Below are 72,089 nucleotides of genomic sequence, written 5' to 3'. Positions count from 1 at the left end.
ATTCCTAACTCCAAAGCCTGCATTCTTTCCACCGCTCAGAGGAGAGCCACCTGGTACCAAGGGATGTACGTTGAAATGAGAGGAGGAGAACCTGGAGACTAAACTTGACCGCTTCCTCTTTGTTTTTTAGATGATGCTAATAGATGCACCAAACTAAAGCAGCAGAACTTTCATCTTTCTTTCCACATAGCCAACCACCCATCCGTCTCTGGATCAATTCTGCCTTCTTGCTTGAATATCATTTATCTTCGCCATCTTCTCTGGAGTAATTATTATGATTTGTCTTCTCAAAAAAAGCTATTAATGCCAGACTATCGCAAAAAAAATAATTAAGTAGAAACATTTCAAAGCAATGTCACAACTGATTATAGTTCTAATTGTGCTTGTTCCCAAGTTAAGTACGACACTGCATATTACTGGGTAGAAACCAACCATAAATTATTGTATTTATGGCATGCATTGCAGCACAGAATCGCATGCCAAATGCTTACGACAGACATAAAAGAATTATTCAGAAATACTTCTCTCTTTGGTGCCAAATTTAGTGATAATTTATAGCTGTCTGAATTTCCACACCTGCTGCAAATTCCTTCAAGTCCTCAAGTTTTACTGATTCCCCAGTGGTGGAATTTGACCAGCCTTTTTTTTTTTTAACCTGTGGGGAAATTGTGACTCCTTTGCTGTATCCTTCAGTACAAGAATCTAGAAGTCTAGAAATTCAGCCCTTGGCATGACTTGACTATGGCTGGACCAAAACACATCCTGTTATGTGTTTGGTCCTTGACTATGGCTGGACCAAACCACATTCTGGCAGGCAGCTGAGGTATCTGGTATGAAGGCCAGGTTCCTCCATCTATTATGATAAAGGGCAGTTTAAAGAAAAAACACTGATGTGCAAAGAGAAATTGGAGATCTCATCTGCAGCTGGGTTGATGTATAACCAACATTCTTATAGCGATAGATTCAGTTAAAAAATTAATAAAGCCATTCGTCCATGAACTCAGTTATTTGGATCTTTGTTTTCTTATCTGTGGCCGTGCAGTGCAGTACTGGCCGGAATGCCAGGCAAGGTGCCCCATCCTGCCACTCCAGGAGATGGGATGATGATCCAAGATGGAACAGTCAAGGTGTCCTTGGAATTTGCATCCTGATTTGGGTAACACAAAGACAGAGGATGATTAAGATTAATGCATCCAAGTCATGGTGACATGAATCAAAAGTTTCTTAACCTCTGCTATGCCAAGGCTTAGAGCTACCAACACGTCCATAGCCCTTACAATTTGTCAGATACTATTTGATATGCCGTACGTACGCTAACTCATTTAATCCTTATCTCATGTATTTCTTTTTGAGGTCTGCCTTCAATTTTTGAACTAACCCTTCTCCTCCCAGTAATGCCCACATAAACTTTTTTTTTCCTTACATTTGTCAGAGTGGGTCTTTGTTGTTAGCACCTAAAGATTCCTGCTTCAAAGCAAAATAAACAAACTGGCAAATTAAATAATAGAAAGTGATTAACAACTGTTAGTGTGCCTTTCGTTATTCCTACCATTTAAACAACCATGAAACATAGACATAAAAAATAGAAAGAAAATGAGATGCAAAAATAGGAGAATCGTAGATTTGTAGAGCTGGCCAAGGATTCAAAGCCCGCCTAAGCACACTCCACATTTTATATCAGGGTCGGGGCCAGGTAGTGGAATTGAGCTCACCATGGTCACTACACTGTTCCAGTGGGTGCAGTGGATCCGTATGGGGAGTGGAGTGTAGATAAGAATTAGTTATAGTTGGTGTTCCATCAACTGGGTTAAGCTTGAGCTAGTTTGATTAATTCTGCTCAAATGGGCTTGGGGGATGGAACTTAGCTTAATGTAATAAATTAATGAAATGAAATTTTTGTTTGAAGATGCACATTACACTGGAAAGAGGATTGAACTAGGCCTGGATCCTGATTCTGACTCTGGGACTAATTTATGAGTTGATTTTAGGTAACTCACTTCATCCTACACTTCAGTCCCTTCATCTTCTGCAAAATGAAAGTATTTGGTATGATCATCTCTGAGGTCTCAACTTCTAATGTCTAATATTAAGATTTTATGATAGTTATTTCAAGAAGTAGCAGGTACATTAAAGAAGTAGGAACAAAGAAGTAGGATCCATTTACTATGGATCTGGCAAATTATGTAGCATCTTGAATTTTACAAATCCCTCCTACATAAACCTCACTATCAGATCCATATTACCCTTGTGGGTTTTATCCTTGCCCTTTTAAAGAGATATGGAGTGAGTTTAATAAGAGCCCACGATGTGCTAAGAGCTATGTGCTATCCAATCAACACAGGCCTATTAGGCTCCCATCTTAGCTCGGTCAGTTAACAGCTTTGCTATTACTTGCCCTTTGGGGGTTGCAATAAATGGGGTGATCACACACACATCGAAGATTTGTTGAGAGGATACAAAAGATGCACGAGTTCATCTAGCACAGAATCTGTCTCATTTATTCACTCTGTCAATAAATGTGTATTATCTTTATCCTTAAACAAGGTGATTGCTGTCTATGAAATCATAGACCTTCATAAGTTTTCAGGGTTTGTATATTTTCTTTTAAATATACAGCATCTAAGAAAAAAAAAAGGAGGTCTGGGGAAGAAGAGTGTGGAAGGGCATATAGGAGTGGGCACAGAGCTTGTGGACCTTTATCTTTCACACTGATGCCCACAGGGAGCATATGCCACAGAAGAGGCACCAAAACACCTAGTGGGTAGGAGAAGTTGGCCACCTTTGCCCTTAGCAACACCGGTCCTTATGTAGGGGGGCCATAAAAGAGTAGCCATGGTGTCAGGAATGAACACTACGCATGGACCCATCAGCATGGGTGTCCCCTTGCTATGGCTTATCTACCTACAGTTACTGCTAAATTATTGATTTGTCAGAATGAGAGACCAATGCTGATCCCAAGATATGGTAAAATCACTACAAAAGATCAATAAGCCACTTGGTAGCAAGCTGATTATATATGTCTTATAGACCATTGTGAAGAGTTTTACTTTTATATTGAGCAAGATAGAAAGCTTTGGAGGTTTTGAGCAGAGAAGTGTAATAATCTAACATAGGTTTTACAAGGTTTGTTAAAGATAGATGATAAGGAATACGTTTGAATAAAGGAAAACAGTGGAAAGGTTATTGAAACAATTTTGGTAGCCTTTTGGACTAGGATTTTTGTAGTGGAACTAATGAGAAAGGCTCATATTCTGGATATATTTTTAAGGTAAAGAGTATGTGTTGACGGGTTAGGGATGCAGTCTGAGAGTAAGAGAGAAATTCAGAGTGAATTTTTTAATTTGATACCATAGAAGAATGGAACTTCCATCATCTCAGATAGGAATCTAAAGGAGAGTCAGCTTTGGGGGGATAAATATAGGAGTTCAGTTTTGGGTGTATTAAGTATGTGATGCCTGCTAGACAGTCTTGGAGATGGTGACGGTCAGTTGGATATACAGTCTGGAGTTCAGGTCAAGGTCTAAGCTGAGGGTATAATCTTGGAGAACAACAGCACAGAGAAGGTATTCAAAACAATGATGTTGGGTCATGTCATTGGGAGTGATAATATAATTTTTGAAATACCAAGGGACAAGACCAAACACTGAGACTTGTCATACTCTAACATTTTGTTTATGAAATAAGAAGAAACTAAGGAAAGATAGAAAGAGTGAGGTAGAAGGTAAGTCATGTGAGTTTGGTGTTGGGGAAGCTAGATAAAGTGTTTTAAAGAGGAAAAGCCAACTCTATCAGATATTGCTGACAGGTCAAGTAACATGAGGACTGAACCTTTAACCACTGGGTTTAACAAAGGGACAATTTTGGGGGAAATATAGACAAGAGGTTGGTAGAGAGAAGGCAAAAAGCCTGATCAGAGTGGGTTTAAGAAAGAGTAAGGGGAGATGGAGTCTTCATATAAAGAGAAGCAATGATGGGGGTTTAGTTGAAGGTTGCTATGGAGTGAGGAGTTTTTACTTTAGGACAGGCGAGGATAAAACATGCTTTTTGGTGATAGAAATGATTAGAAATGGAAAAGATGGTGATGAGAGATAGAAGATAATTGCTTGAGCAAAGCCCTTGAGTATGGGAGATAACGAGAAACATTTTTGTTTCCTTTTTAAAATGTATAAAATTAGAGAACAGTCTCTTATAGCATAATTCATTTTCCAACGTTGGCCACGACATATCTCCCATCCTGCAAGATTTTCTGCAATGTTATCTTGCAACACCCCATCCTGAGATGAAGCCCATCATGGTGGGTTCTGAGTCTGCTTTGACCAACAAAATGCAGCAAAAGTTACACAGTGCAAGTTGCAGGCATAGCCCCTAATTGGACTGGCAGTGCCGATGTCCTGCCTCTTGGGACAGTTGTTCTTGGGAAGTTCCAGCTCAGATCTCAGACTCCATCATTTGAGAAGCTCAAGCATCATGTCTACGCAACCTTTCAACAGCACCAGCTTAGCTGCCATCCAACAGCCAGGACCAACGGCCAGCGTGTAAGTGAGTCATGCCACAGGTCAGCGCCCTGAGCCCTCAGAAGACTCAGCTGCTCTCTGAGTGGAATGGCAGGAAAGGTCCCAAGTGAACAAAATTCACCAGAGCCCAGACAGCTCACAGAGTCCTGAGAAAGACAAATGTCAATTATGATTGTAAGCCACGAACTTTGGGTGTGTTTTGCTATACATCAATCGATGACCACAACAGAAATTGGCACCAGAAGTGAAGACGGCTGCTGTTACAACAGAAATAAGAAACAGGTGGCACTGGATCTGGGGCTGTGCTGAAGAGCCTTAAAGAGACGGGTTTTGGAAGGACAGTGAACAAATCATTATAGGAGGCTGGAGAAACACAATACAGCTGTCCTGTCCTTAGGTATCCATGGGGGATTGGTCCCAGGACTGGCCCAGGATCCCCAAATCCACAGATGTTCAAGTCCCATATTCAGCCCTCAGTGTCCGTGGTCTGCATCCACGGATTCAACTGGGGGAGGATCAATTAGTTCTGTATCTACTGAAAAGAAATCCACATATACGTGACCTGTGCAATCTAAATCCATATTGTTCAAGGGTCAACCGTATATGTTAATGGAAAGTTGACAAAAATCTGTCTCTAACAGTAACAGGAAAAATGCAATGTACAAATAGTAATCTGATGTGTTTGGCTAAAGAGATTACTGTGCAGAATGCTGGAAGTACCAAATTCTTTCTTTTAGCCACATATGATAATGTGCAAATAGAGATGTGCCCAAAACATAACTGTTCAGTTTTCCAAAACAATAAGAAGAAATAGAAAGAACCCAGTATATTCTGGGTTCAAAAATAAAATTGTTTCTCCTAATCAACCTTTCCAGGGAGCAAAATGCTGAAAAAAAAAGAAAGAAAAGAAAAAATAGTCATTGCGGTAGAGATCATCTCAGTGTATGGTTGTATAAACCTTTGTTAAGATTTCAGAAAAAATTATGGAAACTTTTAATAGTGTCCCTGAACTATACAAAAATGGCTTCTTACAAAGTTAATGGGATTTTTCTATAGTATCCTGATTCTGATTTCAAGCCAAGGGGAGAATTATCTCAAAAAGTGCTCTTTGTGTGACTCTTTTCTAATAGACTAACTCTCAGTAAAATGCATTACAGACACATAAGGTGCATACGATATTGATTTAGTTAGTTATTGTTGTTGTTATTATTATTATTGTTTTATCAGAAATCCTGTCTGCTTGGACAAAAATGGACAAAAATAGTGCAAAATAGACAGGATCCTCTCAAAAATGGACTGCAGGCATCTTCTGGGCAAGGAGAAGGCTGAGGAAACTGTAAACACAGGCCGCTTCTTGTGGGAAATGGATGGATGACTCAGACAGAGACCAAGAGCCACGGAGAACAGAAATCCCAGGCATCAGGGCTGGTCTCAAATCAAAACACTGGCAACAAGAGCCCAGTTGAATTTCAGAATCACTGTAGACTAGTAATTACTTGTGCCCCCTGATTTTCGTCCTTTTAACAGGTATGTCTATTGAAGTAATTTTCCCGCCTAATGTATGTTTGACGTGTGTGGAGTAGATGATTTGTATCTTTAGCTCATTGTTAAAGATATAAATCTTTAACTCCGATGGAGATAAATCGTACTCAAGATGCTGATTCAAAGAATCGCTCCTCAGAAAACCTCCACATCTGGACCTGATTTAGTTGGTGAGACCCTGGCTTTGAGCAGATGCTGTAACGGAGTGAGTGGAGCTCCTGGATTCCTTGCGGGAGTGGTAAGCGCCAGGGCATGTGGGAGATATGTGCATTGCTGTGGAAGATTGTATTGTCTAAATATGGCCCCAATGATGTCCCCCATCCCACTGACTCTTCTGCGGTATGGTCGTGCCAGTCGCCTGTCAAGAGGTGAAGCTTACCTCTCCACTCTATTGAATCTGGCACTCTGACTGGCTCTATGACTCCTTTGGCTGATAGAATTATGTGGAAATATCAATACTTTGCCCATGTTAGTCATTGCCTTTATTTGGCCCAGGAGCTTCTGCTTTCTTTCTCATGGAATGCTCCGTCTTGGGACGTGGTCTCTCCAAACCCAGACATCACGGACTTGGAGAGATCCTATGGGTTTGGAGAAGCCCAAGCCATGTCGAGAGGTCATGCACAGACACTGTTTAATGGCTCCGAGTTCTGCAATAACCAACATCAATTGCTCATGATGTGAATGACACATCTTGGACATCAGCCTAGTTTAAGGCTGCAGGAGACTCATTCCACTGCTACTGTCTTGCTGCAACCACATGCCAGAATCTTAGTGATTCTGAGTCTGGTCACCAGCTGAGCCCAGTCAACTCAGGAAATTATGAGAAAAAAAAAATAAGAACTTGTTGTTTAAGCCAGTCAGTTTTGGGGCAGTTTGTCACACAGCAATAGTTAGCTGAGAAGTTTCCCTCATTCAATCACAGTGATGGCTAAAGAACTAACAGTGCAAAACGCCTAGCATAATATTTGACACAAGGAGGCAATCAATAAATACTCTTTCTTTCCTTTCCAGTTGAGATAAAGTTGAAATAAAACTGAGTATGATATTGGAAGTACCTGAAATTATTCACATCTCTCTCTTAGTATCTAGCTGCTGCTTGTGGCCAAGTGAAAATTCCCCCATCCTAGAGATAAAACCAGAAATTAGAATGTAGTTCCCCAACTTTCCTTCAACATGTAATGCCCCATGATTCTGTGATTTAGTTGTGGGATCACCCTCACTTGTGATAGGTTCCTTAATAAGGTTTTCAGAGGGCATGTTCTTAGAGCAACTTTCAGGACACATGGCAAATGTCATAGTCAAGGGCAAAAGAAACACTGAAACAAAAAGAAATGTAATTTATAACACAAAGGCAACTTTCAGTCCTGTGATATATTGAAATAAATTTTGAAGTTTTTGAGTTTTCATTTTCTTGTTCTAAGTAGCGTGTATGTATAGAACATAAAGGTCTACTGAACCCTGTGTGACAATTCAACACGAATTTCAAATGTGACAGGTTGTCTCCACATGGAGAGTCCCACATGCCCATCAATGGAGAAGCAACACATCTTCAAGACCACAACACTCAATACACAATCAGTTTACCATCCATAAAATTATCAGAGTAGTAAAATTCAATTTCTAAAAAGCAAGAGTCGAAAGAACAGGATTCCTTCAATTTGTAGTTCTTTCTTGGTCAAGCTCAGAAAATAATAACACTCACTGTACATCTACACTCTAAAGCTTAAGCTTATTTGCATCAGGCTCTATGTATAAGGGACTCCTCAATACTCCCCCAAGCAAACTCCGTGCCCCCGACTTTCCCTGCAATATTGTCTGAAGTTACTACATTACAGAAACCTCCCAGTGAAAAGACAGAAGCTTCCCCCTTACAGTGAACGACCCCATTTGCAGATTGCACGTGCAGGTGGGAGTGTTTGGATGCTGTCTAGCAAATGGCGCCACAAGGGGGCAACAGAGGGCCGTGTTCCTGAACCAAGGCAGCCTATCAGGGTCAGTCTGAGTCCCCATCCTCACCTGTCGCCCTCTGGGCTTCCGACTGGAGAAATTACTAGTCTGATCCAGTCCAGAAAGCCTGGAGTTCCTTGTTTCTGTTTCCAGTTAGTCCATTTTCTAAGGGGTTTATCGACTTTTACTTGTGCATTCGTACTTTCGTTCACTCCATCATTCATCAGACACTTGCTCTCTCTTTTCTGGGCACCGTTCTGAGCACTGAGTGTACAAAACACATTTGACTGTTTCATCAAGTCCTTTCCCTCCTGTGAGTCCTGCCAGCTTAGTGGAGGCATAGTGACTCAGTGGAATTGGCACATGCAGAGGACCCAAATCACCTGGGTCCAGCCCTGTCTGAATGCACCATTTACTCGGCTGCAAATCCCCCTGGATTCTCAAAGTTCCTGGACACACCTGTCCCTCACTCCTCCCCGCCATCACCCTGCATTTCCTCCACTCAGAGGCAGTAACGATGGCCGCTATCAAGTTTCTGAAATCTTCATGAAGTGAGGGTGTTGAGTGTTTACCTCACTCTTTCACTAAGCATAAGAGCTCAATCCATGCTTTTAATCAGCAAGCATTTATTCCGTACCTTTTGTGTGCCTGATACAGGCCCTGGTGATGCAGGTCTTTGTTGCCATGACCCCACAGTTCAAATTCCTCCCTCCAAGTTCGGGCTCCAGAGAGCACCTCACAATTAACTTCCTTCCTCCAGACAGTCACTCAGGGAACTCGCGAGAGTGGTCTGAGGAAGCAGATAGGAAAATGGGCTTTTGGAACTGGTCACCCTCTGTGGCTGGCAATGCACATCCTGTCACTGGGGAGTAAGGAAGCCCCAGGGAGTTGGTGCACTTGTTACAGCTTCCACCTGTGCTGACCTGGGTGGGGAAGTCGTGCAGCAGATGTGATATCTCCGGCTTTGGAGAGATTGATGAGATGTGATGATTACAGGATTATAGAATTGAACAATTAAATGTGTGTGGTTCAAGGCAAAGGACAATCCAGGGCTGAGGATGATTAGTCACTGATTGAAAGCCAACTTTGAAAGTCAGAAAAATATACAGATTCTCTCACCTACTCCAAGCCAGAGGGCAGAAAAGTAAGGAGTCCAGGGCTTAAATTGTAAGGATGTCTGTCTTCCAAAGGCAGTTGAATTATCAATTTCAGCAAGCCGGCTAGGTCAAAGCCAGAGCCCCAAATGAGAATGAGAAGGACGCTGAGACTCGGAGTTAGGACGTTTGGGTCAACACACTAAAAATATTCGGATCCTTAGATTTCTGTGAACTCTCTTGTCCTGTAGACACAGCGCTCCTCTCTGTTAAAAAGCTAGTTCTTCCTTTTTGAGGGGAAGCAAAAGCTCTGACTTAAAGACAGCACGTGCCTCTCAGGACATAGCTCCAACTCCCTCCTGGAGTCCAGACCAGAGCAAGAGTTGAGTTGCAACACAACCCACCCAGGAAAGGGCTGCACCCAGGAGTAGGTGAAAGGGACTTAGCCCCAGAGGAGCTGCAAAACAGAACCAGCACATCCTGGTGGGACCTGGGAGAGGACATATGGGGCTGGACCCTGGGTGTTGAGGGCCGGTGGCTGTGGGCTCTGGCTGCTACCCGCTCTCAGCTGAAACTTCCCTGGGCACTGCCTCCTTTAGGTCAAGCCTTTTTTAGAGAGCTTGCACCCAGTGACCCATCACTCAGCAGAATAAATCCCAGTCCCCTTTTCTCAACTTGGGACAACTTTGAAGATTGATCCCATCTCCCGAGCTCCCCATGGGGATCTGCTGAGGTCTTTCTGTGACTGAATCTCAGTTCAACCTTTCCTTTCACCCAACCTTGCTTCCTTGAGTTCTCAACAGGTGTTGATCCTGAGATCACTTCCCAGGTTTCCTCCTGCACAGTAATCTCCACTGCAGAGAATCTGATCTAGATGTGTGGTTAAGCATATAGACTCTAGACCAGGCTGCCTGGGTCCAAGTTCAGCTCTACCTCTGATTAGCTGCATGACCTCGGGCAAGTTGTTTAACCTCTGATGCCTCCTTTTTCTCATCTGCTACATGGAGATGATAACACCTATTGTGTTAAGTTATGTGCAAATTAAATGAGATGTAAGTTAAGAAGTTAGAACACTGTCTACTACAGAGTAAAGCACTATGAAACTGTCCATTATCAAGGTGGTGGAGGTTATGTCTGTAGAGCATTTTGTTAAGAATGGAGCTAATGCGGTCAGGCTGGGTTTGACTACAGGTTTTGCTATGTATGAACTTTGTGATCTTGACCTTATCTGTCCTTACTTTGTCTTAATTGCCTCCACTGCACAATGAGGTAATAATAGTGCTCACAGAAGAGAGATGTTATGGTGACAATTCATTGAGTAGCTTTTACAGAGAAAAAAATCACTTAGCTCATTGCCTAATCCATACTAAATCCTCCATGAGTACTGATCATGATTAGACAACTAACAAAAACTAACACACATGGAGCAGTTACTATATGTCATGCAGTATGTATCTCATTGAATTCCATAACAACATTATTTGACAAATAATTTGCCCCAGACTTTTTAAGTTGCATAGATGAGATTAAAACCCAGACAGTGTCAAACCAGTCACATTATTGGTGCTATAATATCCCACTTGTAGGAATTCTTCTTTGATAGATGCCTTCTCCCCCCATCCACTCCCCCAGCACAAACTGGAGTAAGTTTTTTCCATCTTCCTGGTGCTTCCATGACCCCCTGTACTTCTCAAATCGCTAGCCTTCTCACTCTTAATTTTCACTGGGTTTTTAACCCAGTTACATTTCTGAGGGCAGGGGCTCTGTCTTCTTTACTGTTGGACCCCCAGTTCTAGGTCCAGCCCCTGACACAGAGTAAACATTCTACAGAATTTGTCAACTTATGATGAATTCAGTGAAATTACATTTTATCATTCAAATGTAAACTTAATTCACGTTCTGTGTGCCCTTCGGGGTTCTCTTTCGAGTGCCCTGTTGGGCTGTCTTCCTTGTTGGAACGTCACTCATGGCAGCGCCTCCCCATTAGTAGTTAAGATTCCTAACACAGACATTAAGAGGCTGGAATCACTGTGCAGCCCCTCCCTCAACTGACATCTATCTCAGAAGCGTGTCCTTTGAACTCAGGAGACAGACTTTCTCCAGTGCACCTTCCAGAAGGGTTTCCATAGCAACCACTGCCTCTTCAAAGGTGCCAGAGTGTCTGCCTCCTACATCTGACTTCCTCCCTCCCTGTGTGCCGTTCGGGTGACACCAGGCCGTTGGAATGAGCCTCAGGTCACCTTACCAAATGTTTCACAGCTGTCAGGAGCAGGTGTACCTATTAAATAAATTACTCAAGCTACAGAGAGGCTGGTGCATAGTCTTCCCGCAACTCCAGAGACAAGGCTGTTTTCATCAGCTCTGCTGTCCATCAGGAATCCCTGATCTTAATCAAAGGGCTCATTGTCTTGGGACGTTGTACACTGCTTCATAAACATGAGCCAGTGGAGTGAATATATAGGCTGCTTAGCTCCATACATTCTACACTCGAGTCAACGGTGTACATTTAATGCAAAGTACGGCAACAGGAGATACAACATCACTTTCCCGTGTTCAAAAGATTGCAGTTATAAGGTAAAGGTTCCTCTCATAACCTGTAGGAACTGGAGGGGTGATCTATTTATACCTATTTTTAATGTATTTGTCCTTCTATCCTGAAATTATACATCTAGGAACACAATATTCCCCACACTATTTATAATGTCAAACGCAGAAGACGCCCAAACCTAGTGGCCAAACTATATAACAGTGTATTACTGCTTATGCATCTATGCATTTCATGGGCTGTTCATCTGGAGTTGGTTGGTCTCACTCATGTGTCCGTAATTTGTGTGAGTTACATATGCACCTTTGCTAATCCTGGCTGGACAGTATCATATATTTGGACGTGGGCTGTAAACCGGGCTAGGAGGGCCTCAGCCAACCTCCTGCCCTTCCACACCCCTCCGGCAGCCATTGTTCCCAGGGCAGTGGCCAGGGTCCAAAACTGAGAAAGCAGGTGTGTGCAAACACTTTCTTAATCTTCTGCTCCTTACTATTATGCTTCAAGTCACATGGACAGTTTCAGAGTCACGTGAGGGGCAGTACCCAAGGGCACGAGTACAAAGAGGTAAGAGAGTTTAGGGCTATTAATGTAAAAATTCTACCACTGACGTAATTGCACCATAGCCAGAGAACTTTGTTTGATACCCCTTAGCGGAAATTTGTTTAATCTTGCTTTATGGTCCAGAATGTAGTGAGATTTTGTTTTGTTTTATTTTGTTTAATTCCATGCATACTTGAGAATAATTTGTAATAAATGTTTGGGACAGGGTTCTATGTGTCTGTTAAATTAACTTCTTTAGTGTATGACTCAAATCTTATACATCTTCATTAACTTTTTGTTTACTTGATATAGTAAATATTGAGAGATATATGTTTAACTTTCCCACTGTGATGGGGATTTCTTAATCTCAATTTTTATTCTATGTAGTATATATATATTTTTTGATAAGATAATTTTAATGTATTTTTCATCTTTATTGAGATATAATTGACATAAATGTTGCAAGATATTTAAAGTTTATATCATGGTGATTTGATATTCATAAACATTGTGAAAGGATCCCCCCCCATCTAGTTAATTAATACATCCATCTATGTTTTGAGGCTACTTCATCAGGAGCTTACTGGCTGGAATTGTATCTAACCACCCAAATTCATAAAAAAAAAATTTTTTTTGTTTTAAAGTCTGCTTCGTATGACATTTAAAACCTAAGCCAGGGGCTTCCCTGGTGGCGCAGTGGTTGAGAATCTGCCTGCCAATGCAGGGGACACGGGTTCGAGCCCTGGTCTGGGAAGATCCCACATGCCGCGGAGCAACTGGGCCCGTGAGCCACAACTACTGAGCCTGCGCGTCTGGAGCCTGTGCTCCGCAACAAGAGAGGCCACGATGGTGAGAGGCCCGCGCACCGCGATGAAGAATGGCCCCCACTTGCCGCAACTAGAGAAAGCCCTCACACAGAAACGAAGACCCAACACAGCCATAAAAATAAATAAATAAATAAATAAAAATTTAAAAAAATAAAATAAAATAAAATAAAAACGAAGCCAGCCTTATTTTGGTTATTATTTGTGTGGTATATCTTTTTTCATATTTTTACATTCACTGTTTCTGGGTTGTATCCCTTGCAAACAAAACACAACTATGGTTACTCAAATATTGAAATATTTGAAATAAAAAGTTTGGTTTATTTGCGTTATTTAGAGTATTTGGACTTATTTTTTGAGTTTTCAACCTATTTGTAGTTTTCCTACTGTTTTGTTAAGCTTATCTGGTCCCTTGCTTTTACTAGCCTTCTTTTGAAACAAATAATTTTGGTTTGTTCTCTCATTTTATTTATTTATTTTATTTTGTTCTATTTTATTTCGTTTTTAAGTTAAACACTTCATTTATGTTCTTTCAAATGCTGCCATTGGATTTTTACACTGTGTAGTCTTGCCCTTCTAAACAAGAGGAGATTTTATAACTCTCATCATGATTTACACTTGAGACTTGTTCAAAATGTAATTATGACCTATTTTATAAACCACAAATTCAGCAATTATAATAATATTATTGTCATTCAGACAATGTCTATTATATTTACTGATATTTGCAAACTTTTTGTTATTATTTATCCCTCTTGCTTCTTAGATTTTCCTTCTGTCATTTTTATTTTTCCAAAATAAATGTTTCTCGCTTTTTTTTTTTTTTTTTTTTTGCTATTGAGAAGTTACCATTAGTCTAATTATCATTCTTTAATAAATGATCTGTCTTTTCTCTCTGGCTACTTGTAAGGTTGGCAGTTTGTTTATCGTGTTCTTCTATTTATGACAATGTGTCCAAGATTGGATTTCTTTTTATTTATCCTGCTTGGCATGCCTTGTGTTTCTTGTATTTGAGGATTCATGTTTCTCAACAGGTCTAAAAAATTATTAGCAACTAAAACTTTACATTTGCCATCTTTTCTGTGTTCTCTCTTTTCTGCTTCTATGTTGCTGGTCAGATATAACCTTATAAGAGATACTCGTATTCTCTCCTCAGTGTCTTTTAATGCTTTTTTACAGTTTCCATCTGCTCATATCATTATTAAACCTTCCAGAGAATTTCTTCAGGTCCTTGTTCTGTACACTGATGCTGGCTTCTGCTGTGTAATCTGCTCCTTCTCCTCCCTCTGCTTGGGATGCTGCACTGGCTCACCCAGCCTACCTTCTAGTCACCTTCTGGCTGGAAATCATACAGTAGCAAAAGGCTTTATTTTAAATATTTAATTGAAAGTAGAGTCCTACATGGTTTTGCATGATATTTGAAAAGAGGAAGTGAAGTGGGGCCCTGATTGTTGCTGCTGGCTCAGCAGGATGGGGAAACATGAGGATAACTTGTGATGTTCTGTTGTCCTTTCTCCAGCTTCCTGGGTGCTGATAAACAATGGGACTAGTGGTGACAATGGTGACGATAGTGGAAGTTGCCTCTTGGTCATCTTTGTATAGGGGTTTGCTTACCTGTCCTTTGGCTTCCTAAAGATGGGCAGCACCTGTGGGGGTGGCAGTGGAGGTGATGCTTTGCTCCTAGTATGCTTCTAATGGCAGTATTGGTGGATCAGTTCTGGGTGATTTTGGAGAGTCACTTTAGGAAACAGATTATTTGGGAAGAAACTGATTCCCTCAATTAAATCTTTTCTGCACACACCTAGAATGCTTTGGTTTCTCTTTCATGTACGTAACACTGACTGTGTTTTCAACATGAATAATTCTATTCCTATTTCCAAAAGTTTTACTTGTTTATTTAATTCTTTTAAAATAAACCTTCCTGGTTGTTTTGGATATTTTATTAGTTTTCTAGGGCTACTGTAACAAAGTACCACAAACTGAGTGGCTTAAATGTTAGAAACTTACTCTTTCGCAGTCCTGAAGATTGGGAATCCAAGATCAAGGTGTTGGCAGATTATTCCCTCCAGAGGCTGTGAGGGAGCATTTGTTCCAATCCTCTTTTCCCAGCTTCTAGTGCTTTGTGGGCAATCTTTTGTGTTTTTGGCTTGGAGAAACACCACCCTGATCTCTGTCTTCACGTTCACCTGGCATTCTCCCTGTGTGTGTATCTGTCTCCAAATTTTCTGCTTTTTAATAAGGACACTAGTCACATTGGATTAGGGACCCACACCATTCCAGTATAACCTCATCTTAACTAATTGCATCTGCAAAAACCCTATTTCCAAAAAGGGTCAAGTTCCGAGGTACTGTGGGTTATATAGAACTTCAACATATGAATTTGGGGGGTGGCACAATTCAACTCATAACAGTAACTTGTTTCTGGATATATATTTTTTAATATCATCTTTTATTTCTTTGAACTTCTGATAACAATTATTTTATATTCTGTATCTGTCATTTCCAATATCTGAAATCATTGCTAGGGGAGGGGAAGTCTTAAAATTGTTTTTATTTTGTGATACTTTCTTGCATATTTGGTGATTTTGTTTCTAAAATCATGCTTTGTTAAACATAATATATGGATATCCTGTGTTGGGGATAATTTCCTCCAGAGAGGATTTGTGTTTGCTTTTGCCAGGAACTACTTCCTGAGAACTTCTTAGCACCTCGTTCATCTCAGTGGTCCCTGTGTGCCGTCATGTTTGGAGTCAACTCTCCTCTCTCGTTGCAGGCTCCAGACAGAACTCCTCTCAAGTTCCTTTTGGTTCCAGATTCCCAGAAAGCTAGTTTTCCCCAAGTGATATTGGGTTAGAATATTTGATGAATTACTGTACGCTTTCTCCCCTGGCTGTTTCCCCTTTTTTTTTCAAAGATGCAAAAATGACTCTTAATATAGTATTTTCTTTTCTTTCCTTCCCATTATCCATGTTTGCTTTTGAATGTTCCACATCCTTGTTTTGGAAGTCAAATTAAGGGTAAGGCAGCACTAATAACTTATTTTGAGGGAATGGAGCTTCAGATGGGCTGTCTCCTTTTTTCTTTTTTTTCAGGAAACCACTCACACCTACAGTCCTCACTCTTCTAATATGGAAGATTTGAGTTGTGCTCCCAGAGTCCGCCTAAACTCAGCTGAGCGCAACACCCTTCAGTAATGTGCTTTCATGTTTACTTACTCATTACTTGATTTAGCAAATACTGGCTGGATCACATGTAAACCCAAATCCTCTTTCAAAGTGAAGCAAATTATATTTATATAGAAATCATTCTTGACTTTTATAGTTTATAATCTGACATTTATATTTCATGATACATGATGCTTCATATCTAATTTTCTTTCCTTTTTATTTCATCGAGCTGGAGAGGGTGTGGCTAGGAGCATGATTATCTGATGCTTATAATATGCTTATGAAAAGGTTGATAGCTGTTGAAATCACCCCACAGAGAAGTTTATGTTGTAAGGGGAGGTGTACCAGGGAAAGAGAAATGAAGAAAACAATAGAAACCAGAGGGTCATGAGAAAACATTTGCAGATGTTTATGTGAATAGAATTCTGAATATAAGTAGAAAATTTACCTATTTCAAAAAATGTATTTGGATGAATTTTGGGAAACAAGCATGTATAAATAAAAACTATACACATCTTGTTACTTAAATTACTAGATGCAGACTATCTTCTACAATACCAGCGTGTGTAGAGCTAATGGATATAGTATATAATATTTACATCACCTTAGAAATTCAACATTCCCAGGTAAAAATTGATGATTTGATACCGATTCCTAATATAATTATATAAATTAAGTAATAGATGCCCATAGCGTCAAGGCCATGGTCATTGGTTTTGAAGAGTCAGGAGTCCTATATTGTGGTTAGCTGGGTTAAAGACGGCATCAAAGTGTCACATTCTCATAGGTGGCTTCAATTAAAATAGAAATTCTTATTAATGTAATAATGTATCTCATTTGTTACAAATCCTAATTTCAACTCAGATGGTATATATGATTTAGAGAAAGAGTAAACAATATAAATACCTAGACTCTTCTCTCACTAAAAATTCTAATTCTAATCAAACTCCAGTTTTCTACAAATTAATTCTACCCATCAAACCATATCAAACAGGGGCTTGAGAAATTAAAGCTCCTTTACTAGACTGCTTATTATGTGTTATGAAAAGTCTCTATCTAGAAAACAAAGCTATGTGTCCCAGGATCATCTGTAGAGCAGGTAATTTCTTCTCCTTGCAGTAAACTTGTTTCTACTCATGGAAATACAGTAGAATGATTAGCAAATTGGTTTCTGAGATCTTGGGTACAAAAACACCTCTGTTTTATTTTATGACCTTCCAAGCCTCTTCCCTAAATCTAGGTATCTCCACTAACTTTCCATTTCTGTTAGCCCATTATATTTATTCTATTTATATAATTTTTGTTTGTTAGAACAAAGTACAGCTGGTTTGAGGGAAAATTTTTGAGAAAGTAGCTTGCCTATAAATTCATTTGCTTCACAATAATTAATTTGAACAAACTCCAAAAATATGCTTTAATAATTTCTCAGATCCCAATTAGGGCAAAATAAATGGCTTCCATTTAAGGCAGAACCAATCTGATTAGGTTTCTTGTTTGGTGTGCTACAAGCACGCAAAATATCCACCCTGAGGGCACCAAGCGAAATCCAAATCTTCAGATTTATTTAACCACAAATGCATATTTATAAATCGCAACTGACTTTTCTAATTAATGTTGCATCATGCTAATGATTTTTCTTCTTAACAACTGATTATATCAGGAAGGATCCCAGCCAGATCTAGAGCCATTTGCAGTTACTGTTAGTTTGGAGAGAAATGAAAGGAAACAATAAAGAAAACAACTTTCAGGGATGTAGCTCCTGAAAATTAATTATTGATTTCACCAAATGTCTAGTGAAGCAATGCAATCAGTAGCATCAGTTAGTAAGACCCACTCTATTACCCATTTTACAGCTAGGTTTACTTGCAAATGAAATGTTTTCTGCTGAAGAAAATGATTATTGCAAAGTCTGTGTCAAGGCTAGATGTCAAAGTGTATAAAATGGCTCCCAGTTTTGAAAAAGAAAAGTTATGAGGACAGATCATCAGGAAATATAAGGTGTCATGGACAGGACAGTGGACTAAGAAGGAGGAGACCTGGATCTTAGTGTACTTTTGCTTCTTAATAAGAGTAATTTTGAGTTGGCAAACTGGAGGTATTGATATAAGTCCAAGAAAAAGAAAATGAGATGGGTCTGGCATGAGAGAATAGAATACATCAGATGGAAGAAGTGATGTTTAGCCTTAGCAAAGCTAGAACAGAGTAAAGAGAGTTGAGTCAAAATACACCAGGAACTAACACAACATTGTAAACCAACTATATTTCATTTAAAAAAAAGAAAAGAAAAAATAATGGTATTAGACTGGTCTTGCTGGAAATAAGGGAGTAGAGATGTTAATGGAGGGGGTCAAGGCAATTCAGAGTGTCCTATCAGAACCTACTAGAACCTACTAGGAGGTAAATAAGTGGTACCCAAAGTGCTTCTGACTGAAAATCTTCACATATCCACAGCTAAGACAACACAAGCGTCCAGAGCTTACAGAGAGGAAGTCAAGTTCTTGGACCACGATTCCTCCCAGTTGATATAGGACGTTCTATCAATAACACTTCCGTTGTTTCATTGTTCTACAAAAAAGATATGGGATAGATCTCCAAATAGAAACACAGCTTGGCTGGTCAGTGAAAATTAAAGATATTAGGCTCAAGTTATGTTTTCAAAAGCTCCTCTATCCAAATGCTAGCACCTGGGAAGAGGCTTGGAAACCAGAAAGTTTTGGACTGTTTCTCCAGAGGGTGTTGCTGAGCAGAATGCGACTGAGGACTTAGGTTAAGTCAGGCTGGAAAATGGATAGAAGTGGGATATATTCCCCAAGCTGTCTGTTTATCTAGAGTCAGTCTGATCAAGAAGGCTCTAAATTGAGGCTAAAGGGGAAGTGGGGAATAGGACAAAAGACCAACAAACATTAAGCTGGATTTGGTGAGTGTATATGTTCATATTTCTTGGGTGATGCTCTAGTAACCTACTTCAGTTTGTTTAAGAAATAAAAGGCATTGATTCCAAGCCCAAGGGGCTGGCTCACAGGACCCAAGGGCAGGAATTTAACTGAGTCCTGGACATGAACTGAGATAAAGTCTCCCCTGGAGTCTTTTCTCTCGGATGAACAGATCCTCTGCCATTGTTTCCCAGTCAGCCTGGCAGGAAGTCATTCATCAACTGCTGATATCCAATCAACAGAGCAGCTGGACTGGCTGAAGTCTTTCAGTCCTGATTTCTGATTGGTTGGATGAGGACCCCATTCCTGGGTCACCAGGTGTGGGGAGTGGAAAGGAGGCAGGGCCACAGTGAGATTTTTCCACTGCTTCCATTCACTGTAACTGTGTAGACGGGGGACTGAAGGAGAGAGAGCATCTATGGAGGAGGTCATGGTGTGGGTATTCTCTCCACAGTCAATAGCACTGGAAGAGGTGCTTAGTAACCAGAAAATTAGGTAGCAAGACACAGGGCGTAACTGACAGTATTGGAAGAAAAAACAATTGGATACACACACTCGAGCCCTGTCGGCAAGAGTGAAGAGTGGGCTCTGAGCAGCTAGAGCCCCCCAGAATTTAACAAATTTCCAGCTGGGACATTTGGATGAAGATTTGTGGAATGAACACATGAGTTATTGGAAAGTGGAGATAACTTAAAACTGCTTTTAAAAGGAAAATCTTTTCAAAAGAAGGGTAACTAATTTCTGGAGGAGTGTTTCGGTAGGGCTTAAAATGGAGGGGCCATTGGTAAACACTCTTTACCTTGACTTGACATGAAGCAGGCCAAGTGCTCTGCTTAAGTAGCTGAGATGGCTAAAAATTGAATTAGCACCCAACCCCACTGCAGATGAATAAGCTGGATCTTTAGCTGTCAGATTATCAGACCCATCCTGTAACATGTTTCATTTCCTTCTCCGAGATGTGTCCTCACCATTAAATTCCTTCTTTAGTTAAATGTATTTTCCCTGCATGCAATTCCGCTTGGTCAGATCAATGCATTTCACATCACATCAATCATTTGCAATTACCATCTGGTGATTCCTAAAATTGCTGTGGGTAAATTTGCTTGCCTATTTATTTATTCAAGCTGCTTCATGTGACTTTACCTTCGTCAGTATCCATAGATACTGCATCCTTAGAAGGACTATAAATTATTAGGGACCATTCTGATTGCAAAACGTACTACTTGATATCCAGGGGGAAGGACCAGGGGCGAGGAGACACAGATAAGGTAACTAACGTGAAATTTCTCGAGATCTCATTCTTTCCACTCACAGCTATTTCTTGATTCATGGTTGAGTGGCACTTCTCTCTTGCAAGTTGTTTCAAATTCTAGTTTAAATTTTTAAGCATTTAATAAATGTCCCTTTCGAGCATCTAGTAGATATGGACCACCAACTATTATCATGGGAAATTCACCTTGGGGGTCTGGGAAGGATTGTAAATATTACTATTTTCCCTTGGTAGATGAGGAAGTGGAGACTCGGGGAGGTTAAGTAGCCTATTAAAGATTATCAAGCTAATATAAGGCAATGCTCTTATCCTAAATTATCCAAAATAATCCTACTTAATTCTATCTATATGTTCTGGACTAGTGCTTTAACTGTGTATGCACCTTCCACCAGGTGATACCCAGAACCAGTCTTATCCTAGAACCTTCTCTTTGTGGAATTGTTCCTTCACCTTCTTGCTCTGACTAAACCTGGCTGTCTCTGAGTTGAATTCTCTGTCACAGCATCTCAAGTAGACGCTGTTTCCTTCTTTTATACTCCATGTACATCCAGGCTGAAAGGGAGAATCTGCCCTCCTTCCTCTCCATGGATGTTTTTAATGGCTTTCTCCCTCCCTAGAAGAAAACAATACAATCAATCAAAGAAACAAGCGAAAAAAATAAAAGACTCCTTAGAACAAATAATATTGATGCCCATCTCACGAATTAAGTTATTACATTGGTGGATGTGAGTTAAGTGCTTACCAGGGTTTACCACAGTATTAGCTGTTATTAGTATTAGAATAGTTATTATCAACTATATATCTTAAAAGTAATGCAGCCTATAAATCTGGTCATACCACAAAAACCCACAATCCTTTTTGGAAAAGAAACAAAACAATTGCTTAAATGTGTATCATACATTTGGAATAATTCTTATTCAGGGAAGCTGGTTTTATATTCATGACAAGCATTTTCAGTTTTAATATGTTTGCTTACATGAAATGCAGATTGTAATTTAATGGCAGACTGTTTAATTATGGCTTCATTTGTATAAATTGTAATGTTGCTGCTGCATAAAGGAAATAAAAATCTCTTTAATTTCCTTCTCAATATTTAATTTAAATCAATGATAAACAGCGGCCGTCTCTTTGAAACAATGCTAATTAATATTCAGAAGACTAAATTTGTTTTTGGATGTATGGTATGTGTGGTATGTTGGTTTCATAATTGAACTGGAAATAAGTTTGATAGAGTTAAATAACCTCAAAAAAGGGAAAAATACCGTACAATTCAGCTCACTGCATTTCTGCCGATAGGAAGATGTACAATATGGGCTTTATATTGCCAAATTGTTCATATAATTGTTATCCAATATGTAACTCAGGGTTTTGCTTTAAAAATATTTTATTCATATACTACATAGTTATTCAAATTGTTGAAGCATCCATTTTTTCCTTCAAGCTGATCTGGCCCATTTTTACATCTTATTAAATAATTAATAAGGTGAAGAGGAAAGTGAGAACAGTAATTTTGCTAAGACTCTGTAGGTCAGACAACATACCTTGTACTAGGGATATAAATGAATAATACAAGATGGCAGCCCTCAGGGGATTTATAATTTGATGTAAAGGTCCAGAAAAATGGACAGTTCTAATACATACAAAATGGTAAGTGCCTTTGTAGAGAATAATGCAATATTTGTGGTAGGAGGAGAAACACAGGGCGCAATTAACTTTACCAAAATTAGCATGACTGGTGCCATCAGCACCATGACCTTCATTACTAATAATTACTGAGTACTGAGTCTCCTCTATACATCAGACAATGTTCTAGGTGATTTATATTAGCACATTTAATCCTCATGATACACCTGCATGAAAACTAAGGCCCAGAGATATTCAATAATTTATTCAAAAAGACAGAGGTAGTAAACAGCAGATACCGGAATTAAACCTAGGTAGTCCGGCCTCAAAGTGCATACGGTTAACTCTTCCATGATAGGATAAACTTCACAAAATATGTTCATGGGAATGTTCACAGAGCCAGGAGAGGTTAGGCCAGTGGGGTTAGAAAGGGAATAGCTTATAGAAAGCTATCACTGAGGTTCATGCTGCTCAAGGCAGCTGGACAGGCTAACACATAAACCAAAGGTAGTAATTACCAGCGTAGCTGAGAAATTGTCAGCACTGTGACCAGAGCTGAAATAAGGAGAGTCCACAAGAAAGCCGTAAGATTTGAACTCACCCCAAATCACCAAGGCATTGGAAGAATCTGCCCATTTTGAGAGTAACCCTCACTGCTAGGTCAAGAATAGAGGAACGAGGGGCTTCCCTGGTGGCGCAGCGGTTGAGAATCTGCCTGCCAATGCAGGGGACATGGGTTCGAGTCCTGGCCTGGGAAGATCCCACATGCCGCGGAGCAACTGGGCCCGTGAGCCACAACTACTGAGCCTGCGCGTCTGGAGCCTGTGCTCTGCAACAAGAGAGGCCGCGATAGTGAGAGGCCCGCGCACCGCGATGAAGAGTGGCCCCCACTTGCCGCAACTAGAGAAAGCCCTCGCACAGAAACGAAGACCCAACACAGCCAAAAATAAATAAATTAAAAAAAAAAAAGAATAGAGGAACGAGAGCCCCACGTGGGGAAGGGAGACGGCATAATCCGGTCACTGAAGGGCTTTCCCTCCATAAGTATATCATCCATCCAGGAATTCAAACTCAGACTCAAAACCAGCCAACTCTCTCCTGCCTTGCTCTGGCACCCTGTCTGAAACAATCTCCCCTTCCTGCTCATTCCATTACCTTTCCATTTCTTGAATTGAGTCTCCACTCTTGATCCCAACAGCTCTTTCATCGCCCCCCATTATTTCTTGCCTGGATTACTGCTGCTGCTTCCCAACTGCTTTTCCTGCCTCTTGCCCTACCCCATCGTAATATCTCCTGCACTCTATTTCAAGACTGATCGTTCAGAACTTTACAAAGCATCCCTACACTCCTGACTTTAAAGTCTTTAATGACTCTCTATAGCCTACAGGTTAAGGTCAGATTTCTTACGGCACGATACATAGACCCCCATGTCAGCTAGTGGCTGCCTGCAGATCTTGACAGGTCTCCCCCCAAGCCGCCACAGAGACACTTGGACCCACAAAATTGTTTATTTAATCTATGCAGAGGCAGTGTTCATAGTTTTATATTTCGCTGCACTCATTTCCTCTTGTATCCCCCAAAGTTTTAATAATTATATATCCCTTAAAAGATTTTCTGAGCATTGAAAGTGATAATGTGCTCGGCACACAGAAGGCACTCAACAATTCCTGTTTCCTTTCTCATCATGTATCTGACCCAACCATACATCTTGCCTATAGCTGATGTTCATTATGTTTGTAGATCTGCTGTTGAAAAAAATCAAGACCTCCGTATCCTTCTAAAGGCAATCACCATAAATTAGGTTTATAATTCTGAAAATAGCTAAATGTCAACAGCGAGTTTTTTCTATTTTTTTCTCCTCTAATTACCCCTTAACTTCCTCCTATTTTGAGAGCACGTTCCTCCGTGTTTCTCCCCCTTGGAATACTGGAGAGTCTGCTGCGTTTCCCAAAGCTGCCTCCTCGTTCTCCTTCTCATTGCTCTCCCCTCACCCCATCCTCCCTTTTTTTCCCAACTAAGGAATAAGTCACTAATGATCTTATAGGCCATCAAATACCACCTCCCACCCAGAGCAGGGGTGCCCCCTATAAAGCATGATATTGCATCTTTCTGAACACACCCTTGTTTAATTTTACAAGCACTTGTGCAGAGCCCCAAATGGTCTGTGTAAAGGGATGGGTAGTGAGAGTTTTGAAACCTGAATGATCTGGCCCTGCCCTGAGCCTTCTCAGAAGGCTTGGACTTCTTAAGCATCTCTCTTACGGGAAAATGTTATCATCTCTCCTGGAGTCAAGTCTGCTGCCAGTGTCAGGAAGAAGAGAACAGACCTGGACAGAGCTTGCTTGGGCCCTAACACAAGCTTTCAGAAGGCATACTGGGGAATTTCTGTATGAGTTTGGCTGGTATGATATTAGGTTTATTTCTGTGGATTTTGCACCTGGTAAATCTAATAAAATGATTTGAAAACTAAAGGTCTGTTTGGGTGAACAAGAACGGCAGCTGTTTTGGAGTAATTCCTGTGCTGTTATTCATGGTCAGGAAATTAATGTTGGCATGGTTCAAGGAGGCTAAGCTCTCTCTTTGCAGGAAACACATATTCTCTGCAGCTCTGTACAGTGAGGTGTTTAGTAACAGGGCACACGAAGAAGTATAGAGTTCCCCAGGGCTCCTTGGAGAGGTTGGGGAAACTTAATTCAGAGGTGTGTTGTGAACATGTGCCCTTGGCTCTTAGACCTAAGCCCCACTCTCCAGTAATGCTTTAACAGTAATGAAGGTGAGATTTTGATCCCTCCCTGTTTGATGTATGTCATCTTTCAGTTGGTTCTGAGTAACAGTAGTAATACTCCTTAGACCCATAAAAATCATATATCTATATATCTACCTATCACACCCATAAAATTACCAATATCCACAATGATCTTATTTTTATTTGTTTTATTTATTTATTTACCTATTTATTGGCTTATTTATTACATTCTGCTACTTAAGAAGTAGGGTGGTCTCTGAGAACAAATAGTGCTTAGGAGTTAGAAAATCTGGAGATAAAATATCCAGTGCCTGGAATATAGCAGATATGCAATAAATGCTCTTCAGGGAAATAAATGAACATTAGGGGGCCCATATTTCACTTTTTAATGTTGGCTTTCCCATTCAATTATCATCAATGTGATTCCTACTTAGTAGCAGTTACTACGGAACAATTGTCGCTTCTGGCATCTTCTCTCTGCTCATGGCCGGTATCATGTCCATTTCCCCACACTCCCTTCTGTTTAGGATTGCAAACGTTGATTTCTTGACAGGCTTCCAGTTCTAGGCATTGCTCTCTCACAGTTCACTTTCCATAGTTGTATTCTCTGAAAACAAGTAAATGTGAAGAGTCTGTCTTGGGAACGTAACACCATGTGACTGTTACTCTTGTCATGATCACTGGCCCCTGGAGAAGAACTCAGGCTAATTTGTGACCTACTCGTCCCTGTATTCTCAGTCTCTACCATGGGGCAGGCGCTGGGTAAGGACAGCAGGCTCTGGGTAAGGCTTTTTCTGTATTGAACATGAGCTGAATGTGGATGGATCCAGTCCTAGACCCTGACTTTCATGAGACGACAGTTGGCTAGGGAGGATAAGTCATGGCCATAGAACTCTGTGAGGCTCGGCGATAGCAGTGTAGAGCTAAGCCCCCAGATGATAAGACAGGGGCCATAGACAGTCACTATGATGAGAAAGTGCACGAAGGAGCCATGGAATTGGAGACATGTGAATTTGGATGCAGTGGATGGATTTGGATTTATGGAGCTGATTGGGTGGACGTGTGTTCCAAGCAGCAGAATCATGAGCAAAGGAATCATGCCTGGAAAGACAGGGGCACTAGGAAGTGAACGGTCACTGTCATTTGTCGAGAGCCTTCAACATGCCAGGAATTTTAAGTTAACTGTCTCATTTTAGCACCCACAGTCAAATGCCGCACATGAAATACTATTATCTTAAGTGATAAAAACAAAATGGTAAAACTGAGGTTCAAAAGAGATTCATTGACTTGGCCAAGGTCACACAGCTCATGCCCTTGAACTAGGATCTGTCTGACTCCAGAATCCAAACAATAGGCACTCCACCTGGAGGAACCAGACTTCTCAGTTAAGAGGTAGCCTTATTTTGGGACATTCTTTCTGGGTTTTTATTATCTACTGATTTAATCCATGATTCTAAGTGTCAGGGTCAGCACTTGACTTAACTGTGACTTGGAGATAGAAGATTATTCTCTGCATGCTTTCAGCTTCTTTTTCTTCCCAATAATCTCAGAGCCCTCCAGGGCCTGAGAGCAACATCTACACACAGAAACCCACCTTATTCTCTGAATGTCTTTCCTTGTTCTCATCAAACTCAACCACTGTCTTCTGAAGTGAAGACAATGCTTCAGTGAAGCCTTTAATCTTCTCAAACTAATGTGGTCACTTTCTTTTCTGAAACCACTTAGTACTGTCTTCAGTCTCATGGTGAACTTTCTTGTTTTGTTCCCACAGAAGCCCCGGTAGCAACTTATGCAAATCTGGACCATCTACAAAGGCAATCAGCCTCCAACCTCCTCAAATGCAAAGCCATCTCTGCAGACCAAGCCCTGAATCCCATCACTTCCTTCCTTATGCTGCTCTATGCTTCCTCTCCCAGTAGTTTGGACCATTGTCCTCAAAATCCAAAGCTTCTGTTGGTGAACTGTTAACACAGGTCACCCCCCAAATGTACTGTATGTACCTTATGGAAGGAAGCCACATCCTTATTCCCCACACACAGCCATTATGTGTGTTCAGAAAGCTTTGTTCTTTTCAATGAAGATGAATCATTTATTTTAAATTTGTACCTTGTCCACGTTCAAAACAAATATTGGAGACAACTTAAACTCAAAAAGACATACAAAATCCCTTACAACAGGAATATAAAATCTAAAACAATATCAAGAGACTGAGAATAAATAAGTCAAATCCTCCGTCAGGTAGTTTTATATAGTTTCCATCTTTCAAAGCTTTAAATTTAATTTTGAATTTTCTGAAAGCCAAGGCAGAAAAGAGAAAATGGCACTTCATGTAATTCTCACTGTTTGGAGTTACCGTGTTCTCATCTTATCCTTTCTCTCCTATCAGCATTAGATCACAGTGCTGTGATAGAAAATGACCATTGCATGCCCTTTTTCCCCCTGTGGCCCCTACAGGGTTGGGTTATGTCTGTTGTTGCTTGTGCAGCAGAGACCTCTCTAAACATTGTCTTACCAGTTCCAGAGTCAATCCTGACTACTTCTGCATTGCATATGACTAAGGTCAACCAAAACTAGCCACCAAAATTCCTCCTGTTCACTGAACATCGACTAGTAACCTCAAAACCAACTATAATTCTACACAAATAATTTCTATAGCTATACCAAGTAGGGTTTTTGATTGTATGTAACAAAAATCAACTTGGCTGACTTAAACAGAAAATACATTTCTGGAAGTATATCAAAGAGAAGTAGTGGCAAGGCTGGAGAAGCAGGTTTATACACTGGACCAGAACTTTGTGTTGAGGAAACCAAGAAAATCGCAAGGAATAGGTTCAAACCCAGAGACAGGGTGGTTAGAATACTGCTGATATTGGACTTTGCCACTCTGCTATGAATTATCTCTTACTCTCCATTTCATTTGTCTCATTCTTTCCAAATTAAGAGTAGAGGGTGGGGAGAGTTTACTGACAGAAGCTTAGCCATACCTGAGCCTTTGCTTCAAGCAGACAGGGGGAAGGAAGATCTGGTCTTCCATGATGGGATCCCTGCAACCCACTAGAACTCAAGCTCTTATAGAGAAAGGAGTTTTCATGCTGGACAGAAAATACCCAGCAGGTGATGCTAAAATAGTCTTGGTTCTGCTTGGTACACTCACATCCCCTTTGTTTCCAGCCCAAACTTAGAGGGTGCTACATGCCTCTCAGAGATACTGAAATGGGTTAGTACATACTCTCCCTTACTTCAGACATTTGAAGGATTGACAGTGTCAGGGAAATTAGGTTTAGTTGTGTGCCTCCAAGTGATAGAACTAAAATTAAGGTGTGAATGTTACTGTGAAACACTTCCCCCATGAAAGAGAGGACAAACAAATAGCAAGAGCTGCCCAAAGATGGAATGGAAGCCTTGGTAGGGTTTGGGTTCCCTGGCCCTGAACCAAGGTGAGGCTGCGTGAAGACTCAGAGAGAACTTCTAGGGCTTCACTTGCCAATGTGGGAGCTCAGATTTAAATTTAACTTAATTTGAATTTCAACATCAGATTCCTCATTTGCGCTAGCCACATTTCAATGATTCCGTAGCCACATATGGTTACATGTGCTATATTTCAAAGCACAGATATAAAAAAAAAATTCCATTGTCACAAGAAATTCTATTGGACAGGACTGTTATGGAGGGCTTCATGCATCAAACTAGACTACCTGGAATTAAAGCCTTTCAGTACTGACAGTATATATGAAATCATATACCTTAGGGTAGATATTGTTCGTGCTATTCATATTCAGGTGAGGGCAGCAAAACAAGGCAAGGCTCCATGCAGGAGGTGACAACTGGGCTGTGCCCCAAAACTGGGGACAGAGAACTAAAAGGACAGATAGTAAATATTTTAGATTTTGCTATCCGTATGATCTCTGTTGTAACTGCTCACCTCTCCTGTTGTAATGCAAATGTGGCCATAGACAACACAGAAATGACTGTGACGCTGTGATCCAATATGACTTTACAGAGAGCGAAATGTGAATCCCATATAATCGTCATGTACCTCGAAATATATTCTTTTGACATTTTTTCCAACCACCTGTAAATGTAGTAAGCATAGTTTGCCAACCCCTTCTCTAAAGGGTCTCTCAGATTTGGAATAGCCAAGAAGAGAAGATCATCTGACTGATCATCTGACCAGTCCTCTCCAATTTCTGCAATTGCTAAAACATCCAGACTACAAGCAGTAGGTTATCGCAGTAATGTTACTACTGATGTGATGACTGCCCGTTGCCCTGCTCCACTGTTTCACCCCTGACTGTCCTGAAAATCAATATAGCTTAGTAATTACCAACACAGACCCATTTATGAATACAGACTTCACTACTTGATAATGATGCCATTTCAAGCAATTTAAGGGATCACTTTACACTTCTGCTTTGTTGCTGCTGTTACTGTTATTTTAAATTCTAAAGTATGGCAAAATCACATACCTCCTGGAGTTATTTGTGAGGGTTAAATGACATAGTTTTGGTAACGCCCTTTGGAAAATATATGTCAACTACGTATTCTAAATGGAAGCCATTGTTGCCCACATTCATATAATACGAGAATTAGATGGAAAGCTGTTGAATTAACATCAAAGTTTGCATATGTAATGATGTAAGATTGACAGAGGTTGAACAGAAAAAATAAGTTCCATCAAAGCCAGCATTACTTAGAATTTTACTCCTAATGCAAACATTTCTTCCCGAAAGGAATAATTTTGAGGTTTATGCCAACTGCTAAATGTCACATAACACCAGGAAACTTGACTCGTAAAGGAAGAGAGATTCTGTATTTGATTGGAGCAGCATTTCGTCCAATTTGCAGGAAACGATGATTAGTTTCCTGCAGATGAGGCTTTAATTGGACCCACTTTGAACTGAGGAGCAGATCATGGAAATGTATCTTGTGTCTCTCAGGTGGATTTGGTCACACTTGGGTAAAGAGCAGAGGTTAGTTTGCGGCCGAGCTGTGACCACGAACACTGTCACAAGTAGAGGGTCTGGAGGGAAGGATGTTTACTGTTTCTTAATTTACGAGCAAAGCCCTTCAAAACATCCAAATTATAAAAGGCATGCCATTAGCTGCTCTTTCTTTCTTTATTGATCACTTTATGGACAATACAGACGAAAAGTGTCAGTTCCCATTTCCAATAAACTATTTTCTTTTAAGCATACAAGTAAAGACTAAGCCACACCCGTGGAATCAGAATGGCGTAATAAGAAACTAACAAGAAACATACAATTCTGAAGAAAAATATTCTGTTCAATAAACACTGAGCCGAAATGTTAGGCACTGTGATTATATGCATGATCCCAAGAACAAAGAAGCCAGCTCCTACTCTCGAAAAGTCCCAAGTCTAGTATGAAAGAATGATTTGAATAAAATGAGTTTTTAAAGTGCAAGAAGCATGACACTAAGTAAAAGCCTCAATAGTGCTGAAGAATTGTCTGGCTTTCACCACTATGTGCAGATCGTTTCCCGGTTAAGGATGCCCAGGCCACGAGTAAAATGACATCAGTCCCAGCTACTGATGTCAAGTCATGGGTTTTGGTAACAATCCTAGTTACATCTACCAGGAGGTAGGGGCACATCATTCTCTCTTCACAAAGCCTCAGTGTATTTACCCAGCATTTTTCCTCACTGTGGAGAAAAGGAAGGAAAAAGAAGGAGGAGGAGGAGGAGGGGAAGGAGAAGGAGATGGAAGAGAAGGAGGAAGAAGAGAAGGCCAAGGAAAAAAACCCACTTAGCAGAAAGCAGAAAAGAATTACTATCAAGACAGAAAGAAAGAAACAAAAGACAGAGAAGAATTCTTACTACAGTCAGAGCTGGGAAGGCCCTTAACAATCCTTTAGTCCACCATAGGCAAAATCTTCTCTAAAGGGCCAGATAGTAAATATTTTTGTTTGACTTTGAGGATCATACGGTCTCTAAGGCAACCGCACAACTCTGCCTTTGCAGTAGACACTGTGCAAATAAATGGGTGTTACTGCACTCCAATTAAATTTCCTTACGAAAGCAGGCAGCCTATCTGCAGGCTGTAGCTAACTGACCCCTAAATTCTAACCCACTTTTATCAACCATACAGCTGAGCGTCTTGATAACTCTTTAGCCAGGTTCTTGGCAATTTCATATATATTATCCCATTTAATTCCCACCAACGTTCCTGTGACAAAGTCCCTGTTTTTCTCATTTTACCAGTGAAGAAATTGGGATTCAGAGACATTAAACTTGAACAAGCTCCTTTGGAAGAGTGACTTGGTCTTAGGGATGCCTTTATCCATTTTCAGCCACCATAATATTTCTCAGTTTTCTGAAATATGTGACAGGGGCTCAATTCTAACAGTGTAGGAAATGCGAGTCTCAGAGGAGTTAAGCAACTTACTCAGGGGCAGTCAGTAAACCCATGCCAGAGCAGGGGCTAGAACACAAGTGTCCTGAATCCCATCACCATTTGTTGTCCAAAACATAGACGGAGCACCATGCTGAAGCCTTAGGCACCTTTCCCAGACAGCCTGGCTTCTTGAATTTGGCTGGTCCTGGTGTTTCAAATTTGAAGTTTTAATCCAACTTTGTTTTAAACTAAAAAAAACATACTTTCCCTAAGCTGTTGAAATGAAAAGATTACCTTGAATATTGTGAGAGACTGGCCAAGTGCCAGAGAGAACAATGTAATTCTAATTTAGTGTGTTTTCAAGCTTTCTAGCAAAGATCATTGGTGGTTGGAAGATGCTATTTTTTTCTTTTCTGTTCAAGCACGAATGGAATATTTGCAACCTGAGATGACAGCTTTAGCAATTTGAGATGAGCTCATCTCCAAATAAACCTAATTTTCGGTATCATCCAACAGTCACAATCCATTCGTTCTGACCATGAAAACAAATGCTAAAGAACAACGAGGTTCACAGTTCAGGGACGTGTGAAATCACTGATACGATCAGAAGGGGGCACTACCGCCCAGGAACTGGGTCTCCTTTCTTCACTTTGTGAAGATTCAGAGGCTCGGGAAGGGAACCAGACACAGTAAATACGGACATGCCAGAGGACTCCCAGATCAAATTGCAAAATAGACAGACATGGTCTTCAGAGTAGCCTTGTCTTCATTCCATCCCATCCCATCCCACGCCATCTCTTCAATTAAGTTCAACATTCTTCTAGAGTAGAATTTATTCCCAACTTTTCCACATATATATAATATATGCGACCTTAAGACATTTATTTAATCTCATTGAACTTGAATGTCTTCATCTGTGAGATGGGAAAAAATGATTTCTGAAGTCCTGAATTTAAAGCAGGTACTGTATGTATAAAATGATTAACTCATCTTCAACATTATTAAATATTACTTCTCTCCCTCCTCTCACTCTCAAAGAAATAGACGATGGATGAGACACCTTCACATATTTAAATAATGGGAAAATAAAAGAGAGAGACACAGATGAACATTCAGACAAAATAAAGCTGTGGGAGCAGAAGGGGAGGGTTGTTATTTTTTTCCCCGTTGGACAATTAGGGAAAGTCTCACAAAGAAAATAACATCTCAGCTGAGAAAATCAAGGCATGAGTAGGACCTGAACGATTAAGGAAAGTGTAGTGGACATTTGAGGAGGCAGAAGGTTGCATGGCTGTAACTGCAGGATCTCAAGAGATTCACTCTTAAGAGATCAAAATCAATCCAATATATATTAGTTGCATACCTATGCCCTGGTCTGGGTGCTAGTGACGAGCAAGACAGACAAGCCTCCTCCTTCGTGGAGTTTAAATCTTGTCAGGGCAATAGACAACGAGCAGGTGCATAAATAATGAAGACTGTTTCAGGTTGCAATAAATGCCATGCAGACAATAGGTAACGTAGGTGTGAGTGAAATGGGAGTGGGTTGCTTATTTAGATCAGGTCCTTGGAAGTGGGTCGCTTATTTATATTGGGGAGATAGCGGGGTCCTTTGGAGCTGAGACTTAAATGGAAGGAAGGAAGCATATGGGGAGCCAACAGTGCAGAGCTCTAGGTCGAAGGCAAAGGATTTAAGGCTCAGATAGGCTGTGAGGGATGGAAGAGCAGAAAGACGCTTAGCGTGCTTGGGAGGGCAGAGAACAGACCTGAGGTGGGGTCGGGGGTAGCAGCTCGGTCTCATGGGACCATTTATGGCCACAGCAAGGAGTTGGGTTTTATTGTTAGCGCAATGGAGACCTGTGGCTGCTTTCAAAGAGGTGAGAGTTACGATTTATGTTTTAAAGGACCACACCAACAACTATGGACAATAGAGGGGCAAAAGTGGCATCAGGGCAATGTCTTACCAAGGCCAGTGCATTTCTCCAGCTGTAGGTGATGGCATCTTGGACTAGGTTGTAGCCAGTCATCATGCAGGCACATGACACCTTAAGGTCTATTTTTAAACAGAGCCCACATGCCTTGCTGATGTAGTGAATGGTGGTTGGGCTGGGGGTAGAAGAGAGGAACTGAGGATGGTGCCAAAGGTGTAGGAGGCCCAGGATACGATGCTACGGGGTACATCTGATAATTAAGTCATTTGTTTACTAACACTGCATGACTTACTGACCACATTCCCCTGGGTCATTATAATACACAAAACACTCCCACATTCATTCTCTTACATAAGTCTGTCAACCACTTGTGAGTAGAGACTATTTGTACCCATTTTATGGATAACAAAATTTAGTACCAAAGAACACAAATAGCCTTGCCCAGGTTCACTGTTAGTAAGTGGAAGGGCCTGGGACTCAAGGCAAGTCTTCTGATGCTGGGTCTGTTGTTCATCTTATTACAACACAGTGCTGATTAAACTCGGAGGAACTGGAACTCATTCCCTAAAATGTATCAGTTCCAGAAATAGGGTAGAATAACGCAAAGAGCCGGGCTTTAAAGATAGTGAAAACTGGGAATTCTCTAGTGGTCCAGTGGTTAGGACTCAGCACTTTCACTGTCGGGGCCCAGGTTCGATCCCTCGCTGGGGAACTAAGATCCCCCAAGCCCTATGGCGCAGCCTAAATAGTAAATAAATGGATAAATAAATGGATGGATAAAGATAGTGAAAACTGTGTTCAAAGTCCAGATCTATCAAATCACCAGTCCTTAGTAATCGATGACAACTTAATGTTTCTAGATTTTCCTTTTCTCCTAAATGAACAATATTGTAGAATAAAAATGGAGAAAGCAATTAAATGGTCCCCATGAAGATAAAGTTTATTTCTCTTGTTGCAATACGACTATTATTTAATTTATTTAGCAAATATTTGCAAACAAGTATGAAATGCAGATAGCAGGGTCCAACTCAACAACCAGTTTTGATCACCTTGTTATTTGTCAAAACGAGCTGAATATGAGTGATGCGGAGATTGTGTTCCAGCTTGTAGTGTTTTTGTGAATGGGATGTTTACAAAGACTAAAATACTTCCCACTGTGATTTTTTTCAGTGAACTTCACTCAGATCAAAATATCAGGGAAAATTACCTAAGGGGTTGTCTCTATTAAAAAATTACTTCCTGTTTGCCCAAATGCTGGCCCTGCCTTAGATCCCATTAACCAAATCATTGCCACAGTTAACTTAGTAGGCCACTGGTTTATTATAAAAGGATGCGGCTCAGGAACAGACAGATGCAAGAGGTGCACTGGATAAAGTAAGGGGAAAGGGCACAGAGCTTCCGCGCCCCCTACAAGCATGCCGTTCTCCCCAAATCTCCACGTGTTCATCAACCTTGAAGCTGTTGGACCCCCTCCTTTTGGATTTTTATGGAGGCTTCCTTACACAGCCATGATTGATTAAATCATTGGCTATTATGGACTGATTAAACCTCCAGCCCCTCCGCCCTTCACAGAGGTCAGGGGGTGGGACTGAAAATTCCAGCCCTTTAACCATGTGATTGGTTCTTCTAGCAACCAGCCCCCATCCTTAGGTGGGTTCAAAAGTTACCTTATTAATATAACAAAAGACACCTTTTTCACTCTCATCACTTAGGAAATTCTGAGGGTTTTAGGAGCTCTTTGCCTGAAATAGGGACAAAGACTAAATACATATTTCTTATTATAAATCAAAATAGCATAGTTACTTTTCCCTAATATCCTCTATTTGGTCCAGTTCTGGTCATTTGCTGAGTACCCAGTATGTATTTAGGCAGATCCTAGACAATTCCTACACATTATCTTGTTCATTCTTGGAAGCTACTCTGTAGGTAACATTATTACCGTTTCAGTAAATTAAAACAATTCCACAACAAATAAATACAAGAGGTTCAAAAATGTTAGGGAAATACCCACGGCCACAAATCCCAAAGAGTCACAGCTGAAGATCTGTGAGCCCATGTTGACCTAACTTCTTTACCAGCAAACTAGTCTGTGGTGCTTATGGTAGAAATGGTATTAGAAAGCAGGTCCTCAGTGTAGATAAATAATAGTGTTGGGATTTTTAATAGATATAAATTAAAGAAACCATTATAGATCAAATATCTGTCTTCTCTAAAGATCAAAGAGTGGTGAGCTCGTGGGATATAGCAGTACCAATTTGGGGCAATTTAAAGGATGGAATCAGCTAACTCGTGTAAAGCTCTCAGCAGAGAGAAACCAAGCAGGACCCTATGGGGCCCTCCTAGGTACAAATCCTTTCAGTCGCGTTTCTTGTTTCTTGTTTGTAGGAAATAGGCTTCATTCAGCCTCCTTGACCTTCCCTGAGTTCCAAAGGACAGTTTTAAACAGTTGCTAATCAGGGAAGGGAGAGAATGAAGAAGCAAAGGAGGATCGGTCAAAAAACAATAGCGCAGGGGCTTCCCTGGTGGCGCAGTGGTTGAGAATCTGCCTGCCAATGCAGGGGACACGGGTTCGAGCCCTGGTCTGGGAAGATCCCACATGCTGCGGAGCAACTAGGCCCGTGAGCCACAACTACTGAGCCTGCGCGTCTGGAGCCTGTGCTCCGCAGCAAGAGAGGCCGCGATAATGAGAGGCCCGCGCACCGCGATGAAGAGTGGCCCCCACTTGCCGCAACTAGGGAAAGCCCTCGCACAGAAACGAAGATCCAACACAGCCATAAATGAATGAATGAATGAATGAATTAAAAAACAAAAAACAATAGCGCAGCAAGGAGGCAGGGTCCTGGTTCCTCCTCAGGGAATAGGCATAACAGTATATCTTTGAGCTCTTCTGCAGGAACTAAGGCCCCCAACCCATGTGGAAGATGGTAACTTCAGGCTGAACACAAGAACCCTGGAGCACCGCCCTGTAACCTCACCACCAACCAATTCGAAGAAAATCTGCACACGGTGGATGATAACGAAGACTCTGATCCCCTTCCCAAATGATGAACCGCAATTAACCCTTTAAAAACGTTCATGGTCGAGCAGAATCTTCACAGTTCGTTCTTGGACATGAGTCTGCCTGCCTCCTGATAAAGCAACCTTTCCTTTCCCACCAATACTTTTCTCTGACTATTGGCTTTTGAGCAGTGAGCAGCTTAAACCTGAGTTTGGTAAGAAGAGTGCCAGGGACAAAGTAATCGTCAGTTCCCTGGACCTGGCTCTTTAAGGGTCAATTCAAATTCTCCTTGTTTCTCCACAAGATAGTTCTCCAGTCTGAATGGTTTTTGTTCTTTCTCTCCTCTGACTTGCCATAAGTCTGATGGTTTGTGCTATGCTTTTGTTGGTCATCTTAAATTATTTTGAACTTAACTCTTCATGCAGAAAGGAATAAAGCAGCCCAGGTAAGAAGAATCACCAGGCTGACCCACAGTATCGGGAACTATATTTTAAAAATGATTTTTTAAGCAGTAGTTTTGAAGTTTATTTGTTACCCTGTGAAAGCTCACCAATAAAGCAGGATGCCACATGTTCACAAGGAGAACAGCATAGCTCTTGCAGCCTTGAGGGGTGTTCTAGAAAGCCTTCAGAGATAAGTTACATGCTGAAGGATTTTTAAACCAGAAGTTCGATGACCAGAGTTTCTCTTTTCAGGAAGATCACTCTCCTGCCCATTTGAATAACAGGCTGCGAGAGAAGTTCCTTATCAGGGAGACCAGCTACCCCAAATTTATTTAAAGTAACTCAGTGTGTAACAGGAAAGAGCCAAATCGGACTACATGCTGGATCTGTTTCTTTTACTTTAACCTTTGCTTCCCGTTGCTTTTGTTCACTAAAAGGATACTGTGTATACATAATGGCCTGCCTCGGGGAACCGTGCCCCTCTGCCTGAACTTTAAAGCAAAGTGCCATTGTTCAGGGAAACATCCGGACCCTGTGCACCTGTGGATGGCTGCAAGAAAGGAGAAATTAACACATCCCCTCCCTGAGGCTGGCCGTTGCAGGGGATATTTGCAAAACTTAATGGGCTTTTTTACTTTACTTCCTCGTCTCCTCCCCCTCTCCGTGCTATAAAAGAAACTGGCATCCAAACCGCGATAAGATGGTTAGTTTTGAGACTTTAGTTTGCCGGCTTCTCGGTCTTTAAAGTCATCTTCCCTGCCTCAGCACCTCGTTTCCGATTTGTTGGCCTGTCGTGCGGCGAGCAGAGCGAGCTTGGACTCGGTAACAAGTGCAGTGAGGAGGAGAAGGAAGGTATGGATTTGAGAGGTGCTCGGGATGCAGGATTCTCTCTTCTGAGAAATTCTTCCTGGTTTTCCCACTTCAAGTTCAAACAGTTTCCTCTCTCCCCTAATATTTCTAAAGAACTTTATTCCCTTACTGCATGAACGGCAGCCCTTTGTGCACGATTGGTAAGTCTGTCCAGGCACTCTCTGCCAACACATGAAGAGAGCAGGGAGAATAGAGAAAGCACCTCCTCACAGACCCTTGTCATCCCACACTCAGCCGTATTTCTTGTAGATTCATAATTGTCTTACAAAATACGTCAAAATGAGTTTAAAGTGAGCTACACTGTCTTCAGTTACTTTTCCAGCTATTGTCTCCTGTGGGAGAAAAAGGATCTCCAACACAATCCCAGAGTTTGGGTGTTTCCCCCATGGTCTTTGATTTTGGTGCTGAAACATCTCACAGTTTGGGGAATAAGTGGCCCACCCCTGTTTCTCCCTATTATTATTATTTTTTTCTTCTCATTTTCAAATTCAAGTTTCAGTGTCTGTGGTGTTTGAAGTCATGCAATTCAGCATTTGAAGGCAGCCAACTCTAATATATTTGGTCAGAGAGACACAAGTACTTCTTTCAATTCTGAGACTCAGCACTCCAGAAAATTCGACATTAAGTCAATACACAAAAATAACTCTGCAAGGAAAATAGTTCTATGACCCCACCTCTGGACAGAGCTGGGCCTCCAGCCCATATGAAATGCTTTTCTTTCTTTCTTTCTTTCTTTTTTTAAAACAGATTGAATTATTGCAAAGCCAGCCACAGTTCTTATCTCTACCTTTGCAAAACTGTCGTTTTCAATCAAGGGCAGGAGCTAGCCATGAAATTAAGAAATGCTAAGGAGGGTGAAGAGCTGGGGGGAAGAAGGGAGATATTTCAGAATTAAAATGGCTGGGATGAACTCCTTTGAAGTTAACAGTATATTGGAATCATTGCCTGAAAAATGGGCAAGTCGTCTCCCTGTATTCCTTGTGAGATGTGTCCGTGTGTTGTGTGTCTGTGAGAAGAACGAAGAGGATGGGAGAGGACAGGAGAAAGAGAATGTAGAATGGGATGACGAAAGGAATTTCTTCCTCTTAGGTAACAGAGAAGTTTTACCTTCGAATCTGAAGTCTTCCACCTCATGGCATTTCCCAGCTGGGTGATCTCAGGCCAAGTTGACCTTTTTGGTTCTCACATTTTTGTAAGGTGGGGTAATTTCTGCAAGGTCTCTTTGCCCTACTGAGGGATTGATGTCCTTACCCCAAGTAGAATAACTTGCACTCTGTTTACGTCAGAGATATTTCAGTTTCTCAGTGCATTTTTGTTGACTGACTGATTGAATAAATACGAAATTCAAAGGAATTGAGCACCTAGGTTAAAATTATTATTTGACTTTGTTAAAATCCCATGGCCCAAAATTTATGGTGTTTTTTTTCTTAATTTTTTTGCACCTTTTGGGCAGAGGGGTAGAAGGCGTTGGGCTGTGATGCTATTGTTATCTGGATAGGCACACATTAATAGGCCAATGCCCTGGTAAGACAGACAGCACCCTTTAGAAACAGGTTACAGGTGGTTAACCGGCAGAGCCTGTATAATGGTCTGCAAAGAAAGCAAGTGACGATCAGCAGTTATTCAAACATTGTGTATTTTATGAAATCATGCTATATTGTATTGAATATATTGCATACAAGGTTATTTTACATGTTAGAAAATATAACATTTCTGCCCTTTATTTAATCTACACGCAAAATAAATTTTACATCGTGGGATAAAGAATTCCTAAGTCACACCTGATAAATTCTCTATATTGGAAAAGTCAAAATGTTTTTTTCTTTCAGTTTTCTTTTCAATTAGAAAAGTTTTAAGGGCTAATATATTTATATGAGTCAAAATACAAAAATATCCATAAAGATATGAACACAGAAGTATAGTTTCCATAATATTCCCTCGTACCTGGTAATCCGTGTATTGAGGTACGATTTATATACAAAATGTGCAATTTTTTTATGCTGTGATAAGTCATCATTTTGATGATTCTGGACATGTGTATATACATGTGATAGCATCACCAAAATCAGGGTAGTAAACATTTCTACCCCCTCCAAAAATTGCCTTGTGTTCTTTTGTATGTACGTGTGCGTGTGTGTGTGTGTATGGTAAAAATGCTTAACATGGGATCTACGCTCTTAACGTAGATATTTTAAGGTAGATAATACTATTTTGTTAGTGATAGGCACTGTGGTCTACAGCAGGTCTACAGCAGATCTCTAAAACGTACTCATTTTGCTTAACTGAAATTTTATGTCTGTTGATTTCCCCATTTCCCTCTCCCCTCCAGTCCCTGGCAAACACAGTTCCATTCTCTGCTTCTGTGTGTTTGACTATTTCAGATACCTTATAGAAGTGGAATCATGTAGTATTTGCCCTTCTCTAACTAACTTATTTCCCTCAGCATAATGTCTTCTAGGTTCACCCGTGTTGTAAGATTTCCTTTTTTAAGGCTGAATAATATTTCATTGTATGTATATGCCATATTTTCTTTCTTCATCCATTCATCTGTTGATGGACATCTGGCTTGTCTCTGTGTCTTGGCTATTGTGAATAGTTGCTGCAGTGAGCATGGAAGTACAGGTATCTCTTGGAAAATCAGTCCTCTTTAGAATTCTTGCATTCCTTACAGGTGCTGAAGTTTGCACCAAGACTAAGGGCTCTGAATGCTTTTTCACTTAGGCCATTTCTCATTGTTGTTTATGCAGCTGGTGTTGACCTAAAACAAATAGACTGCCAGATATTTCTCCAGCAAAGATGGGTTTACTAAGAGTCAGCAGAGAATTGCAGTTTGGGATCTGCAATCCTGGTGAGCCATGTTCAAGTCTCCACATGACACGGGAAGGAGAATGCTTTTATGGAGAGGAAAAAGGAAGCTGGGAGTGCTTTAGCAAACAAAGAGTCCACAACTTTTAATTGGCTGCATTCTTCCCAAGAAAGAAGAGTCTTTCCTTTTCCTGTTGTGCTCTGTTATCTTCACAGGCATGAGAGCTCCCCATTCTGACCTCTCAACCAGGGAGGTCTCTGTTTATTTTTATTTTTTTTTCATTTTCCCCTTTTGATCAAGGGGAAGTTGAAAAAAATAAAAGCGTCTTTTCCGATAGACAAAATTGCCAAGTTCAGGGTGTAATGTTTAAGGTCCTCATCTCCCTAGAGCACACTCTGAAAAGATCACTCTACCAAATCACGGTTATTATTATTATTTTTTAATTTTTAACATTGATTGATTGATTGATTGATTTATGGCTGTGTTGGGTCTTCGTTTCTGTGCGAGGGCTTTCTCTAGTTGCGGCGAGCGGGGGCCACTCTTCATCGCGGTGCGTGGGCCTCTCACTATCGCGGCCTCTCTTGTTGCGGAGCACAGGCTCCAGACACGCAGGCTTAGCAATTGTGGCTCTCGGGCCTAGTTGCTCCGCAGCATGTGGGACCCTCCCAGACCAGGGCTCGAACCCGTGTCCCCTGCATTGGCAGGCAGATTCTCAACCACTGTGCCACCAGGGAAGCCCCATGGTTATTTTTAATTGGGCAATCTCCTCTGCAATATTGGGCATCTCCTTTTATCAGTTGTGGGTCAAAAGAAGCATAAGCCATGTGCATTGGGCTTCCTGTGACTATGTCAAATAGTGAGAGTTTATGAGTTCCAAAAGGGGCGGATCTGAGACTTAAAAGGACCAACGGCAGAGTTTTTGACCAGGGTATTTGGAGGGCCTCTACAAATTTTGCAAACTGAGTCTTAATAATGCCATTAGTGTGTTCAACTAACCCAGAGGATGGAGGGTGGTAAGTGCAGTGAAAGTGTTGTAAACCTCACCAAACAGCACAGATTTGTCAACATACCTGACCAGTAAAATGGGTTCCTTGATGACTATGAAATTCAAAAGGAGTTCCCCAAGGAGGGATAACCTTTGCCAAAAAGACTTGAGCCACAAAAAAGTCAGTAACCTGTCTTCAAGGGAAGGCTTCATCGTTGCCTACGAGGACAACATTCTATTCGATACTCCATATTTGGGATTGGGGATTGATTTGACCTGGCAGGAGCGGGGGTGGGCAGTTCAGATTAGCCGCCTATCCCTCAACAGGACAAACTCACTGGCCACAGTAGTTGTCTGGAGTGAGGACTCTACCTTTTTCTTCTCATATTTTCTCTGCAGAGCACACTTTCTTATAGATGTAAAAAACATAGATGTAAAAAAGTTGAAAGGACCTAGTGACAGAAAACTTGATTTTGATTTAACCCTGTCACTTGCTAGCTATCGACTCTAGGTCACCTCACCTCCCTAAGACTCTTTTCTTATCTGTGAATGAGGGAAATGACACTAACCCATGGGGCGGTTAGAAAGCTTGGAAATAATGCATGAAAAGTTCCAGCACTGATACCCTCCAAGCAGATGATAAATGTGCGTTGCTGTTTTCACTAGATCACCTTTTTTGCAGATCTTGTCCCTGCCCTACCTTTATCTCCCAAGCTTTGCCACTTCAGTGCACCCTAACTGACTTCCAAATACCAGTAACTTGAGTTTCTTGGCTGAGGGATTTCCTCAGAGCTGGCGGGGGTGGGGGGCAGCTGATCAACCTCTTCACATGACAGATCTCCAGCCATCCTCAAGCAAGGGCTGATAAAAGTTGGTACATAAAACGTCCAGTTGCTTGGCCCTCAGGTGAAATAACTCCCAGGTGTTTCCCGAGGTTTCTCTATGGGATTAAGCTCTGGTCACTCACAGTGACTTGATAACTCATCTTTTACTAGCTGTCTTTCTTGTTCTCACTGCCCTACACTTGTTCTCTACATCTTCCAAATAAACTACTTTTACTTGAGTCTTTCTTTGCCTTGAGGTTTATTCCTGGGAGAATCCAAACCCTCAACACACTCCTTTGGAATTTGTGTCTGTTACATACATCTGTTATCTTAAAGAGAAAAGGGTAGCTTCTAAACATGGAAAGTCAGATCTGGAAGAGAACATATGGATTGGAATTCAAGTCTGTTAATCCACTATGGTGTTCCTTACATTGGGTTGTTTCCTTGCTGTAAGGGAAGGAAACTTGAGTTTGGAAGGTCTCAGTAGACTCCCTCTACTGTTCCGGATACTTCCTTTCCTTTTATGTTTTTGGCATTAGAAAATGGAAAAAGGGTGTTTCAAACATAAGATAGAGTTTAATTAATCAGGCAGAGGCTGGGGATCCTGGCAATTTAGGAGCACATAAAGCTTGGGGTAGTGGAAAGGAAAACAAGAATTTTTGGTGGGTGTTAGATTGGATAATTATATTTTAAAGATTTAAAACCATCAAGAACAATCTAACCTTTTCTGTTTCTGATTAGAAATATATTACACTGGAATATTTTTAATGGAGCCTAAGTTGTATTCTGTGTTGCTGATTAATTTTCTCAAGTTACCTTGTCAACTACAAATGGGCACTCGCCACTGGCACTTGCCATCTGCCTCTACAAGGATTAAATCATATGCTGCTGCAGCTGCTGTCTTTCATCACCCCCTGAAGGCATTCCAGGGTGGCAAGCAGAAACAAGGCACTCTGTGCTCTGGGAAAAACTGGCAAAACAGGTCTTCAGATACTTAGATATTTTCAGGAGCCGATTTTATGAGCCCAGTTCTTGTATCTCCTCATATCTAGAAAAGCACTAAAATCCTCCATGGTGATGACTTCTCCTCGTGACTAGCAGAAACCTCCTGCAAAAATATGGGCTTGATTGCAGGTACTCTCCCTTTACCAAAATCACTTATATACTGATTTTCTCCCTACCTCTTTGGAACAGTTTCTCAGAGCTATCCGAAATGCTGTCTCCCAGGCTATAGTCCTCATTTTGCCCCAAATAAAACTTAGCTCACAACTCTCACATTGTGCGTTTTTGTGAAGTCGGCACCTCTGTCATTTTACTATTTATTTTTTGGAAGGAAGGACGGTGTTGCCAATAAAATGCTGTGATTCCAAAAGTTACCTCGAACTTATGGTTACCAGGGGGGAAGGGTGGGAGGGAGGGATAGTTAGGGAGTTTGGGATTGACATGTACACACTGTTATATTTAAAATGGATAACCAACAAGGACCTACTGTATAGCACAGGGAACCCTGCTCAATATTCTGTAACAACCTAAATGGGAAAATAATTTGAAAAAGAATAAGATACATGTATATGTGTAACTGACTCACTTTGCTGTACACCTGAAACTAACACAACATTGTTGATCAACTCTATTCCAATATAAAATAAAAAGTTATTAAAAAAAAAGGACACCTCAAAGGTGTATTAAAAAAAAAAAGGTAGCTCTATCTTTATACCTTTCCAGAACTTTTTTTACCGATGCTTTGCACTTTGAACAAGACAGGGGAAATAGGAGGTTCTCAGTGACACCACAACTTCCCTCTTCCCTGACCATGTTAGCAACTTATAAATAGCAAAGGGGTTTCAATGAAATAGCCAGATTTTGAGAGTACAATTTATTATTTTTCTTTATTTCTTTTTTCCCCCTTTTTCTTTAAGGTTTGCTTTCTCGTTCTTGGTAATCTTTTCTCTTCCTGCTTTTCTTGTTTCTCTCCTGCTTTCCTGCCTGCCTTCTTTCCTTCTTGTTCACAAATTCACTCATTTGTTGTTCCTTTGTATTTTAAGCATATTGCTTTATTACCTTCTCTTTTCAATGTTAGTAGGTTTATGTTTATATAAACTATAACTTATAATTCTTTATCCTCGTCTCTCTCATCATCTTTCCCCACAGGGAACCCCTATACCCCTGGTCTTGTACAAGGTATAAAGCAACTGTCGTTTTGAGCTTAAACAATGTTATCTCACCCATCAGAAAGTTCACTTGTACGAATTCCAGAGGAATTATGTTTACACATCAAATCCCTATATGATGTGAAAACCGTGCATCAGCCCTGTGAAGCCCCTGCGTTTCCTAGCAACGTGCTTTAGCAACAAGGGACTTTTGTGCAGGCAGCTGGATGTCCTCTTGGTTGGGTAAGTTGACTCTTCTGAGGACCAACTTGTAGAAAGGTACACCTCAACAAACTTTGGGCTTTATTTCCTTCATCTTCCCCTTGTCTGAAGCAATAATGTGATTAATCTATTATTGGTTCGGATTTGAGACATTATCCTGTATGCTATAGGCTTGTGAAATTATTACAATTCCCACAACAAACCTATGTTAAATAAATTTTTGGCAAAGACAATCTCAGTCTCAGATCATAATTTGTTGCCAGACTCAGACAAAACAATTTTTTTAGACTCTACGTAACAATTTTGTTATGTACCTTCTATCATTTAAAAATTTTTTAATTTTTATCCTCTATTTTCATAATTTAACATTTCAAAAAATATACTCATTGCAATGCCATGCCAGGCATCTTGATGAACAAGGGGTCATCTCCTGAGACCTCAGGCTGCAGACAGCAAGGGCTGGAAGAAGAGCTTTGTACCCTCCCTCCCCTCAGTGCACACCCAACCTGTAACAGCAAACACGCTGCAGGTGAGGGAGAGGAGCTTGGGCAGTCACTGGTCATCTTCCCTCCTTAGTAACGGTGCAGTCAGGGCAGAAGGACAGTCCCTTGCTCCCTGGGCCTAGGTTCTTCGCATTCACCACACTGTTTTCTACATGAGGTTTTAGGAAAGCAGGCACTGCTTGTCCTAAATAAACTCCTCCAATCTGCCAATGCTGCTGCTGCTTAAAAAAAGAAAAGAAAAGAAAAGAAAATCCTGTATCAGAAGACAGAGCATTTTATTTAACACGGAACAGGAGGTGTATAATGCATTTCTCCCCGTGACAGGCAGGTGCCCCATTGACATAAATGCACACTTAGGGGTGAATAAATGATTATCATACCCATTTCTGAGAGCCACATGTTTGCAGGGGAAGGGCATAAAGCTTAAAAATCTGGAATTAAAACAAAACAAAACAGAAAACCCTGGGAAAAACAAAGGACAGAACATAGGAGCTGAAGATAATCCACTGGCCTGTCTGGAGATTGTCAGATACAGGCTGGGTTCATTTCTGGTCATGGTTACTTTCATGTGCAGAGGATTTAAGAGTTTACATGGAACATTGACACACTTTATCTTTCATTTATTAAAATTGCTTACAACCTCCATCTACTTAAATACCTATTTTCAAGGACATTCTGTGCAGAATACAGTAGTAACAAAGACAAGCAAACAAAAAACAAAGGGAAGTTCCTGTCTTCATAGAGTTAGATTCTAGTTTGGGAGGGAGAGAACATAAATAATTATAGACTATGTTGTCACAAGGTAAAATTGTAAAATTTGTAATTGTAATAACAAATTTGTAATTGTAACCGTGCTTTTGTAATTATAATTGTACTTTTGTGATTGTATACTTTGCTGTCACAATGACAATGAGTTGGAGCCGAGTATGCAGACAGAATGATAAGCGGTGGAGAGGAGGGTGCTCTTCCTGTAGGATGGCCAGAGAAGCTTTCTGATAAGGTGGCACTTGAGCAGAGACCTGAAGGGACAGAGAGAATGGCCTGTACACGTGTCTGGGCATGCGGGCTGGTGGCGGGGGGAGGGTGGAGAATTCCAAGGACTGGGGAGCAAAGTTCAGAGCCCTGTGACGACGGGGTCAGAGTTGCTGGAGTGGAGTGAGAACACACGTTTGCAGGACAGGGGTTCGGCAGGGTGGTGTGGAGCTGACTATAGGGGCCTGGAGTCCATAATAATGGCTTCAACTTTTACTCTAAGATGAGAGCATCTTAGAGGCTTGGGCATAGTGGCCATATGATCTGACCTTCAGTAAAAAAAGGCGCGTTCTATGTGCTGTGGGAAGTAAAACAAAAGGAACCAAAAGCGGAAGCAGGGAACCCAGGGAGGAGACTTGAACTTTCCAGTTGAGAGATAGTGGTTTGAACGAGGATGAAAGCTATAAAGACAGAAATGACGTTGGCTAGCCTCTGGGTGCAATTGGAAGTTAGAGTGGGCAGAAGTTGGTGTGGGCTGGTGTTTTGGATAAGACATGTGGTATGGGAGAAAGAAAAGTATCAAGGACGATTTTAGATTTTTGGCCTGAGCATCTGGAAGAATATCTTTCTTCATTTTTCTCTTTGTTTTACTGAAAATACAAATCTGCAGCAAATCTTGATTGTCTATTTCTCTCCACTGACACCGGTACCCCACTGGCCACATCACCTGGTCAACTGCAGCATCACAAGATGCTCAGCTTCCGCCTTAGCTCCATCTTGTCTAGTAACAAGGGGGCTAATTCAGAACACGATTTAGGTTATGCTATACCCCTAATTAAAAACCCTTCAACTGTCTTCCAAATTCACTTACAATAAGGCCAAATTCCTACTCGTGGCCAAGTAATCCATTGCTTAATTCCTGACCCATCTCACTGCCCTTGGTTCCTTCCAAACATCCCTGCTGCCTGTGCTTCCATCACTCTGGCTTTATTTCTGTTCTTTCAAAAAACCAACTAATGAGGTTTCTAAGGACCCTTGCCCTGCCCATCCCCTTGCCTGAAAGACCCTTGTCCCGTGTTGTACATGCTAGGCCATCACACAGGTCCCATCAACATCCTGTCTAAAGTGACTTTTCCTGTCTCACCCCATCATTCTGTCATGCAATTCTGTTTTATGGGATTAACATAGCATACTTTTCTAAATTGATCTTGTTGAGTTACCTGTCCCTCACTTACTTGTGTATCGTCTGTTTCATGCTCCTCTCTTTCTGTGATGTATGCTTCATGAGAAATGGTCCCTGTCTTTTTTCATGCTCTCTCTTTTTTGTATCCCCAGAGACAAAGCCCTGCCTGGCACAAAATAGGGGTTCACAATGTATATTTAATAAATACTCAATAAATTTAAGACCTGGGATGAATTCAAACTCCGTAAGTTGGGTAATTAACATTTATTAACATCATGGATACTTTACAAGATGCTGGAGATACACTGAAAACAAAACGAAACAAAACAAAGCAAAATCCAGGGTCTTATTTCAAGTAACTTAGAGATAATTTTGAATATATACACAAACAAATGGGCTATATAATCCAATGTATTAATCACAAAAGAAGGATAAGAAAAGGTAATATGGAAGCACAGAGTTTATTTTGGCTTGGAAAGTCTGGGAACATTTCAGGAAGGAAGTTGCGTCACAGCTGGAACTGTAGCATCAGGGTGAGTTTTAGGAGAAGGTGTTACAATCCAGAGAATATTATGTACCAAGTCCTAGATGTGAGAGGAAAGTTGACACGTTGAAGAACTGCAAACCACTTGTTGTGTCTAAAACGTGTGTGACAAAAGGGTCCTCAGCAGAGGTCAGTCACAGGTAGGTGAGTCTAAAATTTCCAAGGCAAACAAAAGATCAGAAAGATGAAATGATAAGAGGAGAGTGCACGGTGCAGAGACACAGGTAACCCAGGCAAGTGTGCAGGGAAGATCAGTAGGAGGGAATGAAAAGCTGTGCACAAGAAAGCAGACACAGGTGGAGATCTAGTTGTGGAGCAGAGTTTATCTAGGATAAAGATTTCGAAGCCCATCAAAATATTTTTTCTACCCATAAGCATGCCTCCTTGGGGCCAGGTGATCAATGTTTGCTTTTGGCCACCTCCCTAGGGATTTGCAGGGGTTGGGAGGGTAACTTGACCTTTTTGTAATGGGCTCAGCAAAACCAAAACCGAAACTAATAGTGTTACAGGATGCAGAGCAAGTAGTGTCTGGGGATTCAGTCCTAGTCCTGTCCCTTAGTTGAAAACTTCAAAGTTCCAATCATATTTCTGGTAGCTTTGTGATCTTATTATTGTCTGACCTGAATTGTAAGTTTTGAAAGAGCCATAGCCCCACAATTTGAAGTAAAATATATAGAATTTATGTAAGTCCTTCACCCAGGTAGGAACATTGGAACTATTTTGCTTCTTTTAGTTATTTCATGCTTTTCCTTTTAGCAAGAGGAGGAGAAAAAGATAGTGATAAGGTTGGGAATGTAAAACCAGGCAGAAAGAGACTGTTAACCATAGGATGACGTTTTCTGGTCCCAACTCAGATAAACTCTACGGTCGTGGGCACATCCTCAAGTCCTTGCTGGATCCAAATTTCCAGAACATGATATGTGGTTCCAGAACAGATGCTCTCTGAGCTCCTTTCTGATTCTGATATTCTAGGATTCCAAGTAGAAATGCCCAGATGCTACTGAAAAATGTGAGCATACGGATGAATTTCTGACCTGCTGGCACATGAGCTGCCTCCTTCGTTACCAGGCAGAATGAGCTCGTTACCCAGGATTTCACAGATGTCCCAGGTCCTCATTAGGCAAACTGTTTGGATCACAATTTCTTAAAAGCTTTTCAAAATATTTTGCTTTGTCTGTCCTGTGATTCCCATGCCCTTCTGCTTTCAGGGATGGAAGGGCAAGACTGAGAAGAAAAAAGAATGAAAATGACCATCACCGCTTTTAAGGAAACAGTGCTACCTTCTGTAATGTTCTCTAGAAAGTCTTGCAAAGTTATTAAGTTCAGATCAAGAAACATTTGGGATTGTCTGCTAGGTGACCAGCTCCATGACAGAAGCTGGGCGACAAAGGTTAATAACACATGAGATGCATCCTCCAGGAGCTTACAATCTGCTATGGAAGAGGGGCACCACCGGTTAATAGTCTACCAAGTGTTAAGAGAAAGGAAAACAAAATTCTATGAGGACCCCAAATGACCTGGTTTGGGGGTTAAAATGTCTACCCCAAGAGTCTCCTATTGCTCTTGGTGGATCTGATGAGGTCATATGTACAGATGTACTAGGTGAATGTGTGACAAAGAACAAGTCTTAATTAATTAATACATCAACTTTATAAAATTTCACAAAACAGGAGCTATGTGAAGGCTCTTCCAAAGGGCTCTTCCAAAGTCTTGCCCTGAAGTTTAAGCTTTATTATCTTTCTAATAATTTTACCCAGGGGTTCCTTATTCTAAAAGCATCAACTAAGTGCTATCAAAATGTTCAGTGAATGTACTCAGACTGCAAGCATCAGAAAAAGACACCCTGAAGCCACTGAGCCATGTCATAGGTAACGGCAGACAAGTATGTCATGGGCTTCAGAGTGGATAGAGTTCTATTTTTTTTAGTGGCTGTCAATTACAAAATTTTCAGGCCAGGTCCCAGGGAAAGATCCACTAGTTCTAAAGCCAACTCTCATACAGGAATGGGAAAGTATGTAAGGTTGGCTATTCTCTGAACTAATTACCTTTTCTCTGTTACCCAGCTTTGGACCCCCCTACCCAAACCCTTCCCTTCCACCTCTCAGTTATTAGATGCCTATATTGTGTCAGGCACTAATGCAAGTTAGAAAAGTGTTCCAAGGACAAAGGGGACCTGCTGGAGCACAAAACATGCTGACACCTCAGTGACCGAGGTCAGGGGACTGCAGTGATCCTTCAGTTATTGAGTGGTGGGAAATCTAGGAAGAAACCAAGACTAACAAAATGGAGAACAGGGAATGTAGCAGTCAGAGGGCACAAAGTCACTGTCTCATTCCTTATGCACAAATCACTTGGCCCATTGAGCACCAGAGATTAATTCTAAGATTGAAGCTTCTGAAATATCCCCTGAATCTCTCCTGATTGGATTAGAGACTTGGTCAGGTAGATGGATGTCAGTCAATCTGGTTTGGAGAGCTCGTAAAAGCAAAGCCATGGGTGATGCCTGAGCTCCAAGGATCAGGCCAGGGATCACCTGTGTCCGTGTGGATGAGTAATGAGTCCTGCTGATTGTCTCTCCTTCCATTAGGTTGAATTCAGGTTCTATGGATTTTGTGCTGAGAAATATTTGTCAAACGATACCTGTATAAGCTTCAACTTTTTTATCTGTAAATCTAAGACAACTGTCTTGACTTGACCTTCATTTCCCAGAAAGCAGAACTTGAAACAAAGGCTCAAGTATACTTTATTTTGGGAGCAGGGTTAAGGCCTGGAGCAAATCTCTGACAGAGGAAAAGCTGAAGCAAAGATGCATTACGGAGTTGAGTGGCTGGTTCCTTGAGCCCATGTAACTACTTTAAGAGTCTGGAGAAAAGCATCTCAGAATCTCCATTCAAGAAAAGAGGTGGGAAAGCATTTATTCAATCGTTATTGTATTAGTCTGTTCAGGCTGCTATAACAGAATACAATCAATTGTTTTGCTTAAATAATAAGCATTTATTTCTCACAGTTCTGGATTCTGGGAAGTCCAAGATCAAGGTGCTCACTGATTTGGTTCCTGGGAGGGTCCCTCTTCCTGGCTTGCACATGGCTTTCTTTTTGCAGTGTCCTCACACAGTAGAGAGAGAGATACATCTTTTGTCTCTTTTTATAAGGGCACTAATCTCACCATGAGGGTCCCACCCTCATGACCTTATCTAAACCTAGTTACCTCTAAAGGTCTCATCCCCAAATACCAACACACTGGGTGTTAGGATTTCAACAAATGAACTTTGGGGGGAACACAACATTCAGTTCATAGGCACTCCCATTCATCCTCCCTCCAAGTTTCACCCCTTAGGATGTTAACTATCCTGCATTTCCAGTTTGCATGTGGAGAAGCTGCCAGTGGATTCCTGTGATGTTCATTGCTGCAGAGTCAACAGAGAAGCCCAGGAAATAAGTAAGACTGGCAAGGCTCTGAGGTGGGGCACTGGCAGGATGGCAGGATGCACCTTGCTGTACAGGTCCCTGCAGTGGTGACTGGAATAAGGGACCAGGCATTGCTGATAGAATCTTAAACATCCAATAAAATGTATTCAACGCACACACCTCTTTATAGGTTAATTCTGAGTATTAATGTTCAAAAACAAAGGTACAAAAGAATCAGCCAGGGCTAAATAAGTGTTAGCTCCCTTTTCTACCTCCTCTTTTCTCCGCAAACATTCTTCATTTCTTACAGTTAAGGTCAAACTCCATTAGAAGAGAAAGTGCTTAGAACCAATCTTGAGCTATTTACAGATTACAGAGCCAGAGAGTTCAATGTAATGACAAGACCTATCTATGCAGTTCATCCTTCCGTAACATGTGCTCTTAATAGTTGAAACGTTTGTTGCATCTTAATAATTTTACCATAACTGTCACCCAGGAGCCCATGTGAAAGCCATATCACAGTGGGCTCATCCCCATGAATGCTCTCCACCTCAGTGAAAATGCCTTCAACCCAGTTAGCCTGTGCAATTTAATTTGTTCAATGAAAATCGCTGGGGCTTAATTGAATTCAATTGGACACAAATCAATAGAAATCAATTCCAAGAGATTAGCCTTCACATTCATCAGTATGATCAAATTAAAGTGAATCTAGAGAAGATTTACCTAAATGGCTGACATGTTTCTAAAATGTACAGCAAATGACTATGGTATTAGGTTGTTGATGAGAGTTTTGGAAGTTATGTACTGACTCCTAATGGGCTGATGTCACTGTTGGAGGTGGAGAGGTACATATGAAAACAATAAATAAGTATACTCTATACTTAAAGAACTTCACAAACTGATGGTTCATCTTCCCAACACCCAGAAAAAATTGGTAAGATTAAGTTTATCTTTGACGGTAAGAGTGACGCTGAATTATGTTGGGTGACTTTCTTATAGATCCCAAATTGCTAGGGTATAGATGTCCGTCTGATGGTGTATTGATATCTGTACTTCCTGTGAACCCTCATCTCTCAACTGTACCATTGGAAAACATTTGTAACCAGTCTCCCTGCTTCTGCCTTTGGTCTCCAGCTGTCTATTCAGAGTGGTTTTTTTTACAACATAATCATGATAGATAATTTTATGGATTGCATACAATGTGCCAAAGTGTTACAGATGGTCATCAGATGACATTTCAAGAAATGCTGACATGGACCAGTCTCCCACTCACTGTGAGAATATCCTCTATATCTGTATCTTGTTGGAGTCTAGTAACTCAACTACTTTTAGTGATACCACATTCTTATGTTATGGCATTGGCATTTCCAGCTTTAAATTTTGTGGCATTGACTTTTTGATTGAACTCCAAAATTTCACAACATGCACTATTAGTTTAGTATTCTGCTAATGTGTAGTTGAAAGCATTCCTAAATGATTTACTTCAAAGACCTATTGGGGACATAATGGGAGTTTAAAACAGAAAATCGGCATCAGAGGTGCAGAGGAATGGATGAATACGTGGGTGGTGAAAAACTGCTTAATGTAAGGGTTTGAGAGGTCCGTGTTAAGACCATGCTTGTAAAGCAGCCTATTTTTCAATTTGGAAAGTTGTGACTTGAAAGATCTTCCTCATTTATTCATTTGTTCACTCTTTGAAAGGATTCAGGATACAGTGAAATATGAGACTTGATATAGACAAGGTAGAATGGACTGAAATTAGCTTCCCTCCAACATACAGTTGTTATCCTAATTTAGCTATCTAGAGCTACACAAAATGTATAGACTTGTCTAATATTGTTCAAATACTTGAAGGCAAACCTGCAGTTTTACATCATTCCTCATATGACAGCTTCCACTCTCCTTACTACAGTCATCAATCTCCTCATATTTACACTTAGCAAGTAGCTCCAAACCTAACGTAGAACATGAAGGAAAGAGGAAGGAGAATAGAAAACAGTCTTTTGCTTGGGACACGGCTTACATTAATCAGATTACCTTCAAACACCAGCCCAGGGATTTTAGTTTGGAACAGAGAAGACAGATGGAATGTTAATTATTTTCAGATATTGGCAGGACTGCCATAGAAAAGTAGCGAGAATGTTTAACTAGAAGTTAGAAAAAAAATATTCATGTAATAGTTTTATCTTTGTTCTAAAATGTGACCTTGGGAAAGCCATATAATCTCTCTGGATCTCTGTACATTGGAGGTGCTAATAATGTTTTTCAGTTTCAGGTGAGGATCAAAATAAGTATTTTGGGATTTATAAAGTGAAATGTGCTGCATGCATGTGAGATGATTTTTATAATTAATATTTTCTTGCTACTTTTGAGACTCTAGAGTACTGGCCAGGAAACATGAAATACATTATTGGGGAATAGTTGTTAGGTCAATGTAATATTGAACTTTCTAATATCTGTAGCTGTCCACTAACAGGCTCGACTCTCTCACTAAGAAGTGACCATCTCTCCATAGCAATCATTTAAGAAGAGGCTAGACAAATTTGTCCAGATTGACATATTGTAGTTGTCATTTTATGTGGATCAAAATTTTACAACGTGTATTGTCAAGTTGGTTTCATACTGGCTTTTCCTTCCATTATATGATGCATTTAAAAAAGTGAACAACAATCATGTAGTTAAACCAGAAAACTTGGTTTTCAAGCTACGTTAAGTTTAATATGTTGAGGTGGTAACATGGGGATTTTTCAAATGTGTTAAACCCAAAATGTTGATACCAATAAAATGGGAGTTCGGGTACCAAGGACTTCTTAATGTGGTTAATGCATTTGGTTTAGAAGAAAAGGAAGAGAGGTGCTTAGCAGGAGAGGCAAGAAAGTGTTTTAAGACAAAGAAACAGACATCTAGGCTGATTTGAATAAGGCCAAAGAAGGAAAAAGTGAAAACAGCAGCTGGAATACCCCAGACATGATCTGCAGAGCTCAGATCATTACAATAGCATTGTTGTATCATTATCATTATCAATAACATACATGTTCTTGTCCAAGCTCCTCCTTTCCATGCCCAGAAATAGTACAGAGGGACAGGGTATGGGTACCGGTAATACGCTGGGCAAATGGATATTATGGTATGTGTTTGCTGCTGTGTTTACAGAGTTATGGGTGGTGATGAAATGATAAGTCAGTAAGAAAGGGTCAGTTTATGGGATGTGTGAAGTTTGTGGGAATTGAGAATTTTAGATATCCTGTGTTCATTATGCCCCTAGTCATGGCAGGTCAAGGCAGCTATCGTAGATCTAGTACACCTATTCCGAGAGAAAGAGGCAGCTCTAAGGAATGAAAATTGACTTTTTCCAAGTTGACTCTTCTTAACCCTCTGCTGGTGAGACAGTGAAATGTGCAGTCCAAGGGCCTGGTTTATCCTCTGGTGCCACTATTTACCAGATGCCCATTGCATTGGGACAGTTACTTGATTTCTCTGGACTTCCGTTTCCTCATCTGTAAAACTGAAATTCCATTAGCATTTACTTAAAGAGATTGATGTGCCTTAAAAGAGTTTATGAAGTATTTAGCTCAGTGCTTGGTACATGATAAGCACTCAAAAATGTTAGTTAAATAAATAAAAACCACAACAATAACATCAAAAACAACAATACCAATACTAATAAAACTGAAACCTAGACAATGTAATCACCCTCTGAGTTTTATCTAAACAAAAACATGCTTCTCTCATCTCTGTAAAATCGTGCAACAGCAAAAGATAGCGTTTGCAGGTGGTTTTAGAGTTTATAGAGACTTTTGCAAACAGTTCTCTTATCAGAGCAACTAAGATGGGCATTATTATTAATATCCAAACTTTAGAAATGAAGGAACAAATACCAAGAGAAAGGAAATGACTTGCTGAAGGATACATAGATAACAAACAACCAAGTCGAGAATTCTTATTTGATGTGCTGTTATCCCCAATAAATAACTAAAGCTATAGATATAGAAATAAATACAGATACAAGTATATAGAGATACAGATGCAGATACTGTCTATCCCTATGTTTCACTTTGGATATCTTTCCACATTCAGATGTCCTGTGGCCACATGGTTTCTCCCTGAATTTCTCCCTGGTGCACTCAGTGGTAGAGCATAGAAAGTGAATTCTACAAAGGACTTTAAATAAGGCTTAATACAATAAGGACTTTAAATGGACTTTACAATAAGGACTACAAAGGACTTTAAATAAGGCTTAATACAATCCGTTTACAGAAGGAATCCAGTCGTTGAAAGACTTTCTCAAGGTCGTTTAGCAAGACACTGGCTTCCTTTCTCAGAGGCAACTGTTTTTCTTCATATTTTTGTGACTGTCTCATTCTTCTTCCATCAAAATTGACCTGTTCTGATTTTAACTGTATCCTACCCAGTCCTCAGAGGGCAACCTAAATTTAGAAATAATAGATGTTTCTTTATGCTCAATAAAGTGAACAGCGACATCCCTGTAACTGAACTACACTAATACGCTACATTTCTCAGAATTTAACTCATGTATATTAACTACTATACTGCCATCTCCCATTTCTGTTTATAAGCTAATGAAAGCAGAAGGCAAGTTGAAGCTAGCTTAGCTTAATATTGCATTTGTCTTCTCGTTTGTTTGTTTATGCGTTTTATAAACGTATCGAGTACCTACTCTGTACTTAAGATCATTCTTAGTAATATGAATACAGCCGTAAACAAGTCAGACAGCATTGCCGTTCTCATCAATCATACATGTGGAAGGGATACATACATAACAATACATACATAAACAATCTTTTCAAAACACACTAAATTTTAAGAAGGAAATAGGTGTGCATGTGTATGTGTGTATATGTGTATGTGTTGCTTTATACAAAGAAAGCATCTGTGTAGAGGTGAAATTTGAGTTGAGATTTCAATACTGAGAAAGATAGCCATTTGATGAGCCAGGGCAAAACACCCTCAGGCATAGGAAAAAAACATCCCAGTGTCCCTGATGCAGGAATTACCTTGGAGTGTTCAAGAAACAGAAAGGAAGCAAGGGTGTCAGGATCATCATGGGAGGTTGGAGAACACGTAGAACTGAAGTCAGGGGTGTAGTCAGGACTAGATCACATGCGGCTCTGTAGGAACGGTAAGATGTTTAGATTTGATTCTAAGTGTTAAAAAAAAGCCACTGGAGAGTTTTAATCATAAAAGTAACAAGACACAAATTTTGTTTATTAAAGATCATTCTGGAGGATAAGGAATTGTAGGTGGTAGGACTGGAAGAAGAAAACCAGTTAGGAGATCACTGATGTCCTCCATGTGGAGATGATGATAATTTTGACTATAGCAGTAGCAGCGGTGGTAGAGAGAAGAGAACAGAATCAACATATATTTAGATTTAAAACCTTTAGAACATTTCAATGGGTTGGATGATAGGGGAGAGGGAAATGGAGTGATTGAGGGTGATTTTTATGTTTCCTGTTTAAGGAATTGGCAGAAAAATGGATCAATTTACTGTGATAAGAAAGATGCGGGAGTAGAGTAGGTAGCAGGGCTAGGATGGAATAAAGGGATGAGAGGAAAAAAATTAGCAGAGGACATGAAAACCAGATTGGAGTGAGTTGAATAGTGCATGGGTAAATAGGATCTTGAATATAAACAAACTTCTAAGAAATTCTGCTATGTTGCTTATACTAATCAAGCAATGAATTAGAAATTGATAGTATTGGATCAAGAGGGCAGATACCAGAGGGAAGGTCTTGAGCAGGTGATTGGGGTTAGAACACACAGTGATCAAACAAACGTTGATTGAGTAGCCTTAGATTACAGTTACATATAGATATAGGTAGAGACATAGATATAATATGTATGTGCTTATTCATTCTTATTTCTGCTTTTAGACTGTACAATTTCTACTATTCTTTCTTTAAATTCACTTTCTTTTTTTTTCCTGTTGTGACCACCTGCTGTTAATCCAACCAAATGATTTCAGATATTGTATTTAATAGTTCTATTAATTTGCTTCTTAATAATTTCCATTTGGTTTGAGATTTCCCATTTGTCTATCCATCATAACCATTTTTTACTTATGTCCTTAAACACATTCATTATCAAAGGTTTAACATCCTTGTCTGATCATCCCAACATCTGGTCAACTTAGTGGGTTTTTATTGACTGATACCCAGAATGTATAAATAGCTTTTACATTAATGGAAAAAAACAACTTACTAAAATAATTGCTAAAGATAGGAGCAGAAAATTTATAGAAATATAAGTGACAGACACTTGACATAATGAAAAATGCACTAGAAATCAAGGATATACAAATTAAAACAGCTATCAGATACCATTTTCAACCCATTGGACAGGAGATTTAAAATAAATGAAAAAAATTAAAATAATCACCTTTTTGGGGGTAGTATGTTCAATAGTACATGAAAATAGGAATACAAACTTCAGAAGTGCTTCTGGAAAACAATGTGGCAGCATTTTTTTGAATTCAAAGTATGTTTACCTTTTAATCCATAAATTCCTCTTTAGATAGCTACACCTGACACACATGCAGACATTTCTCTCTCTCTTGCCCTTCACTTCCTGTCCCCCTTATTCTCATTGGGAGAAGAGAGCTAAGAAAAAACAACAACAACAAAAAGCTTGAAGTGTCTCTCGTTTTTTGTTTTGCTTTGTTTTTTGTTTTGTTTTTGAAGATGAAAAAATAATCCCTGTGAAAATGATTGTTGTGAGGCACAAATTGTAATCCACATTCAAAATGAAAGGGCGATGAATCAAGGTCTTTCTTAGTGTCTTATGTTTATTTCCATTTGTCTTAGGGATGCTGAGTAACTGGTAATAGATGGTGTCAGTTGTTCCTCTAAAGGATTTTATATGGCCCATTGCCTTCCTCCGATCTGTTGCTGGCATACATAATGCTAACGATTAAACTAATTAGTTGTGCTCCTTTGGTATAATTAATAAGCAATAACCATACTGTTGTTTGAGGATGCTAAAATTTTAATGCCCTCTTGCTATCTGCCTCACTTGAATACTGAGGAACATAATGGTTCCACAGAGTCATAAAGTAGCCAGGACCCTTTTTAGTTTTATTGTTATTGCCAACTCTAGCTTACTTTTGACTGTGGTGTTAAACCATTCCAGATAATTGAGACAGTTATAGGCACCAGGTAAGAAATAGTTATGACATGAATGTGAATTCTAGGTGATTACATTTATAGCTTGTGTCTTCACGATTGGAATGGGAAATTTAGGATAAGGAATTGTGCTTGGTTCAAACTTTTTTGGCTGTTTAAGTCACTACCCAGAAGGCTCCTAAAATTTTGTTTTGGCATTTGTTAGTCAACAGGTAAGTTTAGGGCACCTGCACCTGCCTTTGTGGTCTGGGGATGAAACAGAGGTCTAATCACTCAGTCTATATGTCCTTACTGAGTATCCACTAAGTGCTGGGCCCTACTCTGAGACTAGAGGATGTAGATTTTGCCTTCCTGTGGCTTTCAGACCGAATTATAGATTTCCAAATTTGGAGCTAATGTTGAAGGTTGTCCAGAGCAACTCCTCATCAAATGGTTGCTTTGATCACCCAGCAACCTCACTTAATGGTTTTTCAGCCTGGGGTTGGACTTCTCAAGTGTTGGAGAAGTCGTTACCACTATGGCAGTCCACTCTACTTTTTGTACAATTTGGAGCATCAAAAAATATTTCATGAACTATGCCTTGCTCTACTCTAGCATATAATTTTCTTCAGGGCGTTATGAGAAATTTGCCTGTTCTTTCACAGGGAAATGTTCAGTTATTATGCCAATATGATTATGCACATGCCTGTCCGTTCTTCTCTTTCCTATACAATAGGATTTCGACTCACTTCAAGACCTTTATAGTTGGGTCTGTATGTTCTCCTGCAGGTCTGTGTGGCTTCTGAAGTCTAATGCCTAAAATGGAATTTACTCACCCCGGCAGGATCTTATCAACAGAGAGAGGGACTGTCATCTCCCTTATTCTAGATTTCTTTAATCAGTGTTCACCAATTTCACATTAGAATCAAAGAAAAAGCAATATATACACACATGGCCTGGAAACTAGTCTTGCAAGGGAATTGCCTCAGCCGTGTCATGAGGAGATTCACCTAGATTTCCAGTGATGCTGAGAACAGGGAGATAGAACCTTGTGGGTATCTGAATGGCTTCTCTGAAGAAGTCAGTTTTGCTGGGCCTTGGCAATGTGGATGGACAGACGACAGCTAGATATGTTAGTGGGTAGGAAACTTTTGAAAATGTCCGATGCTTAAGACAGGTGAAAAAGCCACTTTGAATTATTCCAAAAGTCAAGTAATCAAAGCAGAATGCACTGATCCGCCTGGGATACTGTTGGTTCACAGGTTGAACCCTGAACATGAAGAGGGAGAGAAGGAAGAAGGAGGCAGCCACTCCAGTTGGGTAGGCGGCAGGTTGAATAAGCAAAGAACTTATATATAAGTTTTACTTGGGGCTAAGAGATGAATAGGTCTCCGCACCCACCCACCAGCATCTTCAAGGTTTATAGAAAGGCTTTAACGGCTCAGTCATGTGCACTGTCCAGATGGTCTTAACAACACGTTTCTCTCAAGGCAGTGTCCTTGAAATAGCTCCCTTTGTGGGAACGGGGGACAGAGCATATGTTCCCAGGACAGGGGAGCAGGTGGGGAGCCTCCAATTGCCTGGGTACCGCTCATCTGGCCGTCACTTCCTCTCCGTGACCTCCGACCACAGTTATACAAACCCTGCTTATCCCCCAGCAAATCATAGCCTGCTGGGATGAAGAGGTGTAGATACCCAGTTGATAAAAAGAACTGGAGCAGGTCATTATTAGCCATGGCTCTTTTCTTTTGGCAACACTGAGTTAAGAATAAGTAATTCTCCCTAGTGAGAATTCGGAATGGTTTCCCTGAAAATGAAACAGTACCTATAAAAAAATAGATAAAATATATTGTGTGCTTATATTTTGCTGGAATTGTGCTAAAAGCAATGCATGCTGTATCTAATTCCCTGCATGGAATCTACAGATAGGTATTTTCACTATGCCTAGTTTATAGGTAAGGAAATCAGGAATTCAGAGGGACCATGTAACTTGCCAGGGTCCCATAAATAGCAAAAGGCAGAGCAAGGAAAAAGCCTAAATAGTTTGATTCAAGAGACTTCGGTCACTGCAACAAAACATGAATTCTGTGTTTTTCACGGCCAATAAATAACTAGTGGTTTATGTGGTTGCCATTAACATTCAATTTACCTGAAACTAGTTTTGACACTGAATTATGGCTCTAGGCTGACTGGGGGGTTTCCTGTCTACAGAAAATAAAATTCCTCCAGAGGTTGATAAATCGCTTTGATGTTGACTCTCTGGATTGAAGTGTGTGTTAGAGCCTTGCTACTTGGTGTGGTTTGCATATTCGAAGTATCGGCTTCCCCTGGGAGCTTGTTAGAAATGCAGAGGCTTGGGCTCCACCCCAGATAGACTGAATCAGAATCTGTACTCTGAAAAGATTCCCAGTATCTTGTCTGTACATTAAAGTTCAGAAGAGTTGCTATAAAGGACGCAGAGGAGGTATAGTCTCTACTTATGTAAAGGGACAGAAAGTAGAACTGTTGCCTCAGCCTAACAGGCTGGTGTCTTGAGTAATAAGCCAGGTCATCAACAGACATGGAGTTGGAGAGATCAAGGTTTAATTTATCTTACAAAAAAAATACTAAGTTTATGATACTACCACTAAAACTACTACTATTAACAACAACTACAGTTAACTTTATTGTCTGATTATGATGCACTAGCCCACACAGTGTGCTAGGATTTAGAGATTAATTAGACATTCTCTCTATCATCAAGGTTTTCATGGTAGAAGGACATCACATAGGGTTATAATTCTTGTTTTGCTATTCTTTCCAAAGATACAGAATGAATGTGACAGGAGCAGAGAGAAGGGGGCACCCAATACTACCTGTGGGCATCGGGCATGGCTTCATAAAGATGTCATTTGAACTTGGTGTTGAAGGACGAAAGGAACATCGGTCGTGATGACTCCTACGCCAGTGGCTCACAGCCCTCCTTCACATCATGAGCTTGTCCGTTTCTTCCTTCTTCCTTTCTTGTCTTCCTTCTTTCCTCCCTTTCTACCTTTCTTTCTAGCTCCTGTTCTTCCTTGTGGCAAATTTTATTAAGAGCTACCACGTGCATTCAGTAATGGTTTGGGCAAGATTCTATTGTAAATACCTATATTGAAAGGAAGATCAAACACATAATCTTTGTATTCAATTTCCAGCCTAGTAAAGATGATGGCTAACAAAATATAAGCAAATCAAAGAATAGATAATAGTGAATTGTTGCGATAGGAAGAAAACAAATAGTGGGTCGTAACAGAGGAAAGCATAAGGTACCTATTTTGATAGGATGGTTGGAGTGAACTGCATTTTGAAGAGAAAAAGTGAAAGGGAGCCAGACATGTACAGAGTAGGGGAAAGAGTACCCCAAGCACAGAGAAAGTTACATGTCAATGCCTATAGTGGGGAAGAGTTTCACAATCTGAAAGAAGGCCCTGGGGGCTGTCAAATGTTACGAAACAAAAACAGAACAATGCCTTCAATCATTTTCTATTTTAAAACAGCACCAGAGGTTGCAATGCGGTGAATGCGTAAGACTGAGTCAGGGAAGAAGTCAGGAATAAGATCAATTTAGAGGCTGTCAGGCCAAGGCATCTACCTTTCCTACTTGCTATGTCAGGTAGTCAAAATCCCTCTATGACTGCACCTCAACTTTGAAATACCTGTCCTTTCCTTGGGGTCGCCGGCACGTGAACTCAATGCCAGGGTTCTGTGATTCAGGAGGCTGGTCTGGCTTCACCAGCCATAGGAAGGAGTCTTTCTGTGCATACGTTGGTGGACCAGAGGATAGCGGAGAGCTGCCTCAATCCCCTACCTGCTCACTCGTCGCCAGTCTTCACTCTCCTGCACATACCTTGTCATGAAATACAATTGTGTTGCCCGTGACAACAAAGCCTTGAGTCCGCTGGGCAGCTGCTTACCTACAGGGCTGACTCCCAAAAAGCTTATATAAATATGTTCCTGCTGGCCTACTATGTGCCAGACTCTATGAGCCCTAGGGCTACTGACAGGAACCCATCAGACCAGTTTTCTATTTTGAGAAAGTTACCATGTTTATAAACGTAAATATGACAACACAGAGGTAGAGGCGTGGGAGCTGTGTTGAGAGGTATAGATCAGTGCCAGATAATGTCAGGAAGTTCGGCCATGATAAGGAGTCTGGATCCTGGGAGAAGGGCAATGTAGTCCAAGTATACTTATTTGGTTTCCATGAAAATATTTCTTCTAATTTTGCATTACTAACCTGAGGTTTTGTGATGCAATGAAATTATGCTTCTATAAGCCACTCTATGATCAGTGAATGACTAAACAACGCTACAGAAATACTCATCCTGATTTTTTTTCAATTACCTGCCTTTATAAGAGTTTTCACAAGCGTCAGCTCAGCCGAAGCTCCTGTCACCTTGGGATGCACATATGGTAGATATGACTATACCCATCAAACTGATGAGGTCACTGATGCCAAAGGACATTATGGAATGTGGGAAGTCACATTAATTGCTTTTTACAGGGATGACAAATAAGTAAATCTTGGGCTGCCACATGCCTCCTTCATCAAATCTCTTCTTCATGGCACTGGCAGACAACACCAATTCATCATGGCACTTCTCTGCTGAGCCCAGATGTAGCTTCCAAATTTTATATATAACCCTGCAGGCATGATCAACAAATGAATGGAACTGGGCATACACGTCAAAATTTATCTCTTATCTATGTCTGGCTTGTGAAGCGATTGCTATTGTGCTGGTGCTTTAGGTATATCATGTTATTTAAATCTTTTAGCAGTTAAAAAGTGAAAAGGGACAAAACCAATATTCGTGCCCATTGCTCATTGAATCCAATGTCCTTTTCTGAAGAGTGGCCAGAATGAGGCTAGAATACAGGTATCGTCTCACCCCAAAACTTGTCAACTACTTTATGGAATGCAAACTTTAGCTAATATGGAAAGGCATACTCAACTTTAATTTGTAATTCTCATCTGGAATTTGAAAAAAAAATATTAAGAAAAAAATAACGATACTATATTAAGTACCAGATATGCCTCATTCCTGCTTAGATTACTATGCTTTCTCAATTTGCACGATTCTTAGTAACCACAAAGGACACTGTACATGGGCCTGAAGACTTTTAGATTTGGGGCACAGTGGTTCACCAAGTCAAGGTTCAGCAGACTTCAGATGATGACCAGGAATCCACGATGTTGCCAATACAGCCCAATGAGACACACTGTCCTGAAACACTCAGACAGAGGTGTCATCAAGGGAGATACAACCTCTAGCTTCCCAGACCGAATTAGAGATATCTCAGTTGAAATCTGCATTTGGTTGATATAGCCTGGGTAGCATGGTGATGCAGCTCTATTCCTATCTCAGTCTCTAGGGATGTGAAGTTCAAGGGCAAGAACTAATAGGAATTTTGCACTAACTGTGTACTAGGCACCGTGCCACTCCTTTGGTGCAAAAAGCAGTTGAGGTGTGATCCATGTCTCAGGGACAAAAGACAGACTGGTTGAAACTAACACACGAGTAGAAAGCTCAGAAACTACAGATTTCTTAGGCTTGAGTCTGCACCCTAGTGTAAGATGTCCTGCAGGTACATATGTAGAATGACAGAGATAGACTAAGTTAATAGTCATCCCTACACGGATTTGTTTGTTAAAGCAGTGCTTATTGCCCTTCAGGGAAGAGAGGTGTGTTTTTTGTTTTTGTGTGCTAGGTGGCAGGTGAATTGTGAAATAGTATCTTTTCTCTGTACACAGTATTAGAAGAAAACATTCATAACTTTTATTTTCTTTACTCCATCTGTTAACGTAAGAAGAACAGAGATTCGCCTCTACCAGTTCAATCACTTATTTAATCTCTTTGAAAATAGCTCCCGTGTTCCTTTGTAGCCCACCCATTTCCCATTGCCCTGTTCCTTCAGAGCTCACAGCAATCATAACCATGTCGGAAAATTCTTCACCAACTTTTATGAAAAATGCCCTGTTATGCTTTCCAATTATCACGCACACATGCTTGTTCACATTCATAGCTAATATAACTTTCCATTTATGTTTATGATTATTGATTATCTTATTACTGGCTTCTTTCTTTGCTACTATATAACTTTCATGAGAGCAGGGGATATCTATCTTTGTTCATGTTTGTTTCCTAAGTACCTAGTAATCTTGGTTTTAAGAACAAATAATTGCTAAAACCAATGTATGATTTTATAGCTAAGGGAATGGGTGCAATACAGTTACACCAACATGCCTCCTGTCACAGAATTCATAAATGGCAGAGACAGATTTAGAAACCATGGTTTGTATGACTCCAAAAGTCCAAGTTTTTACCCCCTCCTCCCTTACATAATTGTGTGTTCCCTCATTTATAAGAGGGAACACAGTCTCCATCAGGATTGAGTGCCAGATCAGGAGAGGAAAAGCCACTAGCTGGTGTTTCTAACAATTGACGTCTAGGTCCTTTTTCTTAGCTTGTGCTCTGCAGAGAACGTTTCTCTTTCTGGCTAGGTGTGAGCCTGACATTTCCCAGAGAGGCAGTGAGACTGGGACCATGAGACTGATGTATGTCCAGTGGAATGTAAAAATAATGTCCTCCACTTCCAGGCCAAGCCCCTACAATATCCCTGCTAACTCTCACATTTTCCCTCCTTTGCCCTGAGGTGCTAGAAACATATCCCTCTAAGATGGCAATGATACTAGAAGGAAGGGGATCAGATTCATTTGTCATCAGTCAGAGTACATCTTCCTCAGAGAGTGTCTGAGTGCAACAGGGTAGAGGATTGAGCTGTTAAATCTGGGAACCAGGTAGTACAGAGTCTGTCACATAGTAAACACTTACTAAGCATTAGCAAATATTAACAAAACCTCTGCCGTGACTTAGGTGCCTTATTTGCAAATTGGAGAAGCACGTAACTATCTCGTCCAGTTGTGATGTTTAATACAGTGAGGAGTAAATAAGACAACACAGGTGAAGCCTTGGACACCTTCAGCCTTGGACTGGCAGAAAGAAGTGAACCAAAGACTGGTAGCTATTATCCGGATCTTCTTGCAGACCAGGTAACAGAGCCTGGCATCAAGATTAGCTTTCATTTTCTCTCGTAATGATCCTATTGTGAATGCTTAAACAATTGTATTTATTTCTTCCTGCGGCAATGTGGACAGATTAAAGATCAATTCAAGGCCAGAATAACTCTTCAAATATCCAAAACTGGGTATCACCTGGTGGAGGTTGAAGATGGCAGGTACCAACATGTCAATGATGATCTCTCCGTGTTCCCTTGGTTATTTCCCAGAAGATAGAGCAGTGCAGCCTGGAGATGGTGTTCTGTTTTTAGGAATTTTCATTCTTGATTTCCACTTATTTTTCCCGGAGTATGCCTCAGGGAGCTCCACTAATATTTGTTAGAGCCGTGCATCTTCCTACCATATGCATTCAGTGGTCTCTAGGAAGGGAATATCGTTACTTCTCATTGACACTGAAACATCTCAAGAAATACTTGTGAGCAGTCACCCACGTCCTCTCAGATTTCAGAACTTTCTCCTTCAACTCACCCAAGGATTTCGTTACATTTACCCATCTCTCTGCAGCTCATCCCAGCAGGTGTTAATTAGGTTCTCACTGCTTAACAGTGTGCCTTAGGAAGAGAATGGGGTTTGAGGCCAGACAGAAATATGACCTCTGGGTTTCTGGCATTAGACACTTGCTAATAGTGGTACTATTTACTGAGATAAAGAACCTGAGACCAGTGAGAGGTTTGGGAAAAAGCAGATGGATGTGATTTCATCATGTTGAGTTTGAGGTCTTATTCAAGTCTTTATATGATGAGTACAGTTACACAGAAGGGTAGCTCAGAAGAAAATTTTGAATCTTAAGGGGCAAAAAAACTGCAGAAAAACTGAAGGAGGAGCTGAAAGTTATACTAGCGATCTTTGGTAGACATTCTTAATGCTTCCAATATTTCTCATATGCCTGGAAGACTACCTTTCTCATTCCCTTTCATTACAGTGGTTCCATGTGAATAGTTCCCGGCACTTGGTTGCATCAGGAGGTGATGTGTGCACTTGCAGCTGAAACATTTAAGGGCTCGTGCTTGATGTTCCCATTCAGGCTCCTTTCTTTTGCTGCAGCAATCACGAAAGGATGCTTGGGAAGGAAGCGACACACATTTGAAGCATCCCTTCTCAGAGTCACCACCTGCAGAAAACTTGACCATGCGTTGACTGGAGCTGCAGCAGATGTTGGGAGCACAAGAAATAAGTTTTTGTCGTGTGAGTCCATTAGGATTTGGCATTGTGTGTTCTTATGCCACGGAACAGCCTCTGCTGACTGACACAACACATTTGCAACAATTGGAGTTCGGCCTCCAGACATGAGGGACTCCAAAAATAGACATTGGCCCAGGCTGCTCTGTTTAAGGGAAAGTCGTGGCATCGGCATGTGTCTTTGGCAGAAACCAGTGGAATAACAGGTTCTTCAAACATGAGCAGGAAGGAAGGAAGAATGCATGGAGCTGGTTTGAGAGGACTAAAGTACACTGAGTACGGGTAAAATACCCCTCAGGATTCCCCGAGCTTGTCTGTTTTCCAGAGAGGGAGTTGTTAAGTAGGATTATACTATTTAGAAATTGTTCTTATGCAACCAAATATTGGAAGTGGCAGGATCCTTGAGGATTTGTATCTAGTCACCGGCAGGAGGAAGAGTGACTTTTGGGTGAGAGAATGACTTCAAAGGAAAGGATGCTTCCATGAAAACAACTTAGGTAGATAATTAGTAAGGAGCTATATATATATTTGAATACTGTGATGTAAATTATGTTTTAGGGCACATTTAACATTTTTTAACTTTTTTTTTAAATTTTTTTTATTTTTTTAAATTTTCTTTTGCCCCAATTGTGTATGTGTCATGATCTTACCATCCTGGGGATTTTGCCCTGAATGTCTTATGTTCCTAAACTGGTGGATTCCTTTATGCAGAACATCCTCTAAGATGACCTGTTAAGGCCTTTCCTTCAAAAGCTAAGAGGCACTGAGCCCTAAGTAAATGGCTTCCCCTTCCTTTCTCCTGGACCCTGTTTACCCTCTTTCTTGCTGCTGGGGGTCCTGTCCATCAGTGTGTTTTGTATGCTGAGTTGCCAGGTAAATTACACCTAGATTTCAAAGGCAACACAGAACCCTGCTGCCAAGTATCTACATTGTATACTAGGAACTAAGTCTTCTCTGAAGTTCATGTTTCGTTTTTGGTGACCAGGACTATATAGAGAACTTTAAAAGCTCCACTAGCCATCTCTTTATGAGCTTAGATAGAAATTAACCTTAGGAGATACTATCCCACCCCCAGCCCCAGTACATTTTCAGCTCTTCGGATGCCTTTCTAGTTTTCTAATCTTCCTAGGTCATTCCTGAGCTGAAGTTTTATTAGTTAAATATTCCTTTCTTTCTGCTTTCTTTCCTCCCTCTTTCCCTCCCTCCCTCTATGCCTGCCTTCTTCCTCTTCTTCCTTCCTCCCACAAATATTATTCTGAGAGGCTATCACACACTTGTCACTACAGTAGAAATTTGGCAGTAAAAAGTTGAATTAATTGCGATCCTAGTTCATACATTCTAATGAGGGAACCAGAGGAATGCCCACGAGGATGCGGAAGCAGAGTAAAGTCAGTTGGTCATGGAAGTTTCCTTTTGAGGAGGTGACATTGAGCTGGAACTCAAGGATGGAGAAGGATGGAGCCATGCAAAGATACAAAGAAATCAGATTTATCTTCCTTTATAGGAGAAAAGAGGAAGGTAGAAGAATTCTTTGCTAATTCATTTTTGTCTTCTAGAAAAGATTTTATCTCCTCTAACCAATGCCAAGTTTAGGAGCAAAGGAATAAGAAAGAATAACAATAAAAGAGTGACCTTGGCTTGGCAAAGGGCTGCTCTTTCTGAGGTGGTAGCAAAGGAAGAGGCTGAATGGGAGGTCAGTGGTCACCGGGAATTATTCATTCATGGGAAGGATAGTGATCTATCCACATGCTTACCCAGTGGCAGTGTAGCCAATTTTAATTGTAGTATTTTGTTGCAAACTAATCCATACAGGAAAGACCTGGATAATTTGTTATGATATCAGTGATGGCTAATATATTGATAATTTGCCCCCAAATTTATTAAGTAAAAGTATAACCATTCAAAAGTGTAAAATTGGTTATTTGGTGTTCTCTCTATTCTACTTTAATCAATTTTCAATTTTTTCCCATTTATAGAAAATGCTTTAGAACTGCAGGCGTGTATTTACATAACACATGCAAAGAAACCTTGAAAAACAACCACAGCAAAAAACCTGAATAGAAATTCAATAAGGTTAAAATTTCCTATGGAAAGTGTTAAGTAGAAGTTGTAAAAACAAGTTAAACCAGAAACAAGCTAATGCATCCAAGTGTCCTGGAGTCCAGGAAAATGATACATTAATTCACAAAGGGGAAATTTAGCTTACTTTATGCAGAAACTTGGATATAAGAAACTTAGGTAAAAAATGAGGCATAATCAAAAGGAAGAAAGTCTCTTTTTCAGAATTCAGTGTTGGAATATGCCATAGAGCTAAAAAAGAAGGGTTACTATTCGAACTAAGAAGAAGAATAATAGTAAAAGTAATAATAAAAAATAATAACAGTGACTGACTAATGGGCTCAGTGTTATATTCACATTTTAATATAATTCAACAAACATTTGATGGGCAAATACTAAGTTCTGGATTCTTTCTCTCTCTCTATATATATATGTTTTTTCTTTTTTAATTTGTAACTCATTTAATCTTTACAATGATCCAAAAAAGTTGTCACATTATCACCACCATTTAAAAATGAGGAAGCTGAGTTAGGGGGGAAGTTAACTGATTGAAAAGGAATTAGTCTTATCCTGAGAACAAGGGTCAGTAAGTACAAAAGAGAAAAGGCATTCGGTAGATGGGAAGTCTCTTATGCAAGCATTTTCAGAAGGAAAAATATAGGATTACATATACAATGTGTGTGGTCCCAAGAGTCCAAAGAAATGGGATACTCACTGTGGTCCAGAAAATTGAGAGACGCTTCATGGAGGAGATGGAACTCAGGATTGACCTCAAAGGATAGAGTGGGATTTATTAGAGAGGAAGGGAGGGGGAGGGTGTTGTAGCCTTCAGTACCCCATGGGTTCAAGTGCTTATAAGACATTCCAGGGCTCATGGCACAACTCAGACTCAGTGGAGAGTTGACGAGAACAAGAGCAGGCATGCTAACACATTAAAGCCCATTGACCATTTAGCAAGATTTCTGTGCCCTCTTAGGTCTCAAGCATGCTTTGAGTATAACAGGGGAGGAAAGCACAATGGCCACCATACACAGTATAAATTGTGTGTGTGTGTGTGTGTGTGTGTGTATAATCATATCTATACCCTTTGAAATACATATATACACCTATATATGTATATATTAATATATAATACAATATACACAAAAAACATAACAGATATGTGATTTAAATATATTTTATACATGAAAATATTTTACACTGGAATTATATGTATATGTGAATATGTATTATCTATATATCTATATCCTTAGATGTTGATACAGACATAATAAGAGGGAATTATTTTTCCTGGTATAATCAAGAGACCTAAAATTGCTGGAGAAAAAAGAGTTTTGGAGAATTTATCTTTTCTCCAGCAATTTTAGGTCTCTTGATTATACCAGGATAAATCATACCCTCTTATCATATCTCTATCAACCTGAAGTTTCTTAGTTGGGGGAAGATTCTCCCTCATAACATGAAAGAGATTATGTCTGCTTCTTGAGTAAATTATAATTTGTGTTTTCTTTTGGCGTGTTTATATTTTTTTAATCTCTCTGGAATGAAAATTGTTATTGATGAAATAAATAGGGAAATATGTTTTTGTAAGAAATACGTTGTATAATGACACACAACTTACAAAGAGTTTCAGCACATACTCATTTCTTTAACACATATAACATTCATACCATTTGTCTGAAAAGACAGTCAGCCTTGCTGTGGTGTTATTGAGCTCCTGTGGTCACAGAGGGCGTAGGTATGAGACTAAAAAGACAACTACCCAGGGCCTGCAAAGGAATCTGGTCTGGTCCCTGTGAGTTCTTCCCAGTGAACAGAAACTCAGTTCTGCCGGGCCAGCCATCAGCGTTGGGTGGGGTAGCTTTTCCTCCCTGGGTGACTCCACAGCTGCCCTTGCTGTGACAATCTGATAACCTTCTTTCTCTTCAAGTGCAGAGGAGTGGGGGCATGCAGGATCAGATAGGAGAAAATGGATCCTGACAAGGCATTTTCAGGTTTTCAAAAGGCAGGTCTTCATTCCAGCCTGATGTTTCATCGGGATTTATAATCTTCCCATTATGAGAAAATCAAAAGAGGTCATTTGGTGAGGTTTTATCTTCCTCTTCTTCTGTGGAGCCCTTATGAAACATTTATGAGTTTTCTGACAATATCAAACCAAGCTTTCTTTGCAGTTCTGTCTTCCCAAGCTGTGCCCTTCAGAGGTGCAGCTCTTTCCACTAGATAGTGAGCACGCCCAGTGCTGTCTTGTGAGGTTAACTCGTTAATGGCGATGGTTTGCCTTTCTGCAAATCTCCCAATGGTGATGACTCCCAACTGTCTGAAATAACTAGTGCTAAATTAGTCAAATGGAGTGGCTTCATGTTGGATAGTAATTTTCTATGGCAATGACCTATTTTGAAATTAACCCCAAATCTGAGATAGCATGCAAGTACTGGGTTATAAAGTGAGTTCTAAATTTTGTTTCTTACTCCTTGTATGTTCTAAGCCAGGATTCAACTCTTCTCTGTTTTAGCTTCTTCATTTATATGTGCAAGGCAAAATCAAAGCTGACAGACCTGTGCTGCAATATGGAGATGAAACTTTAGCAAGTATTTTATAAATACTTAAGAGCTACTTAAATATAAAAAAGTTATCAATATTAGTGACTTAATTTTCCAAACATTCATTATTTATCACACATCAGGCCCCTTGCATCTGCAGTGCTACAATTACAAAGATGAATATGGGGACAGATAAATTAAGATCTCAGCTAGGAAACATAGGAATAACGCGGTAAATATTAAAATAAGTCAGAGGTAGACAAGTCAATAGAAAACTATCAACAAACTGGTGTAAGAGGAAAGAAAAATAATTCAAAAACTAATTGAGCATCTACTCTGTACCAAGAAATTAAGATATTTTTTCATTCATTTCATGCAATCATTCGGTCCAGTGAATCTTGTTATTTCCATTTCACAGATGAAAAAAAGTTGATGCTTAGAAAGATTAAACAACCTGCTTGAAATGTCACAACTCATAGGTGTGTGAACAGAATTTAAATAATTTATGTACAAATCCAAACCTGTTCTTTTCCCACCACACTGTACTTCTTGGTTGTGTTATCTGTTTTATGTAATATGACACCATTTTTTAAAAAAACAAACTCCCCCACCCATACACACACACACACACACAGCCTCCATTAATTAATATAAATAAAATATAGATAAAACATCTTACTAAAGAATTACAAGCTAAAAATTGAAAATGAATGTGCTCAATTCAGTTTATTATCCAGCTCCAGAATCAAATGGAGAATCAACCAAGCGAAGAATCAATCAAATGGGGTCTTAACATACAAAAATGGTTTCTCCAAAATTCACATAATTACTTTTAATTACAAAATGCCTTGCATTTTGATTTACAATTTTGTGTGGGTGTTTTCTTCTTCTTTTTTTCTTTTTAATTGTTCAAAGTGTATATTATAGTGAGGGCTTTAAAGTACTTAGAGAAGATTTTATGCTTTCTGTTTCTTTAAGAGGAGGAAGGTATAAAACTGAAACTATTGGAGTTCTCAACACTATGTTGTTACTGTAAGCAACCATGAAGACTTGATTAAGCATTCTAAGGAAACATAGTAGCAATTTAACAGTGCTAAGTTTTAAAATGGGAGGTGAATCTCAAATAAAGGAACCCTATTGTAGCAGATTGTCTTTTCCA

The sequence above is a fragment of the Eschrichtius robustus genome, chromosome 17, assembly GCF_028021215.1.
Source record: "Eschrichtius robustus isolate mEscRob2 chromosome 17, mEscRob2.pri, whole genome shotgun sequence".
Classification (NCBI taxonomy): Eukaryota; Metazoa; Chordata; class Mammalia; order Artiodactyla; family Eschrichtiidae; genus Eschrichtius; species Eschrichtius robustus.
This window is presented reverse-complemented; position numbering follows the sequence as displayed.